General features: G+C 41.5%; 1 pseudogene; it reads right to left on the bottom strand.

The window, feature by feature from the left end:
* Positions 1-5,586: 5,586 nt before the first annotated feature.
* LOC119172651 (lachesin-like) lies at positions 5,587-34,593 on the bottom strand (annotated as a pseudogene).
* Between the last annotated feature and the right edge of the window lie 29,263 nt (positions 34,594-63,856).

Genomic DNA, 63,856 nt, shown 5'->3' with positions numbered 1-63,856 from the left:
TGCGGATCAGAATGAAAGAACTCGCATATGTCAGAGCGCATACTGCGAGGTATGGCTAGTAGCCACTGGCAGCCGTCACCGTTGTAATTGCGCCTGTGGAGGAGGTCGTCGCGAACAGCAAAATGGTGGGCTTGACGACGCAACGCGCGAGTGGATGGAGTGGATGGATCAGCCAGTAAGTCTATCAGTGAGGCGATTCATTGATTTTTGCGCTGCTTATTAGCAATGGTATGAATGCTAATGGAAGAAATGGCAAGGTGAGACGCTGAGTTGTGGGCATTGTCGTCAGGCAAGGGAAAGCGCGACAGGGCGTCGGTGTCAGCATGTTGCCTTCCATTGCGGTAGAGCACGCGGATGTCGTAGTCTTGCAGGCGAAGTGCCCACCGGGCGACACGGCCTGAGGGATCTTTCAATGACGACAACCATCATAGTGCGTGATGGTCGGTGACGACATCAAATGGGCGACCATGCAAATAAGGTCGGAACTTTGTAAGGGTCCAGACGATTGCCAAAAATTCCTTCTCGGTGACGGTGTAATTAGTCTTGGCCTTAGTAAGCGTACGGCTTGCATACGCCACGACATATTCCAGGAACCCTGGTTTGCGCTGCGCAAGGACAGCGCCAAGGCCGACACCACTGGCATCCGCGTGTACCTCTGTAGGAGCCGTAGGGTCGTAGCGGCGGAGTATGGAAGGCGACGTCAACAAACGACGGAGCGCTGTGAAAGCGTCGTCGCACTGTGATGACCACGAATGGAGAGGCCCGTTACTTCCGAGGAGCTTCGTCAGTGGCGATATGATAGTCGCGAAGTTTCGAATGAAGCGTCGAAAGTAGGAACACAGCCCTACGAAACTGCGCAGTTCCTTGACGGATATCGGCTTGGCGAACTCGGCCACGGCCCGAAGCTTAGCTGGATCAGGGAGAATTCCGCCCTTGGACACGACGTAGCCGAGTATTGTCAGCTGCAGAGCTGCAAATCGGCACTTCTTTATGTTCAGTGACAGACTCGCGTCACTCAAACGCGTTGAAACATTCCGTAGGCGTTGAAGATGCATCGAGAAGTCCGGAGCGAAAACGACGACGTCATCGAGGTAGCACAGGCACGTGTGCCATTTCAGGTCACGCAGAACAGTATCCATCATGCGCTCAAAGGTGGCGGGCGCATTGCACAGCCCAAACGGCATGACGTCGAATTCGTATAAGCCGTCGGGGGTGACAAAAGCGGTCTTCGGTCGAGCGTCCTCAGCCATAGGTATTGCCAGTACCCTGAGCGCAAATCGAGGGATGAAAAGAATTCTGTTCCTTGCAGGCTGTCGATCGCGTCATCTACCCGCGGTAGTGGGTACACGTCCTTACGAGTGATCTTGTTGAGGCGTCGGTAGTCCACACAGAACCGCACAGAACCGTCCTTCTTCGTGACGAGAACGACAGGAGACGCCCAGGGGCTGCTAGAGGGTCGAATAACATCACGGCGAAGCAAGTCGTCGGCCTGCTCGTTGATTACATGGCGTTCTGTGGGAGATACGCGATATGGACGTTGCCGCAGTGGTGGCTGTGTGCCTGTGTCGATGCGATGCGTAACGGTGGATTTGCGGCCGAGAGAAGGTTGGGCGAGATCAAAAGAAGACCGGAATTTTTCCAACAGGCCCAGAAGCTGGGAACGCTGGCCTGGCGTAAGGTTGTCAGGAATGGAGGGACCGAATACATCATCGGATGATGAAGCAGATGTCGAAACAGCACTAAGCGTACTGGAACTTGAGCAGTGCATGTCATCGGGTTGATCCATAACTTGTTCGTCATCGATGGGTTCCACGCTGCCGAGACATTCCCCTCGGACCAACGTAACGCTGTACGGGGATGCGTTCACTCCAAAAATAGTGGTGCTGCCTTGAGTGAGTTGCATGGTCGTTAAAGGAACCAGCAAGCCTTTTCTGATGAAAACACGATGAGATGGCGAGAGGAGGGCAGCGGTGTCAGAAAGGCTTGCGCAGTATACCGACACCGTCGCGGACGAGTTTGCAGGCAGTTGGGTGTCATCTCTGACGAGTAACTTGCTTTCAGCAGATGGACTGTCGGCCGGCGTCAAAGAAGAGAATTGTGTGAGTTCTATTTCTGCTGGTGCGCAATGAATGACGGCATCATAGCGGGAGAGAAAATCCCATCCTAGGATGACGTCGGGAGAGCATGAAGGAATTATGATGAATTCGACCGCATACATCACGTCCTAAATCATAAGGCGGGCGGTGCACATCGCCGTAGGGTGAATGCTTTGGGCGCTGGCTGTACGGAGGGAGAGCTCGGAGAGTGGCGTGGTCACTTTGCGCAGTAATCGGCTAAGTTTTGCGTCCATGACGGATACGGCGGCTCCAGGGGCAGATGCACGAACGCCATCCACAAGTACGTCTATCACGTTCGATGGGCCTTTCTGAGGGCTTCCGTAGTTCGAAAGCGTCGCAGCCCTTGCCTCGTGGACTGCGACGACTAGTTTTCCTGGTCTCCCTCGAGTGGACGTGGTCGCATCGGCGACAATGAGCGACGTCGTGGAGATGGTGAACGGCGAGTAGACGGAGAGGGGCGGGACGACGGTGACATAGGCAGCGGTTGGTCATAAGAGCGGCTTGATTGGCTGGGAAAGTTCGAGGCGACCTGCGGTTGCTGCACACGATTGCAATAGCGTGCAACGTGACCGACGTGACCACAGGCAAAGCAGATGGGGCGATTGTCAGCAGTGCGCCATCGGTTTGCGGGTCCCATCCATGTCGCAGAACGCGATGGGCGAGCCGGCTGCTGATATGAGTGCATGGTGGGCCGCACTCGGGATACGTGGGTGACGTCGGCGTATGTAGGCGACACTGTTTCTCCGAAGGCCTGGGGCCTCGCGGAGGTTTCGGTGTAACTTAGGGGGCAAGCCACAGAAATCGGTGGGGGTGGCCTAGCTACAACTTGGGCGTAGCTGAGTGGCGCAGATACAGGAGGCGCCTGGTGGTATTCAAGAACGACCTCCGCAATTTCCTGCTGAATGGCTCGGCGGAGCGGAGGTGGAAGTGTAGTTGATGGCTGCTGAGCATGTTGCGGGGGAGCAAAAGCCAGTAAAGAGACCTGGCGGGCAACTTCCTCACGCACGAACGACTTGATTTCGGCGAGCAAAGTTGTGTGGTCAGGAACTGCTGACAAAGCCGAGAGACCAGCATCACGTGGTGGCGGTCGACGGTTCATCAAGCGCTGCCGCCGCAGCTCGTCGTAACTTTGGCATAATGTAATGACTTCTGCCACAATGTGAGGGTTCTTGGCCAGGAGCATGGTGAAGGCATCGTCGGCGATGCCTTTTAGAACATGGGTGATTTTGTCCGCCGCTGACATGTTCAGGTCGACTTTCTTGCACAAGTCAAGGATGTCCTCGATGTAACTTGTGAAGGACTCGCCGGTCTGCTGTGCTCGTTCACGTAAACGCTGTTCTGCTTGCAGCTTACGAACGGCAGGACGGCCGAACACGTCAACGACAGCGGTTTTAAAAGCGGACCAAGTCGGGAAATTAGATGCGTGGTTGTTGTACCACATTCCGGCCACACCCGCGAGGTAGAAAAACAGGTTACCGAGTTTAGCTGCCTCGTCCCAATGATTGGGGACGCTTACGCGTTCGTACATGGCGAGCCAGTCCTCGACGTTGGTGCCATCCGCGCCGGTGAAGACAGGAGGGTCACGGATGCGGGGGACACCGGGACATGGCGTCGGCGTAGGAGCTAGCGTTTGCTGAGCGGCGTCCCGGTGCATGGTAGAAGGCACGGTACGGGATCGAAGTTCCAAGGGCATCGAATGCATACCAAAGATGTTTGAAGGGCACAGCACTCTCAGCACTCTCTACCAAATTGTTAAGACGTTTATTGGCGGACACTCGTCGATAATCCACGACAGAGACAGTCAATGCGGGTATTGACTCTCTGCACGAGCAGCTCTTCTTCTTATTAAAAGGGCAACACACTAAAAGGCACTGGAGAGGACGACCCAGTGTTCGAAGGCTTTGCCACAAGATAGATAGATAGATAGATAGATAGATAGACAGATAGATAGATAGATAGATAGATAGATAGATAGATAGATAGATAGATAGATAGATAGATAGATAGATAGATAGATAGATAGATAGATAGATAGATAGATAGATAGATAGATAGATAGATAGATAGATAGATAGATAGATACGCCGATTTCGCTAAAAACTGCTTCGAATTTAAAACGTGTTTTCGGTTTCGTTCTGTAGGTGGCGCTGACTCTTGAAAAGGTTCTATTATCGCGGTTAGGTGTGGCTGAGGTTAAGTGCGGAAACTCTTATAAAACAGCCTACAGATTGTGTCATCGTGCAGCATCGTAGCTGTTGTACGCTCGTCAGCACCACTTGATACAGCCACCTCGTGAATTAGTTTTCCTTCAGTTCGTTACCCTTCAGCTTCAACCTATAGATAGACATGACGTGTAAGACCAGTCGTTACCGCAGTGACGCAAATGATGCTTACATTTAAGCGGGCCACGTTGCTAGATCAGTGAGCAATCGAAAAAGTTCATTCCAACCGTGTTGTTTGTTTTGCAAACGTTCATATTTTTGTTCTCGCTGTTCGTCAGTAGACATAAACGGTCAAAACTTGTGGCGCATACCCACATACCTTTGGCACACACCCGTCCGTGGTAAATGGACACGCACCACATGTGTCTTACGGAAAGGTTTTGAGGACGGACGTGAAAGCATTGCCACATTATTCTTGTTGTCACCAGCTAGCCCTATTTGTGGAACCATCTTAACCTCCCGTACTAATTCTTGTTTACTCCATGTTAACGAGCTGATTCCGAGAGCACCCAGACATATCTATCTATCTGTATAATAATAATAATAATAATAATAATAATATAATTATTATTATTATTTTTATTATTATTATTATTATTATTATTATTATTATTATTATTATTATTATTATTATTATTATTATTATTATTATTATTATTATTATTATTATTATTATTATTATTATTATTATTATTATTATTTTATTTATTTTTTTCCACTGACAATTACTGGCCAGCTGTTTCGCAAGACACTGATTCCGACAAGGCATGGTATCTCCTGAATTTTTACTCCTGTCTTACAAGCGTCATGCCTAGTTCACATAAAGTGCACATGTGGTTCCAGAGTTGACTTTGCTTTTAGAGCAGCCTGATAGATGTTAAGTTTTAATCGTAGTATTGAACAAGTTATTTTCAAGCATCAGATGACCTCGGAAAACTGCGCTAATTAAAGGTGCGTTTGATATTCCAATCAACACCACATAGAGTGAACTCAATTTTGATATACAGAGGGCTCTGTTGGTAAAGTGAGCTCTGGCGTTACGTCAGAGCGTTAGTTGTCCATCAGGCACATATGTGAAGGGTAGAAAAACTATTGTTGAATATCAAGTAAAAAAATGGGTAACTGTTTTTAGTATTAAAATTATGTGTATCTCAAGAACAAATATTATATGGAGAAGATGCTTGCAGGAAACTTCCCTCTTGAAAGCGTCAATCGGCCCGGATGAAAAGAAGAATACAAGCAAAACATTGTGGGCACTAAAACTTATTCCTGTAATCCTACCACACGCATTGGTTTTTATTAAACAGTCCCTATAAAATATCTTCCGCAGTGAAGCAACGGTCAAGAGACCAATGGTGAGTGATGAGGGTGTTTTGATATTCCCACGCATGGTCAGTCGAAAAATTCTCTTGATGTCACCGCAGGGTTGGTGCCGAGGTTGCTAGTAAAAATAATACAATTCATTATTTTACAGAAAAAGGTATAAGAGACTTTTGCTGAAGTTATTATTCAACATGGGAAAAGACGGTGGTAAGCATTCAAGCATTCTATAAACATTAAAATCCTCTATTCTCATTTTGCTATATCATAAAGATGTTCGTTTTGTAAGAATATGAAATTTATTAGCATTAATATTACTTTTACTGGAACGAACTGGCGTAAGTGCTTCCAATTATTCCTCTAAAGTGCGTCACGCGCTTTATGCCATCACTAACACCTACGTCCTAAAATTACAACCATGCCTACTTTCCTCGTGTTGTGAGCTGATCAATAGCATAGAAAGTTTTAGAGGTTTGCTCTAAATTAAATTGTAGTGCGCTAACTTACGAGCACTTTATTTCATAACAAGCGAATAACGTTAAATAAAGTAGTCGTTGGCGGCATTGCTCGTTTTGTGGTGGCGCTAGTACTTCATCTATGCACAATCTTGTAAGGTAACTTTAAAACATGCTTCCAAGCCAGTTTAATATAATGGAATCTTCGTCATTTATTCTAGATTGTTTCATAAGGAGGGTTCATAATTTCATGTAGATGTTTACTGAACATTGTAACTGCACTGCAAGAAGCAATTAAAAATTATACGATGCAAGTCCATACTGGAAAACATCATGACTCAGTAATGTTTCCAAGAATCAACAAGTGTACAACCATCAATATGAAATAAGCTTACCTTCAATAGCTTTTGTTTTTTAGGCACAGGCGTGGTGTCAATGATGACAAGATAAAGTGAGCTCTTAGTACTGCAAAGTAAAGTCGTTAACATACATGTTGGTACCTGAATCGGTCATCAACTTACGCACATCACTTACGAAAAAAAAAGAATTTTTCTAACATATGAACTAATTGTGATGAATGGAAATAAACAGTATCATATCTCGCTTCTTGATGCTACCGAATATTTTCTAGAACTGAACAACTTTATGTAGAGGCTGTAAGTATTTCTCCGTGAGGAGCTCGAAGTATAAGTGTAAGACAAGTGCTATATATGCAAAAGACTAACGTGTATGCGCGGGGCAGTTTGTGTACTCTGACAAGGAAATATAGAGATGCTGGACCAACATGCACGTTCATTGAAAAATTTACATTAGGTTAATTTGTCGAGCCAAAAGGACAGAAAGGTTATGTAACTTGTCTACTCAAGCCCAAGAGAGACCTGAAGGTTTGAGTGACCTAATTAAGAAATGATTAATGTTTCTTGCAGGTGCCATTAGCTGAACGGTGTCAAAAACATAGAACAGTAAAAAAGCGGCTGCTCACTCAGACTCACTCAGGGAATATATTCACTGCTTAGGGCTCATTTCAACACAAGTTGTTTTTAAACAGGACTCGCTCATATTCAAGATGACCGAAAATATACTAAGACTCATTTCTTCATCTGGGTCTGGTGAGTTAAATTATGCGTCCGGTAGGATGTAATGAACCTTTAGGCCATAATTTCATTTCTCTACAAGAGAAATGCCTGGCATATTTGGAACTCTAGGTTCTGCCTACTAATTGCCTACTTTCAAAAACGAGTTACTTGGGCTTTCAACTGAGTAAGGGCATTTTTTTTGTAAAGAAGATTATTCACATGGAATATGTTTGTGAAGAACTTGTTGTGAAAGGCTTTGCTGAAGAAGTGCCATGGCATGGACATCTCACTAGCTTACGCGACTAAATAATAAATATTTCATGAACATATGAATGCAAGTGCGTTGAGGCATAAACGTGAGTCGGCATATGGCTGACGGTATCAGTGAAGTAGAGTAGACAGGACCATACGTTGTCAGAAATTTTGGATCTTTCTCACACTAACGGAGGAAATAAACTATGCGCGTATGGTTCTCTCAGTTGGTTCACTAAGACTCAAACTCATGGCCATATATCAGTGTGCGTGAGCTAAAGTGTGTCTACTCGTGCGTTAGTTCACCAACCTATGGTTAAGATATTTGCATTGTAATACAAAGCATACATTGCCGTTATGTGACTTTCGCTAAGGGGACTGGTTTTGAGTTAGGATAATTTCATATTTTGAAGCTTTTATCTGACAGAGACGTTTCATTGACGACCTTACGTGCGCGTCCGCAAGTGATATAAGCAAAGTCTGTAAGGATATCAAAATGTGAAAAGCATTCATACTGGTCACAACGAACTGTGCTCGTACAAGGATTGCAATTGTCATTGTCCCTTCTGATGCATTCCTACACGGGGCTCTCGTTTGTGTCACTGGAGATAATGGTGGCGACGTTGTGGTAGGCACTGCAGGAGTTCGGCAGGAACCTTTCTACCCTCACTGGACCCTCCAGCACTTCTTTTTGCAAGGTAATGTCACCTACAACAACAGAGGAAATTAACGAGGTATCTGTGTGAAGGGTCTCGGGCGGACGTACGCCTAGCGTAGATCCCACGGTGCGTCCTTCTTGCCAGGCGCCGTTGGCTGTTTTAAGCTTCACGTCATCCTGCAAACGAAGTTAGTCTATCAAAACTAGTCACTTATAAAAGGTTTGCTGAAGGCATGTGTATGTTCATTACTTTTTCATGCGTCTTATCTAGCACACTAGTCAACTATAGCGGGTCGCTATTGGCATTAGCGATGTTTTTTGGGCGGTGACAACTAAAAAGAACCGGTTTGTGGTTTCGTAAAAACTACACTATAGTAATGTGTAGGATCTATTACAAAACGCCACAGCCATAGCGCCATTCGCAGAAGATAATTGTTTCAGTTTTATTTCTTGAACCCCCAAAATGGAGAAGGAATGAAAGAGGAAGAACAGGGATCTTAGCCAGTTCTCAGACCGACATATTATGAGAGATACCACAGGGGAGGCTTCCAAAAATTTTACCACTTCGGTTTCCTCAATGCAGACCTAAATAAGAGCACACTTCATTTCGACTTCATTGGTATGTGACCTGTATGCCCAGAATTTGATCCCACCACCTTCGTATCGGCCGTCGAGCATCGTAATCATTAGACCATCAAGGCGGGTGCCATTAGTAAAAATGCTGAATTACAGTTTATCACTCCCTCCCGTATAGCTCAGTGTATTTATCTACGCTATTCCAATTAAAATGTTGAAGGCTTTCAAGAGAGAGTTCATATTGTTATATAGTCGTTTTTTATGCAATACACAATAATTGCACAATAATTTAGCAAACCAATTGAGCACAACAGGTCATGAAGGAACCATTCAATAACCTAAGTTGTGGCAGAGATTGCAAAGCAGAATTACTGTTCATGTTCGGTTCATGTAACGAAGGGCAGAAGTTTCCAAGTACTGCTCTGATAATTTGTATTGCTTTAAATCTATTTAAATGACATGAATATTATGCATCGCTGTAGAATTTGAAAATGATCTAATGAATGTTGGGGCATCTGTGTTCATGAGTCGAGAAACTTAACAAATTACTTTGACATTACATACACGAGTAGAGATAATGAATTTGATTGACTGATTGATATGTAAGGTTTAACGTCCCGAAACCACCATATGATTATGAGAGACGCCGTAGTGAAGAGCTTCGGAAATTCCGACCACCTGTAGTTCTTTAACGTGCACCCAAATCTAAGCACACGGGCCTACGGCATTTTCACTTCCATCGAAAGTGTAGCTGCCGCAGCCGGCATTTGTTCCCACAAGATAATGGGTTTAATTACGAAAGTTCACAACACTGGTACAAGTAGATTACTTTAGTAGGTTTCCTGACAGCCGCACGTTGAACTGAAATGTTTTTCTACCATTGTGTGACATTTTCGAATGGTCACTACAGACACAAATCTTTAAAAAATAAATTGAACGTTTTTTCTAACAGTAATTTCAAAACCACTGAACCTAAAGTGTCAAGGTTTCAAAACTGTTGGCACCATGAAAAAGTACATTTACTCAAAACCCACAGATTAGCTGAGGCAAAATTGAACTCTTATTTACAGGTTGTGTCACGAATGTGTTTAAAATAATTTTTAGTTTCTTTTTGTTAAAGCTGGAAGAAGTGTGCCAGTGCTTTTGTTTGATCGTGTGGCTAGAACTGATTTTAAGCCTAACAAACATGTTCTCAATCGCAAAGGACTTTTTTGTAGAAACTCACTGACCTGAATCCGTTTGACAAATACGGGCTTTGCACGATCGTCAGCTTGTAGTTCATTTATTAGCACCTTGGCTTGGTCGTTGTCGAAAAATTGGGCTGTATTAAAAAAAAAGAATACAGCTAACATTGTGGGTGAAAGACACTATACACTTGCGCACTTTTCCAGTGCCATCTCAAGACGCAATATTGCCGTTGTTCACGGAATATTTCTTTAAAGAAATTGATGAATAAGAAGTTGCACCACATACTTATGATCAATATGACGCTATGAAAAGCTGGCTTCTCAAATTGACGTTCTTTTGAAAGTGGTTATTGTATTTGGTGACAGGACAGTTTAATGTAATAATAGTGTGTAACAGATACATATAGGTCCAGAATTCTACCGTTCGCTGATGCAGCCTCTATTAGCCATTGCCGCACGCATCAATAAGAATCCAGGTGCTATCATTAGGGTTAGTGGCCAGCGCTGTTTTTTTGTCAAATAAAATCATGCAATCAAGCGATAAACAAAGAGGAAACCTTCACTGCCTTTTTTTACTATTTCACCTTGCTCAAGCTGTTTTGCTGATCACGCAAAAAAAAACTTTAAATAAATGCATCTGTACGAGCTATTCTAGCGTAGTTTTACTGCTTGTTGGTATAAGTTTTTTTTTCACCGTCGCGCTTGGACATTAGCGTTTGCGATATTTGGGCTTTGCTTTCATAAACAATAGTTGGAAATCACTCGTTGTTCTCGTCATTTCTTTGTTTATTGTATGCTTTTTGAGCTGACGCTTTCAATTTTGTTTTACCACCCTGTCTTCTTCATTTTCGCTTCCTTCTTTCTTATTCTAATAGCAGCACTCTTTTGAATATTGCTTACGGCGGGCATTCGTGTGTTGTAGAGTTAAGCTTAACGAAAGTGACAATAATGCTAAACGGCTACTTTAAATTGTCTTTTGAGAATGATTAAAAAAAAGAACTCATTTCGTGGTTAGAATTGTGAAGTTCTCCCTGAAATCTGTGTCAAGAATATATAATGATGGCTCAACAAAACACAGAATGGAACGTACTCACGTTTTTGCGTATCTTGGCAGAGCGCTAATGCAAGAAATATGTCCGGTGTGTTTTTCACTTCTTCAACCAAAGTATTTTTGCATTCTTTAAAAGAATTAGACCTGCAAGAAATTCTTGTTTATTTCAACATCATAAAATACCTGAAGCATTTGGTTCAGTGACTGCGAGCACTGAAATATTGCTGCGTGGTTTGGTAATTTCACATAGTGAAAGTCAGGTTTCTTTCAAATTTTAACGCAATAGGAAACTAAATTATTTAGTAACGGTGTAACGCCGGTGCACGTGGGCTTTAAAAGTACAGCTGCGGGCAACTTCACTAGGTATAACGTTAGGACATGATAACTTTGTAAGCTCAGCTAATTCTGATTATCTTCTCCCGAAAACTACCTCTTTGCCATCACAACAACTCAGACATGAGTATTAATCTGACGTAAAACGCCGGCAAGAAATGATTGACAGAAGTATGCGCAACACTATGTCGTACCCGGTCGATATCGTACGATTGATTTTTGTGTGCATTTCCGAGACAGTTGACCAAAAAATTCAACCAAAAACACTGCGAGCTAGCGATTTGATATCTCACGATGCACACATCACGAGAACCATCCCCGTTACAGCTCTTTCTGTTTTACGTGCGCATGCACATTCATTGTAATACTGGTCTGTAATATGTACAGGTGACTAGCAGCTACAAGTAAGCGAACTTTGATTGCTTGATTCATTAATTGTTTGATCGATCGATTGATCGATCGATTGATTGATTGATTGATTGATTGGTATGTGGGGTTTAACATCCCAAAACCACCATATGATTATGAGAGACGCCGTAGTGGAGGGCTCTGGTAATTTCGACCATCTGGGGTTCTTTAACGTGCGCCCAAATCAGAGCCCACAGGCCTACAGCATTTGCGCCTCCATCGGAAATGTGGCAGCCGCAGCCGGGATTCAATCCTGCGACCTGCGGGTCAGCAGGCGAGTACCTTATCCCCTATAGACCACCACAGAGGGGCAAGGAAGCAAATTTTTATAAATTATGTGAGTTTGTTTTAGCATGAGGACTTGTACACTTCTACTCACAGTTCATCTGGATAGTCTTTGCAGAAATCTAGCAAGAAACAGCAAGAAAGAAATCAAGAATATGCGTGATATGAAAAAAATGTGGTATTCGTCTGTCACACAGCTAATATGCGTACTGGGTCTCTGTGTTTGAGCGAATGTGGCCATATTAGTAGGGTCACAGAAACAGTGATAAAATTCATCCTCGAGACGAAGGCAGCCAATACATACTTGCGGAGCAAGGAAGCTCTATGTGCAATAACTAAGACATTATAAAATAATCTTTCCTTAGCCCCAAGGCTACCATCTGGTGCACTATTAGAAAACACAAGGAGAATATAACAGCCTTTCTATGTAGAAAAAAAACTAAATAACCAGTAATACGCAAAATTTAGGCTACATCTTAGTTACTATATCATGTTCTACTGAATTTTAAAGTATCAAAACATAGCAAATGCATATTTATTTGGAATTTATTACACGTGCACTGCATCGTGGCATTCAACTTTTCTGTTAGAAGGGTCACGAGGTTACGCGCTGTGTGAAAAGAACTCATAGGGACAATTTTTTTTTTGTGTAGTGTTATTGCATGAAGTGGTCTTCTGGGTACTTTCTGATAAATATAATGCCACAATAATATCAAAATGAACATTTAGGATAATGTACATTTGACACTGAACTTTTGTTTTATATGCTGTTTTTGACCTTACTAGTATGGTTGTTTGGAGAGATGAAAGATTCTGTAGAAGACTTATGTAACAATAAAAAAAACTTCGAGCCTTGCTTAGTTCACGCTTAGGTAGCATTTTTGATTAATAATGGCAATTTTAATTGTTTCACTACAGCATGCAAATTGTTTGCGCAGCTAATTTAAACTCTTATCAAAAAGAACTATTTTTACGTTATCTTGGCTTGTTGTGCATGCAGTTATTTGGCAGTAACTCCAAGCACAAAGCAGTGCGTTGAGTTCTTGAAATGTAACTTTGGCTTTAAACTCTCTCGTCCATATAAAACTAGTTTTTTATAATAACATGACGAACTTGTAGTTTTTTACCTAACACAGTTTGCCAAAGTTTGCCAAATAGAAAGAAAATATGCACGTAAAATATTAAACTACCAGTCCTCGTGCAAATTAGCGGCTTCACCTAATGGTGTTTAATCAAACAACGTTTCGATCTTCACTTTCTCGAACATTAACGAATGACGCATGCTATGAGAGTGTAATCTATGCTAGCCCTAACATTTCAATTCATTCAGTTTTGTGCAACAAACCTACTTACACAGACAATTATCTTGTCTTTGAAGTGAATGTTTATTTCGGATGAAGAGCAGCATGAATACTGCAGCAATAACCAGGGTTGTAATCATACCTATCAGGGCACCGATTAAGTGTTCCGTAGCTGTCACATTCAGTTCTTGAGGCGCTGCAATAAATTACGAGTTGTATTGAAACGCGTTAGCGAAATTAAAAGAATGCATTTGTGGTAAGTCTGTTATATTGTGATACTTTCACTTTTGGCTTCTATCGCGCTTTATGTAGCTAGTGTATTAGCAGCACAGTAAACCTAAAAAGGCACCGAAAATGAAGGATGTATAGGGCCAAGCGGTGTTCGGTCAAAAACTTTAGAAAACAGAAAATGGTGGAGAAATGTAAATAAGCCGATTAAAGTTATGTTGTAACAGTTTTCCCTTTATCACCTTTAAAAAGCAGCAGTGTAAAACGTAGAACGAACATGTTACGAACACAAGTGCATAGATCCCATGTTATGGTCGTATGAAAGGTTGTCCTACTTACTAGCTGAGATTTGCGCCAACTCTTTTGAGTGCTTTTGGCCCTCGTTATCGTTCACAACCTTCCATCTATTCAGGAAGTAACCGGTAAAGAAGCTCTATAACTGCCATAGACTCAGTACTGTACACTAGCATGTTGCTGATAAAATCACACAATGACGTTTACTTCCTGTGCATGCTTGCATAGAAAGTACCTAAATAAAGGCACATGTGTAGAATCAATATATCTACGGGACACGCTTTCGGCCGATCGGATGGTGTTCGCGAAAACCTCCATGGGCTCCTGTGCCCCTTTGGATTGGTGAAGTAGAGTAAAACACGAAAGTTGGTGCCCTCCTGAAGGCCACTGAAAGAGAACGCTGGTCTTGAAGTGGATGAGGCATTCGCCACTAGCCTGTTGGTGTGAGCGTCTCTAAGTTCTGCCACGTATACTACTGGCTGCATGCCACCGTCCCAGACACCATGCGAACACTCTAATGACACCGAGTTGGAAGTGCCGTTGTCTTTGCTGCAGTTTCTGACGGGTTCCGGAAGACCCGAGTTCGGGAAAATCCTCCGTTTAGACCTCAAGGCTTTTCTTGGCGTTTAAAATTTGATCATTGCACAAAAAAGAAATGTGTGTTCCTTTTTAAAGTATGAGCTATTTTACTTTTTACAAAAATAAGAGCTAAAACTGTGAACAATATCGCGAAGGTACTAGAAGTGGTTAGTAATATTAGTAACTCACACGTGAATAATTGATGTCATTACATCTTGAAAAACAAACGTCATATTGGAAGCATTTCTGTAAATAACAATTCATAACGTCATCGATTGAACTGGTGTACTATGAAACCTTGGTATGTAAGATAACTTGTTGTGGTGCGTGTTGGCGACTACATGACATCTTCATTTCAGTGCTGACTAGAAGATGCTGTTAAGAACCTAATGTTAGGTCTTAACATTCTTTAAGAGTATACTGTGCACACTTTCGTGAAAATTCGGCTCTCATACCGGATGACGCTCACCAGCTTTAAAGACAGCGAAAGCACAGGGTTTCCTTTGTCTGCCAATCTTGTTAGTGGCCCAGCAGAGAAGTAAGCCGAAGTCATCTTCGTTTAGTGTCGTATGCAAGGCCAATCTGTGCGTCAGCTTCTGGCTGAATCAGCTGAGCTCAAGGCGCTTTCCACTGACGGAGCTGCCGAAGCGCCATTCCAATGTCGCATCCATGGGATCTGCTTCAACTTCACAGTTTACTGACACCAAATCATTTTGTGACGCGCCGTACATGTGCTTCTTGCCCTGCTTGAACATTGGTGCATCTGTGGAGTAATAAATGAAGGATAAAGTTTCAGTTAAGCCACAGACAGTCACATAGACGACTTGGATATTCCAACTCCAGAAACACAAACCCGTGCTGAAACTCAACATTCCCATCTTCCATAGATCCACAGACACGTCACCGTTGGCGTGTGGTTTTTAACGCTCTGGGTCTTATCGAAGCTGCCACTGCCTTTTTCGTTCCCTAGTATTCCCTCATGTTACGTTGCGCTGAAGCACCTTGTACTGAAACGGGCCGCCATCATGTTTATCACCGGGTTGATCTAGATGGTTTAATAAAACTTTTTCCAAGTGGCTGGTTGCATCTGTATGGAAACTCTATCTGGCCTTTGCCGTCCGTCTCTTCCCTCCTTAATTTGTTTTGTTGCAACGGTGAGTAAAAGTGTTTACCCCAATTTCGTGGTGCGTTTTTTTTTTCACGACGGTGATTTCTTGCTACACGTGTGCACACAAATGAATGAGAACAACATAAAAAATCCATCGATGTTGAGCAACCCGGCTTTAGGTCTTTCATACTTTGCTTATTCACTAAATTTTTTACGGTAGGTTTAAATTTATTAGCGGCTAAAATGAAAACACGTGGGTGTTTTACACATCTCACGCTAACTTTTCCTGCACTTAGGTTCTCACAAATCTGAACAATATATATTTTCTAGAGTGTGCAAGCAGTAGAACATACTTTCAGATCTTTCAATGCGGCATAAAAGGACAAGATTGGATTGATTTTTGTTGTTCTTGAGAGAAAACGTCCAATATTGTAAGTACAAAGGCCATGGATTTTTACGACATATAATGGTGTATTTTAATAAGCAGTGCGTTCATTGACGCACAGCTGATATAGACTTGAAGAAAGCAAATCGTGCTAAGATTTATCCTGCAATCAGAATAGCAGAAAAAAAATCTGACTTTTCTATCATTGAAGTGACATTCATGAAAGAATAATCTTACAATAACTGGTAGCCAGTCTTAGCCAATTCTAGGCATTATTTAGCCAACGGTAGCCGACATTGACTTTATTTAGCAAAGATTATGTGGAGTTTGCAGTACTTTAAGATTCAAGCAAAAGAGGGGTTATAACTCACCAACATAGGTGCTCTTTTATGTTCAACTGCAGCAGGCCATGCCCCATTTCTTTTGTCAAAAACAGGACATCAGATATGGCCACACCACGTTACAGAATGTGAACTACGACATTTTTTTTTCTTTTCCAACAGAGACGCTAGTGGGCAGTTTCTAATCTTTGTTTAGGAAGTGAGTGATTAACTCACACATAATTCGCAGCAGGAAAATGTTGCTTGTGTCTCGGCCCTCCGGGTTCATGGCGACGCAGGCGTACCGTCCTCGACGTGAACGGTGCAGCTTCTGCAACACCAGTGACCGACTACTGACAATGATCCAAGCGCTAGTGTTCGTAATGATTTCGTCATCGTCAAACAGCCACGTGCCCTCGCTGGCCGATGGATTGGCGTCCACCTCGCACTCAAGATACACGTCCCCACCATCTCGGATGTTGTGTTCTTAGAGGTTGTGGCCCAGTCGTAGTAGCAATTGCCGTTTGTCTGCAAATAGAAAAGGCAAATGAGAAGAATGAACTTTGGAACGTGTCTAGCATATCACGTAACTCATCCATTTTGCCCTCATTTGTGAAATCAATGAACAAAAACTTGAAGATCATGGGCACATGAACCCACTAGCGTTCGCGACAGTTGATAAGTATAAGTACCTCTATAGTTTATTACAACACTTTTGCTTCTAAGCTCATTGGCTTACTGATTAGTAACGCAAAAGTAACGCAACTCCTACAGGAAACGTGAAGGTCTCAGAACTAAAATTTAGCCGGTCTAGTTTTGCATGTAAAAATCTTTGCAACGAGCGTTTATTTTGGCAGTAATGCTGCACTAATTCACCACTAATTATGCGCTCACTTGTGATAATTTAGTTTTTATGTAGGTGTCGGTGCATTTCTAAATTCCGTGCTGACTCAAAAGCTAATGTCGTTTTTGTGTAAACCACGGCATAGTTCAAAATAAGAGGCTAAATCCTGCACAAATGCCATTGTTGCTTGGATATTGGTGGAATTAGATATCATGTGCTTTTAAAAATGCAGCTCTACTATTCCGAAAAATCTGAGGACCTGAGTAGCACGAGTGACCCCCCTATTTACTTGGACATCACAATAAGAGCTCAAATTGGGCGAGTTGATTTATCGTAGTTATATCGTAGTTGCAGCACAATTTTTTTATCAAGATGGCCAAAAGTCGGTTCATCAGTACACCATTACTTCAACTTTCCGATAAAAAGTATTGGCTAAAAAAGTTTACACTGTTCTGCATGCATAGTCATTCATATGTTTTCGTACTTGCTCACAGACAATGCACTCAGTATATAAGTGGCTGGAACGCTTTCAATAAATTCAGCTGAAAGTCAGCACCCTTTCTAGTGGATGTTATTTTTTCTTACCATTGTCACGCTGTAACCATATAACTTAGACCTGTTGCGCATGCCACCACGTCGTCAATCTCGATCGGCAGTACGGTAGCGATCTCTTTTGGGCGGCGTGGGTCCCATCCAGTAGCAGCTTGATGTTTTAGAAACGTCTCACGCAATTTTACGTACTATAGTCCAATTAAACTTTTCATGACTGTTTCACGTTCTTTAGACTGTTTATTCTGCACTGGGTTTGAATTCTTTTAGTATTGTTTTAGTCTCGTGTAAACCACTGTACGACATGACACAGGGAATGAATGATATTTCTGGCCCTTGAAATACAACGTATTTGAAAACTACACGAGCGGCAATCGCCTTGCTGCAGTTTGGTACAAAACAGGGGCTGTCCCGCTTGTCTCATCGTTTCCTTATAACTTAGTGTGTCATTATAGTGCACACGCGTATACACACACACCATCAACACTTCATGAATGAAGGAAAAAAACTCCGTTTCTTCATTTAACACAACGTTTATGAAGGCAAACCGATAATGAAGCCAAAGGAAGTATAGTGAATGCACATTGCACTGGTTTACGCGTACTTTAATAATAATGAAACAAATGGGGAGAGAGTAGAAGAAAGGACAGCTTGCCGCCGGCAGGCACCAAACTTTACCCTTCAGATGGCAATGTTATTACCACTTGTGAAATCCTATACAGTGCGATGCGGCAAGATGAGCTGGCAAAGGAGCGATGGTCACGTCTAAACACGCCAAACATACAATGAACCACATACGCAAAAGGTGCTCTCCCGAAGCTGAAAATACTTCCTTTACTATTTTGCATCCGCGTGGGCCGCCTCACCCCTCTTAGAACAGGGAATGCACGATTCACTCCCCCTTTCGGTATTGTTGCCGAAGCCGAAACCACTAAGAGGGAGCAAGAGAGAGAGATAGAAAGGAAAGCATGGAAGTTAAAAATGCAATTGATGCGAATGAATTCATGCTTTTTGTTCACTAGTAAAGTGTAAAAACTTACCCTCAAACAAAGATTGTTTATTATTGTTATATGTCACAGAAAAGCCAACACTTTCTTGCTTTGCGAATTACGGCATGGCAATTACGTTTTTAACATATCTTCGGTACACATTCATAATAAACTACTTAGTGACGTTTAGCGTGCCTAGTGAAAAAAAAACGAAGTAAGTGATACAATGGTTAAACAAGGTGTAAGTAGCTACACTATTCTCCAATCTCTATGCAACTCCCCGTGGTAAATTTTCTTGCTTGTGGCAGGAATCGCTGAAATCCTAACAAATTAAATAACTCTATTTACGTTTTCTAATCTGCTGCTTTAGATCTACAAGTCCTTGTGCCCGAGTGATTGCTACAATTGTGATACTTATTGCATTTATTTCGTCACGATATATAACTAGAGAAGGAACAGCTGCGCACAAACCAGTATAGCAGTTTGTAATCTTCGTCTCTCCATGAGGACTACGTACGGGTGCACTCGCTTGGAAAACAGTTTGTCTTGTCATTTATGCGCGCATTGATTAGCTAGTTTTCGAAGTGCGTATGTAACCCAGTAAGCGTATATGTATGCTTCGCTTTTCTGTACGTGATTCACGTCGATCTTGCAGGTGTTCTTGCGTGATTCATAAATTCTATATTTTGGTTGTACGCACATGAATGAAGGCGCATCTATGCTGCGACGTTGTAATGGTTTTGCGGGTGCCTTGGCGTGATTCATTGATAGCATGTTGTGGGCTGTTTGCGCATGGGCGGTTGTTTGTCTAAGTGCGCGCGTGTGTGTAAGCGTCTAAAAGCGTTTGTATGTTACGACCTTCTATAGACTTAGTAGCGCCCTTGCATTAATAATGAATTTGGTGCTGTGGGTTGTGTACGCATAAATGAAACGTGTGTGGATGTGCGGGACATACCTAAAATATCTGTGCGAACTTGCAAACTAGCGGAAATAGTTTTGACCATGCAGCGCCCCTGCATCGCACGTCACCAGAAGTCCGATCTCATGTCATTTCCAGCGTATACCCTCATGCCCCGTCTCGATGAGAATGCGCAGCGTGCAGGTGGTCGGTTTGCCTTCACTTTAGTGAGGGTGCATGGACCACAAATGTGCTGAACTTCGCCATCTGCTCAATGCAGATGGCGAAGTCAGCTATAGGAGCACTGCCTTGCATGCTGGTGCATGCGTGTTAGCATGTGCTTTTTTTACTTTTTTGTGGTCTCAGCTATATTTGTGTTCTCAGCTCTATTTCAGAAAAGTTGAGTTCAGTAATGCTGCTGCTGCTGCTGATGATGATGATGATGATGATGACGATCATGGTGACGATGATTGATGATGATGATGATGATGATGATGATGATGATGATGATGATGATGATGATGATGATACGTGAGTGTGCGCATGTGTTATTACTCCCAGAAAGGGAGAATGGTATAGCGAATATCACGCCTCAAATTGCGGCCGCCATTTGAAATATAAGCAGTCATCGAGAACGTACAAAACGTAAGATTAACCATGCAACGGCGTGTCTGGTAGAAGCTGCACATTGCCAAAAGGCGAGTGGACAGCTTTCTGGGTGGTGTGTTAAAGCATGGTCTGAAAAATACCATCAGGCTTTCTTGTCCAGAAGTGCTACTCACATAAGATATCCAGCTGCATCCCCTGTTCGATGGCACTGCCTGGTATGAAAGTGTTCTCCGCCCGGCAAGAGAGTATTGCTCCATTAAAATTCTGTCGTGGTGTAAAATAAAGCACACCGGAGCTGGTGTCATCAAGGTTTCCCGTGTGTTCCTGGCTTGCAAGAGACACGTTTCTGCTTCACCGTGTTCAATTTCAAATCGCCTATTGTTGTTCGTACAAGGTACATAGGTGTGGACGTAAGTACCTTGTATGAACCACGATATTGTCACGGGGTCTTAACTTGGACGAAGAGAGCAGACTCGATGCTCAGATTAAAAATGTTCCTTAGGCCTAACTTGTGGCCACGTAAAAGGAAAGTCTCATTACAACAAGACACTGGCACTGATAGCGGTGAGCAGAGCATCGGCCGTCGATCAACTGACAAGCGATGCCGTGCGTTGGTACTTGTACATGTTACATTGGCAATTCTTGCACTATCACTAGCGGTGACGTAAGTTCCAGAAGAATCTGTAATGTTCCCGTTGCGGGCGTAATTGCATAAGAAGGTTCTACAATTACCTCGATAGTTCTTTAGTCACAAGACGTGGTTGCGCAAAGAAGCACTTACACGTGTAATGCGGCCACAAGAAAACTTGAGAAAGGAGTGTGGAAATATACACTTTGAAATCGAACACTGCTGGTACAAGACGCTTGGTGGGTGCTGTGCACTTCCGCTTTTCGGAGCAGACGACACCTATCCGGAAAGCGTAAAACGCCACGTAACATCTCTCTATGGTATTGGAAAATATAGGAGCTGACATTAACTGGGATGAGAGACTCGCTTTCTGTTTTTCACTTGAGTCACTGGATAAACACAGATAACCGTCCACTGAAAACAGAATCTGTGAAACCTTTCAATCACTCAAATTACAGTTGTTTTTTGTTTGGAGGGGGGGGGGGGAAGAAGAGACTTTGTTGCGGATAAACTGAACCGAGAAATGATTACTTTTGCGTATTATAATAATTTCCCACCATGCTAGGGCATAATAATTTAGTATTTTTTAGTTTAATAATAAATAGTATTTTCGGCAGAGTTATGAGCACTGCCTGTTTATGCAATAGTCTTAAACCGCGTACTCTCAGATGTGTTTGATTTCCAACTTCTATCGTTGGCGAGCACCTTATTTGATAATTGGGTGCTAGTATTTCAGGTGTTCAGCATGACAAGCTCTGTTGATTACTTAATAAAACGAGGAAATAATGAAATGATGTCTCTAGCCAAACAATGTATAATTCAATTGAAATCAAAATGAAACATCTGCGTAATGTGCCCGACTGCGTGAAAAGTAATGTAGGCATTTTAGCCTTAGTGTTTTATATCAGTGCATATGTTTGTTACGGTTATCTGGAATCGCTACTATACGAATCCTCAGAACTAATAAACTGCTGCGTAGATAGTGGCTGCCTTTCATCTGCATCTACAAGTTTGATATATAGCATCGTTGGGTAGCAGCAGCATTATTACATTATGAATTCAGAACATTTCATTAGGCGATGCAATACCCCACCAGAAATCAATATAGCACAGTTATATGAATGGCTACACTGGAATAACGAAGCTAGGGACTTCGTTCTTCTGCATAGCTGTGGTGAGAAAGACGTGCAAGATATATTACGCAGTACTAATAATTCGATATATATTCTGCGTTTTGAGGTTAATAAGCGTTAGTGACAACTTTCTCAAAGAGAGCAAGACATTTGTGATTCACCTAGGAAAACAAGTCATAAAAAGTGTCTTTCAACACATGTAATTCGTTATATTATTGCCCATTGAAATGGGTCAATAGACTCACGGTTCATGTCCAAGGTGACGGATCGCGACACAGCCACTGTTCTATTGTTGTTTGCTGCCTGGCAAGTGAGCACGCTGAGGTAGTCCGAGCGTTTCAGCTGAGTGGTATCGAGCCAGTTTCGACCCACACTACCACCGTCCACGAAGCTGAAGTCTGAGTCCACCAGCACTTTATTGTGCCACCAAGTTACGACTGGACGAGGCTTCCCTGTTGATTGTACAGAAGCGAACAAAATGCAGGCAACAACGATCAACAGCCACAATAATTATTTCTGCAGTGTATCAATGGCGCAAGTTGTGGCTTTCGTCAATGAAAATACAGTGAATGGCTTTTGAGTGATGTGCCCACCTAAACCTGAATTCGTGTCATTCTCACGTATTTACAGGTACTTTAGAATCCTGTTCATGCTTTTGATTGTAATCTCCTTCTTTGTAGATATGTATGCCATCTTTGTAGCTCTTTCACTAACTCAACCATCTGCCTATGCCTGTACATAACACAAGAAATACAAAAGGACATAGCGAGCACTTATGCCCCAACCTTAGCACGTTATCTCCACGAGGAGTAATTAGTAAAAATGAGCTGAAATTTCGACTCATAAGAAATACTTCATTTGCATTCATACGTGCATTTTAAACTACTCGAATAATTTTTATTTTTCTTTTACTTGTAACTTTTGAATACACAGAGACAAATTGGTTTTTTAGTGCTCATTTAGAAGATGTGTACACTGTTTTTCCTTGTTTTTCTTCTTTCGTTTGGGTATGTACAAATTACGTGTGCAATAAAACTACCCTTCTTCAAATAAGAAGTACAATAAACGAATTCGAGGAACTTCACGTAAAGCAACAGAGTTTATATGACATTAAAGAGAATAGCGAGGAATAGCGAAACTATCACTACGTTGGTTTTGAAGCTGTCTTCAGAATCCTTTATACAGGCAACATCTACAGTAAATTTGTACGTAGCCATCTCTTCACTAGGTTAGCAAATCTATGGCCTGATTTCAGGTGATGGATATATAAAAACGTGTTAGTGTGTCTGAGAGTGATATGTACATAACACGTGGAAGACCATGCGTGGTAATCCATAATTTAAACCAACATTGAGACAGGTCTGCAAAAGACAGGACATTGAGACAGGTCTGCAAAAGATATCGCAAATTGAGTCAACGTGCGAAGATGTAGGTGATTCAGTACGTGAAGTAAAATCAAGCATATCAAAAGTAAATGAAGATCTCGTTGATGTAGTAGACGATATAAATAACAGGATGAGGCGGAACAACCTCATCGTTAAAGGCCTTCCCGAGACCGACAAAGAAGACTACGAGGAAACAGAAAAAATTGTTAAAGAATTTTTTCCGCGCACCTTGAGTTACAAGTTGGTGACATTGAACGCGCCCATCGCGTCGGTAAGCGACGCCCGCATTTTTATCGACCCATTATAATCAAATTTCTAAACTTTAAGTCCAAAACCGAGGTTTTGCGCAATGCCCCGAAACTGAAAAACTTAGATTTTCCCAAGGTTTGGATTGACGAAGACTTCGCGCCGAAGGTGCAGATGGCCCGTAAACGGTTGAGGGATTTTGCAAAGCTTAAGCGCAAAGGAAGCGAGCGTTATTCGGTTCGCTTTAACTGTTTGTACATTTGGGGCCGCGTTTTTCGATACAACTTTGTCACTGATAGCGTTGTCGAAGTAACTCCCAGACAGGAATTCACGCCCCATGCAATGAAACCCCAAGGCAGTTCTCTTAACGAAGTCTCTCCGCACCAACCTCTCGCTGATTGACAAACTACCTCTTCTAATCGAAACTCCACCTACAAATCTGAAGTAACGTTGCTCCTAATAAATTTTAGGAGCATTTTAAATAAGCTATACACCCTAAATTTCTTCTTGTACACATGTTCCGCCGACATTTTGATCGGTACGGAAACGTGGCTGTCGGCCGACATTTCGAACTCTGAACTTAACTTTCCTGCACAGTTTACAGTTTTTCGCAAGGACAGATCGGTATCTAAAGGTGGAGGAGTAATTATAGCTGTTAAACAAGAATTCCAACCGTCAGTTATTGCTTACGACTCGTCCATCGAAGCAATTTGGGTTACTGCGCAGTCAGCTCACACTACCGTAATTATCGGTGCCTGCTACCGACCCCCCGATAGCGGTCCGGAGTTCGTCGACTTGCTGAATGATTCACTCGAGTATGTGCATGCCCATTATCCAAATTCTCTTCTTATTCTCGGCGGCGACTTCAACTACCCAGGCATAGATTGGGCATCTTCTTCTGTCAGCAGTAACAGCTCCCACCGTCACGAATGCTTGCGTTTTCTACATTTGACACACGTCCACCTCATGACCCAGTTAGTAACAGAACCTACACGTGGCGATAACATTTTAGATTTACTTTTCACTAATAATTCCCAGGAAGCTCTTACACACGTGCTTGAAGAAATTAGCGACCACAGAGTTGTCCATTGTTCACTATATCTACCACGCGCCGACAAATCAAAAGTAACTAAGCAGTTATTGAATTACGCATGTGCTGACATCGATAAGATGAACCGTATGTTAGATGATTTTATACCAATATTTGAGTCAAGTTTTGAACATCGCGCTGCAAACGAAAATTGGCTTCAATTCCGTGACACACTAAAAAAAATAGAAGAATGCTGCGTCCCGAAACTAACAATCAGCACCAAAACAAATGACCCGTGGTTCACACGCGATGTAAAAAGATGCCTAAATAGGAAGAAACGAGCTTTTAAAAGGGCTACACGAACTAATACTCCGGAAGATTGGCTTAATTATAAAAATCTTTCAAAACAAGCGGAGGCCTCAATAAAAGAGGCCAAGGAAAAATATTTTAACTGCACCTTACCTAACCTTTTGAAAACTGACCCCCAGAAATTCTGGCGCGTGGTGAACCCTACAGCCTACCCTTCTGAGCCAACTCTACTGAGTGATCAAGGCATAGCGTTGTCGCCAGAGGAAAGTGCTGAATGCTTCAACGAATTTTTTGCATCAGTGTTCACGGAAGAACTTCCACTAGACTCACTGGCACTGTTAAAACCTACCATTCACGACCCTTTTTCTTCAATTACAATAACTGAAAATGGTGTCGCGCAAGCTGTACAACGCCTTCCTCATAAGACTAGCCCGGGGCCCGACGGAATTAGTGCCAAACTCCTAAAATTAACCTGCCACAGATCAGCGTATTTATTGTCGCTGATCTTTCAGCAGTCGCTTGACACGGGCTGTGTACCGGAAGACTGGAAATATGCCTTTGTTAAACCCATATACAAATCCGGCCAAAAGTCAAGTCCGAACAACTACCGTCCAATCTCTCTAACCTGTATATCTTGCAAGCTATTTGAACATATCATTTACTCGAAAATTATATCTCACTTGAACAGAAACAACATCCTCATCCCAAACCAACACGGCTTTCGGGAAAAACGCTCTTGCAACACCCAACTATTCGAATTGTTGACAGACTTGCACAAATCCATGCATAGCTCTGCTCCTACAGATGCTATTTTTATAGACCTTTCAAAGGCTTTTGATCGCGTCCAACATAACCGATTAATAACTAAAGTCCGTAACCTCCAGCTTGATCAGAAAACAATCCAATGGATTCAAGAGTTTCTCTGTAACCGGTCGCAATCGGTCAAACTTAACCACATAATTTCCAGAAAGTGCATGGTAAAATCCGGTGTCCCCCAGGGCTCCGTGCTCGGACCATTATTATTTTTGGTCTACATCAATGACATTGGATCTAATATTGTTTCTTCTCTACGCCTATTCGCAGATGATTGCGTTATATATAAGGAGATTACCGAACCGAATGACAGTAGCATTCTACAGTCAGATTTGTTAAAACTCGCAGAGTGGTGCAATTTGTGGCAGATGCACATCAACGCTGAAAAAACCAAACATATTAGATTTACTTCCGTAGCCAAACCCTCATCATCCGTCAGATACATAGTCAATAGCACCGTAATTGAGACCGTTTCATCCACAAAATACCTCGGCATTTTCTTTAGTTCCAACCTAACCTGGAACAGTCACATTGAATACATCACCAGCAAATCATCAAAAAAACTCGGTCTTTTGAAACGCCGCCTCAGATGCGCAAACTTGAAAACTAAACTTCATGCATATCAAGCTCTGATCAGGCCTTCACTAGAGTATGCGTCAACCACTTGGCATCCACACACGGCAATGTTATCTGATATGCTAGAATCGGTACAAAATAAAGCAGCTCGGTTTATCACCTCCTGTCATTCTCGCCACCAAAGCGTAACATGTCTTAAGCGTTCTCTGAACCTTCCATTGCTCGCCACGCGCAGAAAGTTGTCCCGCCTATGTTTTTTCCATAGTTTATATCATAGTGACTCGTCATTTTCCCGATCATTCATTCACCCAGCTCCCTACGTTTCTGATCGCGTTTGTCATGCACATAAGGTCAATACAATATATTCACGCACTAAGAAATACCAATTTTCACCTCTGCTGTTATCCATTAACGAGTGGAACGCGCTGCCCTCAAACATCGTCGCTATTACAGAACCATCCCTTTTCCAGTCTGCAGTACAAACTTACTTAGAAGTTGACAATAATTTGTAACCACCATTGACATTTAATGTGTAACGCATGCTCAGAGAATGTTTATTGCTATTTCTTGAAATATGTTTCCTGTTATGGTGGGCTGCTTACTGTGTTTTTTGCTTATTGTGTTATTAGTAATGTTGCTTGGGCTATCGGTCTGTTTGATTACTAGTATTACTCCCTGACATGTTGTTTTACTGATGCTATAGTAACCTCTTGTATGTATCCCCCCTTATGTAATGCCCTCCGGGCTCTTAAGGTATTTAAATAAATAAATAAATAAATAAAATTGCAGCGGCCTACACGTTATATCGAAAAAGCGTCAAAGAGAGAAGTAGAAGACCAAAATATCTTGGATCAGGAAATTCAATGTGCGAAGATTGCCTGACGGGTATCAAATGTTTAGTTAAATAACGCATTTCTCTTAAACTGCTCCATGTTACCTCCAACGACCTAGTACAGTAGCCTCAGTTTTTGTCCTTCATTGAAACGTCCCACATAACCTTCCAGCTTCCGTCCTTCTGCGTCCATAATAATCGGGTTACTTGGTGGCACTGTGAAGAAACAAGGAAATCAAAATAAGATATCATTTATGTTGATCGACTTTCTGTAATGTCACTAAGAATAAGTTTGTCACTATATTCTCGCTTCCTCACTATACAAACGAAACTGGCCAGATGGTTGGCTCTAATAGGTGACGGACAACTGTACGCTTATACACAAATACCCAGAAAAAGATCATACTTCTCTAAAACAATTTAGAACTCTTTGTTATAACCATAAGTATGGGTTATTTTCATAATGGTTCTTTATTATAACCTAGTGCACGTTACTCAAAAAAAGAAGAAGAAAAGAAAAAATACTTAAAAACTCTGACGCAAATAAAGCACAGACTGCGCCTGCTGGGCATATAGCGTTATCCAAGCTTTAGATTGGTCATGAGCTTCGAGTAGAATACATTCCGCCATCAGAAACGCTAATAAAGTGAAAGCTGTAGATTTTTAATCAAATGTGACAAGTGACCACCTGCGGCAACATGAATGACGCAAAAAGTTATCACAATGATGGCGACTGCCTATGACGTAAACAGGACCTTATTGCTAGTCACCTCGTTACTTCATCATAACAAAACTGAGGTCACCTAGCGACGTCATTAAATTACATCATGGCTCGCCTAACAATGAACCAAACCCGGAAGCACTGCGAAGCCTCGTGATTCGTTATTTGCAAAAAACTGGCGATGCCTCTGATCTCGGAGGCAATACAATTCAATGACTTATAAAAGCTGAAAATTGCTTTCGCGTACAAGTCGTCTTAGACAAATGCATGAGCAGCCGTGTGCGTGAGTTTTAGGGGCGAAGCTCCTTATGGCGTGGCTTGGGCGTCCCTCGAATGTAACCACCAGTGGCACATACCCGAAATAGGTATAACACTTGACCTCCAAGGTGGTGCCAGTGAGAGATTTCTTCTGTGCGTTGTTTAACAATAAAAAATAGTGCTCATTGTACATGCCAATGGCTGCTAATGGGAAATGAGAGACATGAGCATTCGGCTTTTAGTCAACGCGCACGCTGCGATCCCCATTAGCAGCCATTGGCATGTACATTGAGCACTATCGGACAAGAAAGGGATGCTACATTATACTCGCTGGGTGTAACCTCCTTAGCTTTAGAAAGGTTTAGCGAGCGTTGCGCCGCAGTGCCATGAATACAATGAACTTGTATATACCATGAATGAACTCAAGGTGGTTAAAAATGAGAAGTAGATACGAAGCGCAAGCCGTAAGAAAGTAAAAGCCGAATTCTCCTGTCTCTCATTTCTCATTAGCAGCCATTGGCACGTAAATTGAGCCCTATCTGACAGGGAAAGGTTGCTACGTTATACTCGCTGGGAGTAACCTCCTTGGTTTTCGAAAGGTTTAGCGAGCGTTTGGTCGCAGTGCCATGAATACAGTGAACTAGAATATACCATGAACTCGAGGTGGTTAAAGGTGGGAAGCGGACCCAAAGCGCAGGCCGTAAGAAAGTGTGCGTGTGCCACCTCTCGTTTAGTCCTTGGAATGTCCGCTGGATGGCGGTGCTTCTATATGGGGAATATATGATAAAAAGATGCGAGATGGTGGGACTTGGAGTGTTGAATAGATGAACAAACGGACACACAAACAGATGCATGGATGGACGCATGAACGGACGCAGGGGCGGATGCATGAAAGAACGCAGGGACGGGCGCACAAACAGACGCATGGACGGTCACACAGACGGACGCTTGGACGGACGAATGCTTCGCCCCACTCTCCATCATTCACTCCGTGGATATGCTGCCATTTTTTTCTTCGGGGCCAACCTAATTATCCGAGGACATCGGACGCCACTCACCTATTACTTTAAGCCTAATTACGGTATTCACCGAGTGTGCTTGGCGGAAGTCCACGTGGCAGCGGTATTCCCCGGCATCAGCTTCCTGCACAGAGTCAATCTGGAGATATGCTGGCGAGTGCCCGATGTCGAAAAGAAACCGCCGTTCGAGGTCCTCGGGCAAAAAGCGGCGCACGTGATCCAGCCTTCTATGCCGCGAGTCGAGCGTGAAAATGGGCGCTATGTTGCCGTCCTTGTACCAGAGGACCAGAGTCCCCGAATCATCAGGTGTCGGAGAGCTGATGTCGCATGGCAGTGCCGCCTTCCCACCAGCCACAGCTGTGTACACAATTGAGGCTGCATCAGAGAGAACATGTTAAAACTTCAGTACGTATAAAAAGACATATTGGCGGGCAAGTCGGGCCACAGCTGTGAACACGATTGAGGCTGCATCAGAGAGAACACGTTGAGACTTCAGTACGTATAAAAAGACATATTGGCGGGCAAATCGGTAGTGCGTACTTTGGAACTGCTGCTCGAAAAGTGACCCAGACGACGACAAGGTCGGATGGGGCACAGCACTGTGTACCTCCTTGCTCTGTTATGTTCTCTGTGAAATTTTGTGCTACAGTTTCGAGCTTTACTTCGTGTTCAAAAGATCACATCGTACAGGGAACAGAACAGTAATAGCCGCAACAAAAGTTACAGTACTTCGAAGATCCAATAGGTTTTGGGAAAATGCAAATTATGTTATTATTTATTTACGTTTGCCTGTGCAAACAAAGTGTTTGAAGGGAAAGAATAGAAATGATGGTCAGAACGAAAGTTAAATATATATTTAGACAAGAAGAGCAATTGTTGGCCCCAAATGCTGGAGTATATTAAAAAAATTGCTATTTCACAAGCCTAATAAGACCACTCTAAGAATTGTCGTCTATGTTCCGCCTTATCCGCCCAAACATCAAACCGATCAGCTTAGTTCTGCAGTTGCTTGGTTGCAAGTGGGAACAATTTTGTCTGTTGAACCTTCATAGTGTGGATTCGCTTTCACAGTGCAAACAGATAATTCATCAAATGTGCGAAAATTCAAGTACAATTCAGTCTATTTATTGTTAAACGTACCTGTTTGAACTATCAATCAAGGAGTATTCAATGACTTGCATTGATGAAGGAAGGTATTGAGTGAATTGATTATTATTGCACATTATAATGCGAAGCAAAAGGTTTAAGTTCAATATTGTGACGCTTGTATTTTATCCGCATGAAATTTTTAAGGTCAGCGCAACTGTTTACGCGAAGTTAGAGGAAACGTAGCTGTGTGAAACAAATATTATTATGAACCAGTTTGAATGTGTTGAGTTAGGCTAGATGCAGTAGTTAGACTTGTAATGGTAAGTCATGAAATAAAAGTTTGATTTATGAGTATGCAAAACTTATAATCAAGCTAAACAAGTTTTACAGTGGAACCAATTCAGTTGCGACAACAGTGCTGAACACAGCATTGTCATATCTCTACGAAAAGCAAAGAGGAGCGTAAAGAAAATTGGCAAGCATGAATAATACGAAATCAAGATCGTGAGATCGACGTTATTAGAAAAAAAATGGAACAATTAGGAAGCCTGAGCTATACGTGCCTGACTAGCGATGTTGCTATGAAGTCCGCAGACTAATGAAAGGGGACTTTACAACAATGTTTACCAGCTGCCATTCCTTCATGTGCCAATAGATCTATTTACACGAGTGTAGCTGCATTTCACACCCTTTGAATACGGCTGCTATGAGTGCGGATCAAACCCGTGCCTTTGAGCTTAGCGGCACAACTCCATACCCTTCAAGGTAGCATGGTGGGCCGTATTTTGAGATGGCTATAGGAGCACAAAGAAGATGGCCTACAATACATCACATGTGGCAGCTGTTCCTGAAGTATAGATGCGCACTCAAACAAATCTTATAATATTAAGCATGAACTTATATTTTCAAAGCTGTAATTTATTCAGATGTGCTATGTAGCAAAGTTGCGGCACGTCAGAAGGAAGCGTGCTGCTTTTTCAAGCGTAACCTACTAGAACTAATCAGTTGCTCGTAAGGCCCCTCCGTGCCCCGCCGCGGTGGTCTAGCTAGTCCCACATTAAAGATATCTAGCAGCTTGACCTCCAAAAGCGGTACTTATTTAAATTGTGTGCCAATCATATCAGCATCAACTATTTGCAAGCGCTATGTGGTTGTACTCTCTTGGCGTACAAGGCTCTTATACGCTTTTCTTGAAGATGCGATTTGGTAACAGCTTGCTACATTGATCATGCTTAGATATATTGAATATAGGTAGACAATAACTTGTATAGTTTTCGCTAACTTATGCGTCAGTTGAAATCTTCCAATCTAAAATGCGCTAGGCAATTTGTGTAGTGTTTAAAAGCCCGAAACGGGAAACACAAGTCTATATCCCTACTTTTATTATATATCAGTCAACATGGGCTTCTTGTCATTTACGACAGCTGCTTGCGCTACTATTGAAAATGCGCATGTAATCATCGATATTGATCCTATAGAGCAGTGGTAACTGGTCATTATGTATCGGCTGAAAGGCAGTCCTGTTGATCGCAACGGCTCAATGCTTTGCAACAGCTGCCTCGTTATGCTGTGCTTTATCTGGCTCGTAAACGCGTTGAACTAGTGACGCAGCATAGCGTACAGGTGTATATGCTAAAATTCTCTTCTTTTATCTCGGTGCGCATAAACCAAAAACACTGAATGAGGCAAGATAAAATTTTATCTATAGGCCGCATATTTTTGAAGGTGCAAAGAAGAGGTTGCTTTAAGAAGAGGATGCTGTCCTATTTGGTAAGTGTGGCACGGTGAGGATTCATGCGTACTTAAGAGTTTCTACTTTCCCAAAAGTATTACATCGATTATACGCCGAGAATTCATCTTAATTCTATAGCCTCCTTACACTCCACGATACGATTCAAACGAGCTAATGCAACTGCATTTGCAGATAAATCCCACCAATGGTGAACTCAACACAACTGATGCCATATAAATATCGAAAGCTTGTTGTGTATGCGAGGTATTAGAAGTATTAACTTCATCGTAAGCTTCTCTATTAATACATTTTGAATTTATTACACTCGGAATGCACACCTAAATCGCTACTCTTCACAGAAGATAAGATTTTATCTATAGGCCACATATTGTCGAAGCTCAAAACGTGAATTCAGAATGCAGGTGGCACTGATAATAAACTAAAACATATTATAGCTGCCTATATTATAGTAGCAATATACGATGACCAACTCTAGTTGCAGGATTGAAACTCGTGTTCGCAAAAGTAAGAGTAACTCAATAATGTAGCACAAGTGAAATCCGCTTTTGTGTGTGTGTGTGTGTGTGTGTGTGTGTGTGTGTGTGTGTGTGTGTGTGTGTGTGTGTGTGTGTGTGTGTGCGTGTATGTGGGGGGGGGGGGATATTCTGAAAAAGACACTTAGCTTCCCCTCAGAAATTGGCGCGGAATTTCGACACTCATTTTAGCAACAAAAAAAATAGGTTGCTGAAGTTTAACAAAGCTCGAATAGTTCTAAACAGCTTTACATTTCTATCATATTTAGTTCATAAGGACCTGCTTCCTTGGGCACTATGAACTATACTATGCCATACTACATAGTCACAAATATAGCTAACGAAAGAAGTTCTAGTTCGTGGCACCTGTGAGATCAAAGAAAACGTGTGTGTTATCACATGTTAGGCAAGTACCTCTATGTGGAATTATATCATTTTATAGACACATATGAAATATTCAGCAATTCATGTGTATTTAGAAAAAGTTCATGTTCAGAGGATCTTTGTTAGGTAATTGTTTATATAGACTGTTCATATCTTTCCAAATCTGCCTTCAAAACAAAAATAAAGGCCGAAGAATAACTCTTCGTCATGATAAATATAAAGTTGCGTCACACCACGTTGTGTAATCTGAATGTAATGTGGCCAGGCGTACTCTTTATTTCGGTAATAGAAATGGGATAAGGAAAAGGGAGTCAAAAAAAAAAATACCGATTGCTGGTAGTCAGTTACTACAACAACATAAGCCCGTTTCATACCTAATGTAATTTGCAGCTAGAGTATATTTTTTCAATATGCTTGGTGAGTAATTCTTTTAGAGCCGGTACAATGAACTCCACATTTTTAATCGACGAAGATATACGTTTCTGTTACTGTCTCCTGTGAAAGATCAGAGCGTCAAACGAGCAATAGAAATATCGACACAACTGATGTGGTCGCTTGGACAGTATGGTGTTGGGCTGCGAAGTTTAAATCTGTGGGCTTGCTGGCTTCTGCAGCTAATTTTTATGGATCTAAGGGCTATAAAAATAATGCACTTTATTTCAGGTATACTTAATAACCCCACTTTGTCACAATAAGCTAGTTTCCCAATGCATACTTCGTGATCATGTCGTGGTGCTCACCCGTCAAACTCCGACCATAACCTTCATGGTCAAGGAATATGACGAATAGCATCTACGTTTAGTCTTAGGGGGCACGCGAAAACGTTGATGAATAAGGACCTGCAGAAAAGCTACAGAATATAAATTCTTTAACCGTCCGCGTCGGTTGTGTAGTGATTGCGGTACTTTGCTGCTGACCCGAAGATTGCCTCGCTGCGGTGGTCTAGTGGCTAAGGTACTCGGCTGCTGACCCGCAGGTCGCGGGATCAAATGCTGGCTGTGGCGGCTGCATTTCCGATGGAGGCGGGAATGTTTTAGGCCCGTGTGCTCAGATTTGGGTGCACGTTAAAGAACCCCAGGTGGTCAAAACTCCCGGAGCCCTCCACTACGGCGTCTCTCATAATCATATGGTGGTTTTGGGACGTTAAACCCCACATATCAATCAAATCAACCCAAAGATTGTGCGTTTGTGCTGGTGCCGGCGATTGAGTTTTGATGAATGCGACATGCTAGAAGCCAGTTTAACCTTGCAGTGTTGGGGTTGGTTAAAGAACATCAGATAATGAAACTTGTGGGGTCCTAACCAATGGTGTGTGTCATAATCATATCGTGATCTTGGCACGTAACGCGCCACGTATTAGAAACTCAGCTGCTACCTACCGTATGGTTGCTCCTTGTTGGCTGGCAGATGATGTATCCGACAGTAAACCACCAAACCATAAATCCGAATGTCAACTGCACAGAATATCAGCGTCCTCCTCAGGCACCGACCAGTTTGGAGCCTTGAGTATGAGGTTAATTGCCGCACCATTTCACTCGGTAGCTGCGGACTGAATCTCGTTGCTCGCTTGGAGACACAGGCTGACCAAGATCCCACGTGGTAGCCTTAATACTCCATCAAGAGAGATGAAGAAAAAATCATTTTTGACTTCGAAGAAAGACCGGCGGCACCGTAAAATACAAATAAAAAGAAGGAAGTGGTGTTGACAATTATAGTGTAGTATAATATCGCGAACACTATACAAACAACATTGTTCAATTAGGATGCTTCGGAGCATGAAAAATAGTCAAGGCGAGGAGCTCGTGCCGGTGTCCGCCCCTGTCGTGAAAGTGCGCCAACTCTACCGGCAATGCGGCTGCACTCGGTCGACGGCTCTCGCTGTTCTGGCCGAGATCGATTCCGAGCGCAACCGAGTATCAGACACGCAAGCGCTTTTCGCGGCGCCACCGCAAGGCGCACCCTGGGAAAAAGAAGTAACATCGTCAGCAAAAGTGAGCCTGCTTTTAAACGTTAGGAAATACCAACAAGCCACCCGTGCGAAAGCGTAAGGCCCGTATTTACAAACCAGCCTCATACTATCCTCAAGTATTTCTTATTGGTTTTAAAACTTTATTGCGCATTATAAACAAATTGGACCATTAAACATCAACCAGTCTTGTCCTTATCTTTCAGCCTGTTGTCATTTCTGTGTCTTTATTACGCATGAGGAGAGTACAGGAAATTGAGAAAAACATGAGGTAAGGCCAAGGTTAGCTTGCGAATACGGGCGTAAGTACTCCATTGCTTCTCATCTATTAAGCCCACTTTCTGCTTTTTGCGCCTTTGCAACTAAAGCAACGAAAATGCTAGCACTATTCCTAAAATAATAATAGGCAAAAATTGCAGTGTGTTTATATAATTCGCGACGACTGTAAATAGGGTTAGCTTTTACATCTCTTCGATTTGTGAACAATTGAATATGCATGGCAATATTTGCATCTTCTGTGTGACTTTTGTTCGCAAAATGACTATGTTTTTGCTATACATGTACTAACGTGCATTCATGTACAATAATTGGTTATTTTAACCCCAATAAAATTTGTTTATTAGGTGACTACTCACCGAAAGGGTGTGGAATAGAGTCTGAGCTACAGTGTCCTCGTTTACATGGAGGCAGAAGGTTTGAAACTTGTATACTAATAAATTTAGGCGCACGATTTAAATTTGAGCTAGCATGAATTTCCGGATGCTGGCATCTCTCAAAATAATGTCCCGGTTTTGAGAAGTGAAACGCCTGTAATTGTTATTCTTTGGTTCCTTTTGTTCCTACTTGTGGCGCACTGTTGGATAATGGTTTTCGCAGTTGATCTTAAGAACATGACTTTGGTTTGTGGCGATTGTGATGAGTCGTTATTAGAAATGACGCGTGCAATAACACAGACAGCAAAATACATATGCCAGAAAAGACGTTAAGTGCATAATGCTGACATGGATATTATGTACGTGCTCTCGTTCTTTTCCTCTCATTTTATTTTCATTGGCTCATTGAGGCAAGGTGTACAGGTTTTTGACAATGCTGCGTATGACAGCACTTTGATGAAATCATTTGAAATGACAGCTTGAAAAGCGAATGAAGAACGTTGGCTTATTCAAGCTTAAAAATCTCCAAGCTCTCCAAGCTTAAAAATCTGATAGTACGGTCCAGTGTAGAAGCTCGTGGCAGCCATAAAAATCTCCTTCCAAAACCAAATTTTGCTCACGAAGCAATAACATAAAAGAAACTCGTTTGGGAAACACAACGACTTTTTTCTCTGTCTCTTTCTTGAGTGTTGACTCAAGGGAGAAAGAAGCACACTGCGGTTTTTCGAGCGCTGGGAACGAGAAATAAAAGTAAGAGAAAGAAGGATCTATAGTAGGGAATATCGTAAGAGTAACAAGTAAGAAGACGGACTGAAACCACTGCCTTGAATTTTCCGCTTGCCTTGATGATAAATTGTCGGACCACACGGCAGGCTTCTGAGACAGTGTTCGTACCAGCCATCTTGCACTTTGGCTTTCTCGCTTCTCAATCTGGCGCGTCATTTAGGGTAATGCGCGCATTCAATGGAATAAGTTTTAAGACGAAACACGATGACTCTGAAGGACCCTACGAAGTGTATGCTCTCGCTGGGGAGTTATATAGTTCTGCATTTTTAAATGCAAAACATTTCTTAGTGAACTTCGGCGACTTCGAGCGTATCTATCTATCTATCTATCTATCTATCTATCTATCTATCTATCTATCTATCTATCTATCTATCTATCTATCTATCTATCTATCTATCTATCTATCTATCTATCTGTCTGTCTGTCTGTCTATCTATCTATCTATCTATCTATCTATCTATCTATCTATCTATCTATCTATCTATCTATCTATCTATCTATCTATCTATCTATCTATCTATCTATCTATCTATCTATCTTTCTATCTATCTATCTATCTATCTATCTATCTATCTATCTATCTATCTATCTATCTATCTATCTATCTATCTATCTATCTATCTATCTATCTATAGAGTTTCCCAATTTAACTTGAGGGGACTCTGGCGCTGCGATCGTTCAGCGACCATGGAAATGATGGGTAGTACACACATTTGCCTAGTCTTCGTACTTTCGGGCGGCGAATTGTACTTGCGACTTCATTTATTGCTGTGTTTCGGTTTTGTTTTGAAAGAAAGATTTAACCCTTTTGGACTTCGTGGCCCGATTTGGAAAGGTATATCTAAAAAAATAAGATGGTGAAGCGCAACCGCTGAACATTCGCTAATATTTGTTTCGTAAGAAAACAGCTCCAAGCCACACGAACACACACGGAGCCAGACGCAGGCCATAAGTACGAAGATTAGACAAATGTGTGTACTACCTATGATTCCCATGCTCGCTGAAGCGCCGTGCGTTGGAGCTCCCATAGACAGTAGCGCCAGAGTTCCCTCTAGTGTATATTAAGCAACTCTATGTATCTAGCCGCTTACGTTTGGGTGCTCTCGTGATCACACCCTTAACTTGGCATGAACCAAAATCAGCATGGAAGGGTAAGATCGTTTGACAAATATGATGCGCTGGTCAAAACATGAATATTATCACAATTCCTTCGCGTACGTCGTCAAACATTTCCCGTGAGACAGTGGCACATACACACGGGCGGGTATGTGCCGCTTGTGTGCGGGTATGTGCCAGAGGTGATTGACACTTAGTATCTAACCAGGAACGACGAGAACACACATGGGCAATTCTAACGCGTCAGCGTTAAGCAACAATACCCGACATCGGTAGCGTCTACGCAACTATGGCATAGAAAAAATGTCAGTGTTAAGAAAAGCCTGACAATGGCAACGCTGACTTTCCAACGAATGCAAATAATAAACTTCAGGGTCCCAACTGGAATCGAACCCAAGCATTCTGCGTGGCAGTCAAGCATTCAACCACAAAGGTACGCCAGTTCTCGGAACTACTTTTCAAATAGACGCTAATCTTCGTGAAACGTCAACAGTGGTTGCAGTACTGTGTGCCCAATTTTATAAACATTAAATATGTACTCCTTTTATGCAGCCGTCAAGTTGGGCTAACGTCAATTATGGTTAGGTGCCATGCGCTGAAGTTGATTCTGCAGTGTCCAGGGCCGACATCAGCGCTTCATATAAGCTTCTGGTTTTGTTGATACGCATGTTTCAGTTGACATCGTTGCACAAGTGCAAAACAATTAGTGTTATAAACATCTGCAACTCTTCAACATATGTCTGCGTGTTCAACATTTGTATATATATTCAGCGTCATTTCATGACTTGTCGCTCAACAAAAATATTGCAACACGGTCACGTTCCGTCCGCATGCTTCGCATAACATCAATTCCCAGGTACGTAGAATCGGCTGATTTTTTTAGCTTTAAGGCCTCTATAAGAAGTCGACATGCAGTTAAAAGTTGGTAAATGTCAGTAGAAAGGACATAACGATTTGTTTAACTACCGCTTTGAAGGCCAGTGGCGATATTACGGTTCGTTGAACTGAAGTGACGTGTTCTGTTGTTAGTAGACCTAAAAAAGACCTTTGTTACACAACTAACTTATCCTTTACTATAATAAAAAAATTTTCATTCACATTAAGCAAGTATATTATAGCAGCTTTTGTCATTTGACCGGAACTCAAATATTTTGGGGAAATCATTACCCGCCACAATTTGTGATCGCCATTTCAAAGTTTTCGTTTACACGCTAAATACTCATTCTCCGCAGAAATGTCCAGCAGCACTCTGTGCACTTTTTGTGCTCAATTGCTTTCTTTTTGCATACTTGTGCCTGTTTCTACCATTTAAAAAACACGCCCTTGTTGCTATCTCTGTTGTCTTTCCAACATCTGAGGACAGAATGATTAGATGAAAATCACGATAGTTCTCAGCGTTTTGCAATTAAAAGCTTATCTGTGCCGAAAAAGTAGCATTGACACATACGTGGAAGGTTAAATAACCAGCTCACCTAAGATACATAGAACTTGCATTTCAATTTGCAGAATATCTGTGAAATTCTAAAGTATAGTTTCACTTACATAGACCGCACTTGAATGCAAGCACTCTTTTTTGATCAGTATATGGCGAAATGATTGGGTACAGCAGGTGAAAGAAGCAGACTTTTTAAATATTGCATGAAGTTGTAAGATGCACGACACTCGCCAAATGCTACTGAAGTTTAGAGTTGAATTGTTAAAAATGTTGGTAGGTAAACCAGACTTGAATAGAACATAGATTATAGAACACACACACACACACACACACACACACACACATATATATATATATATATATATATATATAAATATATATATAAATATATATATATATATAGGTATATATATATATATATATATATATATATATATATATATATATATATATATATATATATATATATATATATATATATATATATATATATATATATATATATATATATATATATATATATATATATGTATATATATAACTCATATATATAACTCATATATGTATAACTCATCCCCTGATGAAGGGAGGTCCCCTCCCGAAACTGTTGGGAAATAAATATATTTATCCTTGTTGACAACGCTCCCGTTGTGCCATATCCCATACCTTCACGAAGACTAACTGGCCCATTGAATTATTACTCCCACTATATATATATATATATATATATATATATATATATATATATATATATATATATATATATATATATATATATATATATATATATATATATATTTATGGGTGTGTGGATGAATGGATTGATGCGCTGAAACCTTGAAGTCCAAATTTGATGTCCTTATAAGATACGCTAGACATTGGAAAGGCCAATATGAGGCATTTAATTTGTACTGCATTAACCCTTTGAGTTTTCTTTCGATGAACACGTATTGAACTTGAGCTGAAATAAGCGTCTCTATCCCCCTTCTTTTATGTTTGCCCGTTTACTTCGAGTCAACTGTTTATAGCCACCACCAGGCAGATGTGCTTGTAAGTAATCATGATTAACAGTGCTTTAATGATAACAAATATTGTATTAAAGATAACTATTTCTCACGTCAGTGTACATCATCCAGCTACAAAACTCGTAAAAGCCCCTGCGAATCCAGATATCACTCGAAGAGGTCGTAATAAACAAGTATTTTAATTCTTATAGATAAATAATGACCTACTTACGTTGCAAGATACGCAAGAAATAAAAGGCATTGCTGAGGAATGCTGTGGTACAAACGAAGGGGTTCATTTCGATGTCAGCTCTTTATATATGTAAAAATAACTCTATTCAGCATTCTACCTTAATGTTCTGTCGAAATCGCGTGGTCATGCGATTGCTTGAGCACACGGCCCCTCTATAGTAGAAAAGCACCGCAAGTCACGCTTGCTACTTTTATTACAACCATCACGGCACTCACGTTTCTACCCTGCCCCGGTAATTAGAAAAGGCAACATGCAGGGCGTGGGATCACTCATACATGCAATATGGGAGATCCACTCAATCACTTCCTGTTTTTTTTTTACCAACGTGATTAGTGTACCTTGCGTTTTCAATTGCACTGAGTACGACGGAACTTCTGTGCATACTCCTTTACAAAGTAGCGTGCAGGGACAACAAACTATCTATGGTTGCACATCCCAGAACCACGATATGATTATAAGTGACGCCGTAGCGAAGGGCTGCGGAAATTTCTACATTGTGGCTTTTTTGAACGAGCATTTACAATGCACAATACACGTGCCTCTGGCCTTTCGCCCCCACAGAAATTCAACCGCTGTGGCCGGGGTCTACGCCACCACTTTCAGGTCAGCAGCTTAGCATCGCAATCGCTATACCACCATGGCGAACACAGGAAAAATCTGTCACCAAATAAAAATTGTAGCTTGGTGGTACACTTGGTCATCCTTTTTAGTTTGTCGTGAAAGCAAATGAGTGCAAAGTAAAACTTTAGAACAGCTACCACTGTTCATCTCGTCGAACGGATGCGCTTTTTGGTTTGGCTTTTCAAAATTGATTACATAAATGCTCAATGCAGCCTACAGACACTACGACAGCTACTATGATTGCACAGAAACATCCAACGAACACGCGACACCGTATTTTCTATCTAAATGTTTAGAGCTGCCAAAGGGTGTGCAGATTTCAAATGGCAGTGTGAACCAATGGCACTATGCAATATCTTCGTTCAGCTCCCCCGAAAAACTTTCTTTCTTGTAGAGCTTTACTGTCCGTGCATATGAGCACGGTTATTTTCAAGGACCATTCGAGATGTCCTTTGCAATCCACCTTCGTTCCTTTTTATATCGTTGTTGGCGACTCGAACAATATGATGCCGTTACATTCACCAGGGTAGCTGAGATTGCGTTCCGTGGACAGGAAACAAGTCCCAAAGCCTAAATTTGTGGAAATTTTCACGAGATGAAAGATGCAATATGGTGTTAAAGAAAAAAAAAGCTAACGAAAGGCAGGATTCAAAGTTGTCTTGGGACTTTTATTCACGAGAGTGATGAAAACATCTTTCGGAGAAAAAAAGAAAGAGAGAAGTAAAAATGTGGCAAAGTCGCACACAAAAAGACACTGCACAAATCAAGCAAAAAACAAAAAAAGAACGAAGACTGAAACATCAGTGCTCTGTAGTGGTTGAAACGTAGGTGTCTGTCCGGAGTCTGCGTGCAAGCGACAGTGACAAATTACTTCTTCCTTCCGCCGCTTGAGCAAACTTTTGTCTCATGCCAAGCCATCTTCTTCTGCGTACCAGTTTCTTTGCGACTGCCTTGACTTCCTAGTCCCCTACCTGCCATGTCGCATTTTCATTCACGAACAGCTCCCTGACGCATCGTTGACTTGCAGTTGTCTTGTCGCTGTCTGCTCGAGAACAAATTTTCCTAGTTTGTTGACGACGTATATAAGAGAGGTTGTTTTTTTTTTTCTTTAGCATGCTCTGCATAGTGATTTGTCGATACGGTACAAGCTTTTTGCGATAAAGGTGTGCCGGAAGGTGCCCTGCAATTGGTGTTCGATGATGTCGTTAAAAATAAAGCATAATTTAGTACTTTATTGACACGCCTAACTATGCGCTTCAAGCTAATCTTGTCGTTGTTGCTCCCATTGTAAGCATTTCTCCCTTTTTGTGATGCGAAGAAAATACGTTCTTATTTACATAGTTTTGCCGTTTTCTGATGAATCCAGGCAAGCTTATACGAGTGCCAGAAACAAACAAAACAAAAGAAAAATATAAATGAATATTTACTTGTGAGGTGAGATGCGTCGTAGCACTTAATAATAATCCGAGGGGGGAGGGAGGGCTAGCGCCCTAAAACTACCGCATGATTAAGAGATACGTCATAGTGAAGGGCTCCGGAAATTTCGAGCCCCTGGTGTTCTTCAACGTGCACCTAAATTAAGCACACAGGCCTCAAGCATTTTTACCTCTATTGAAAATGCAGCCGCCGCGACCAAGATTCAATCTCGCGACCAGCGTGTCAGCGGCCGAATGCCCAAGCCACTTGACCACCATTGCGGGAGGGCGTAGCATGTTGACACATAGAAAAAAATATATTTGATTGCTGGAGCTGCTGCCAGAATCGGGATTCTAACGCTCAATTGAGACAGCAATACTTGAAGTATTTAATGAATATATTGTCTGTCTTTCCACCAGTTTCTTGAAGTCGGGGGAAAGCAACCTTCCAATGTGCGGGAATTATCTGCTTGCTCATCAATGTATCGTAACAGGAACATTTCCGTCAGTAGGGGACATATGCATCTTTTCGGCATCATGCTTCGTTAAACATCACATTCTATTGTTTAGAAAAATGATGGAGTACTTAGTGAAATTGTGTATTTAGGCCAGACATTGCTATATATAAAGTTTTATGATTAGCACCACGTTTATCGCATGTTGCTGCAGCAGCTAATGGAGCCTTCCTGTAACTGTAACTAGGATATTATTCCGCACAAACGCACCACCTTCAAATGTGCCTTCCTTGACCGCAACAGAAATGAATTAAACCCATCCTTTTCTACGTTCACTTCGGTGAAACGGGATGTTGCTGATTGGGGCAGGTGGCTGTATTTTTAGTGAAACCTGTCCTCAAGAGAACCAGCACATAGTAAGCGTCTCTGTTTGGGCCAGGTCACATTGCGATTGCGGTAACAAATTTTCGTTTCAGTAGAAGCATTGCCTGTTTTTATTCAAACATGTCGGGGCCTGATGCTGTTGCACTTTTAAAGCATGATTAGATTATCAAGTTTATTTAGCATGAGACACCGTGTGAAGAAAGCCAGTTGGCTTTTATTGTCGCCGTGCTTTTCTGCCGGCGCTTGTAAGATGACTGCCTATTCACCTTTCGCAAAGGTTGGTAATTGTGATGTGCAATCGTGAGTGGCACTGTTAAAATACACCGATTGCAAGTTCCCGTTTAGCACTACATAACCCTAGTCACTACCCTTCTCTTGATTTAGGCGCTAATGTTTACCAAAACAAAACACGAGAACGGGGATATATGAAACCAGTAGAAATTAGATAAAAAGACCACCTAAGAGGGAACCACTAATAATAATCATTGAAGTATTATTGTCTTGTATGAATCATGCTTTCCTCTACAGACACTGCGGCAGTTTGCTCTTCAATTGATTTATTATTGTACAAAGCAACGTCTTTGGCATACGCAATATACAAAAAAAATGTTAACCTTCCACGATAAGAACAAATGCGCAAAGTAAGGGTGATTCCTTTCATTAATAGCTGAAGACACTCAAAATATTTATCTTAATATGCTGTGACAAAACATCAACGCTGTGACACCTATTCAGCCTTCGTTTACAGCCGCATTCTTACACTTGTATACGTTTGAATTGCCTGATTACTCTCTGCGATATTCTAGCTGCGGCTTCGCATAGGCACCGCGGTCTTTATTTTTGCTTCTTAAGTTTAGTAAATATGGATCGCTTCAAGGATCTGTCAGCGGCCACATCCACAAACAGGCGTTCTACGCACGTTTAGTGTACGCTGTCCTATTAAGTGTACAAGATTGATAGCATTGCACTCGCTCAAGTTTGGTGACAGCGTGTTCTGGTTTCTTTTTGAAGGTGTTAGGGCCAAACTGTTTCTGCATGGGCATGTAGAGTTTTATGCATTGCATTGTAATTAATTATTATCGCCATAGGATGTAACGTCAGGTAACAGGTAATGCCAACAGCAAGTCCTCATTACGCTCTAAAGAATCTGAGATATTGTTATTACAGCATTTTTTATTGTTATTTCAGCATTGTTATTACAGCATTACAGCATTGTTTTTTGGCATGCTTACTTTTGTAACCAAAGTTCTAAGTTATACCGAAATAAATCGCTAACGTGTGAAAGCAGCAACAATTTATTATTGCACAAGAACTGACTAATGATTCATCAACTAGTAGTAAGCCATCTACACACTTTCAAACCAGTTCCTGAATTTATAACACAGTGACTTCTCGTTAGAGTACACACTTTCCGCACAACTGAAGAGCGTCTATAAGGAAGTATTATTCATCTATAAACCTTGATCTGGCTTCAACATTATTAGGAATAACGAAATCGTTAACGCGAGTCTTGGCTGTGCCACGGCATGGGGGAGATACCACTCCATCCGGTGGAGGATACTTCACAGAAGCGTTGCTGCAGTATTCATAAAGCTGGAGAGGTGGCGCCACTTTCCCAATTAGCCTTTACCCGGCGCTTTCGATTTTCCTTCCGAAAATTGGGCCATGGTAGCTGTCATAAACACGTGTGTATTAAGTAGCAATTGGAAGAAATGCACGTCCTTTAGAGGACATATGCTAACTAGGTTGATAGTTTCATCGACTGATTAACTCTTACAGCCCTGATTACAATATATATACGTTTAAACTATGATATATATATATATATATATAATTATAATATATAATAGATAATATATATTATATATAATATAATATAATATATATAATATAATATATAATATATATATATATAATATATGATATAACATGTAATTATATATTATATATATATATATATATATATATATATATATATATATATATATTATATATATATATATATATATATATATAATATATATATATAATATATATATATATATATATATATATATATATATATATATATATATATATATATATATATATATATATATATATATATATATATATATATATATATATATATATATAATATATATATATAATATATATATATATATATATATATATATATATATATATATATATATATATATATATATATATATATATAATATATATATATATATGTATATATATATATATGGTAGCTGTCATAAACACGTGTGTATTAAGTAGCAATTGGAAGAAATGCACGTCCTTTACAGGACATACGCAAACTAGGTTGATAGTTTCATCGACTGATTAACTCTCACAGCACTGCTTACAATATATATACGTTTAAACTATAATATATATGTATATATATATATATATATATATATATATATATATATATATATATATATATATATATATATATATATATATATATATATATGAGTCACTGTATGGAGAATTTGAAGCACCGGGTTTACTGACTTGAAACCGCGGCGAGAGAGTGCAAGAAGTTACGACCAAACCCACCCCCTTAACAAGTGAGACAACTCCAGAAGGCAAGAGCCGGAGAAAACGAACGGAATTCACGCAGCAGTACTAGTGCAAACATTGAGGAGCCCACTCATAGTCATTCATAAAGTATATTTTCACCGAGTGTTCACTCGGACTCCGACTCGCCAATTTTTCTTCTTTATTTTTTGAGCTGCACTCACTTGGACTAAAGATCACCCCAACATTGCTCACGTGGACTGGGGACTCACTCAGCAACAGATTCGCAGCTCGATATGCGACTGAGAGAGTCCTCTCCTTCTCTATGACGTTTCTTCCCGCTCTCCCCTTCCCCAGTGCAGTGTAGCCTACCGGGGCTCAGCCCTGGTTAACCTCCCCGCCTTTCTCCTTCCGAGCTGGTGTACACTTCCGAGCTGGGTACACTTTCAGGGGATATTAAAAGGTCATTTCATCAGCATCATCATTACGATCACTTTAAAAGTCTCGCACTGTGCGTGGAACATGATATGTACTTTGCTAAGGTTTTCTGACACCACGATTTTCAATACCTTGGATGATAAGCTAGTACTAGGAGACAAGACAATAATAAAGGAGTATTATTTTTATTTGTTTTTTCCTTTGTGAAGCTCACTGCAACGACATTTCTTGTATTTTCGATACCTTGCTAGGCTTTCCTTTGTAGTTTTAGTTCAATACTTCTGTTTTGTTATGATTTGCATATTCTTCCTTTATTTATACCTTGTTCTCTACACTTTTGTATGAAATGTATATCAGGCGGATGATGGGCACCATTCAGTGCAGCTACCTTTCTGCTTTTTTTTTTTAATTTAGGCGGTAGTGAAGCACTGAAAATTATTTTTGATTTTGTCATGAGTATTATTGTGTTTAAAACAGACTTTATTGCTAATTAAAAATTCTAGAATAACATTTGATTCCTTACTTGAAATAAAACAAACAAATTTAGAACAGAGATAGATTGAAGAAAAGATTCAGGATGCAAGTTTGTTTCCTATTTTGCGAAAACGCTGACATTCACAAACTAAAAGAAATTCTTGAGTAAACAAGGGCTTCCCCCTAGGCCTTCTTGATATCATTCTATTGTTCTAGACAAATATTTTTCAATAACAAGTGCTTCAACAAACATAAACTTTGTTAGTTACAAAGCAAGAAAGCAAAAACTAAGAAACATAACCTAGACCACACTAAATCAAGCATTCAGCTCTTTCAGCAGGGCTCTAATTTCAGGAAGTTGTTTCAATCTTAGTCTTTTTTGCTTTGGAAGATGTGGTAGGATGAAATGAATCAGCTCAAGTGCGGTTCGTAAAAACAAGGAAGCATATAAATATTGAACTACAAAAAATTAGCAGACATTTTATTTGTTTTTCCCATCCCCTGCACCCCTATACATGTAAGCGCAACAGTGCAATGTATATTCAATATTTTAGTTGTCGATCTTTCCTTCACTTAAAAGCAAGTTCATTCTTCCCGAGTCCTCTGACTCAGCCTTTGAAGACTAAATACAACACTGAATGCCTGAAGTCATTTATTAATTCAAGAACATGGATTGGAGGTGCACTCAACATTCCCTGTCTGGAGCAGCATTCTTCAGGCTTTGCTCTGCTCGAGAGAGAAATCCTTTCATCGCTACTTGCGGTTTCCTTGGTCTTCGCTGCAGTTATGGATACACCTTATGTCTATCTGTTTTTCAGCCACACTGGAGAGCTTGAAAGATATTTTCTTTTTTTTGCTTTCATGGAAGGTTAAAACAACTAAGGCGGAGATACGGCATTGTATGCAGGTACTTATCTTCACAGTAGCGCATTGAGTTAAATTTCTGCTGGGCTGGCCGCATTTAGTGAAGGTGATGCTACAAGTTTTAGTGAAAAAACACTGAATAATCTAAATTATTGTAACTATCTACTACATCTTCAATCATAATCATATCTTGCTTTCGGGACCTTATACACCATATATTTTTATCTCTATGTGATAACTCTGGGCATTCGGAACATATCCCCCAACAAGCCTACAACAGCTATTTAATCTCTTGTGACAGTTCTTGTGACAGCAGCCTTACCAAATCATTATTATCAATAAAACTACGTTCTTATTTGAGGTAATAAACAATGCCTCCTCAGCAGAATGACTTGGCAATCAAGTGGAAAGTTACCTGTGTGAAATAAAAAGCACTGAGGCGTTTGTAAGCAAGTAATACTGAAAGATGATATAGTTGGTACGTATACATCGTATATAATAACGTTTTCCTAGCGCAGACTGACACACGGAGCGAGAGAGGGAACGACGTTGGTGTGGTTCTAACTCTTGCTTTCGTTTTCTTCGCCCACAGATATGAGTTTTTCCACCTTTTGTTTGCAAAATGTCACAGAGACATTTTGTAGGTGACGACGCTCATCGCTGTCAATGGCAGCTGTCTTTGTAGTGGCCAACGTGTGTTGTATGCAATGTTAGCGAAAAAAATATAGCTATTCTTTTCTAGCGTTAGGTTCTCTCAGTAAGAAACAGTGGAGGAGCGAAGCATGGAGTGCTTTGAGTGAATTGTTTTTGATAAGGCACCAATGGTTTCAAGGCTGAAGACGAGCATATTGGGAAGGCTCGTTTCACTACACTGACGTCGTCGGGAAGCTGCTGCAGACTGCAGTTTACCCTAAGCTAGTGCTTTCTCTTTTTCCCTGCATTTCTGGTTTCAGTTCCCTACGGCTGTATGAAAGGGTGTTTCGGTTTTAATAATGTCATCGGCTATTTGTTACGCAGTAGTTGCCTTCTTTGTCCTTAGTGGCTTAGTGGACCGGTGGAGAGTAAAGAGATTTAGCCATCGTGGCGTATACCCGTTCTTATGATAAACCAAGGCAACATGAGAAACAGGAGAAGACGGAAAGCCTAGCTCCTGAAGTCCTATAGTGATGCGCCTCTAGTAAACTGACACCATGTCGGAGCTGTCCTGAGCAAACATTGTAGGTAACATTCAGACATAGAATATTATAAATATAAAGACCGGATTTGAGATCGTGTTTCTTGTTTACGATACAGAAGGATTTAACGGTCTTGTTTATATATAGTATATGTCTATAGGTGTTTCTGACACCAAAAGCCTGTTGTATGCTTCGCTTGTTGCCATGCATTTGTCGCCTGTAACCAAGCGATTCCGAAGGATAGCCCAAATACTCCACTGATCCTGAGCATCACATTCTTGTTTACACGTCCTTGATATGCCTCTATTTCTGTGTTTTATTCGCTAGTTCTGAAGCGCTCTTGCATTGCACTGTTTGGCAACACCGCATACAAGGAATTCTTGTCAGCCTTTCCATAAGCGCTTTCCTACAGGAGAGCCAGGAACATGAATTGTGAAGTGGAGCATTCGTAGACATAACTAGAGGTTGGTCGTAGCAACTTCAAGTGCAACGTTCATTCTGGAGTGCACACGTTGAGACTAAGATTTAACTCCCCTAAGGTATCCCAATTTGTTGCACCTGCAGACATGAAACGGGCCTTCATTCCCCTCATGGGCGAGCAATATGGGAACATGACAAACGGCCCCCTTTCTAAATTAACAACACGGAACGGATCGGATGTGATGGCGCGCACCAGAGGTTTGACGGCGTCTCTCTTACGGACAACGCGTCCAATATTTGCGTCGAGCAATTTTTCTGACTGGTATGTTCACGTAAATAACCAGCAAGCTCTTTCTCAAAGCACACTTCCTTCCATCGTAATAAGGTGTCCTTTGTCTTCATTTTGAAATTTAGCTCATTTTAAGCCTGTTTTTACATATTGATTTAAGCCTGTATCTACGCATATTGAGAGTCATTTTCAGGAGGCAATGTATCACTATTGATCACTGTTGACAGCCACTCTCTTTCCCGCAAAGCAATGCTCTAGTTGCTCGTGAGACCATGAGTTCAACCCTGTTATCGTTACATAGCAAACGTCACGTCCTGGTTAACTCAGCAGGCACGGCATCATAACTATCATAGTATGCTTCATTCACCTACTGGTTAATTATTAGCATCAAGATAAAGTTTGTTCTTGTTTTTAGGTTAGCTAGCGATGGAAAACTACAATAGTCACCATGTAGCCGCAAAGGCCAAGGCAGGGTGTTTTTTTACCTATTTTTATGTATGCTTAGCTCTCTTTATGTTCTATCTTATGGAGTCACGTACCAAAATGCACAAAAAACTCGCTACCTAATCAACAGGTTTGATTTACCTGCCGTCAGCCTCATTGGCATTGACCATTTGGTGTTGCATTCTCGTGAAACATATAGTCGTAATCTTTCACTAAAATCTGCCGCCTCATGACATTTCTTGAGCTTACTCTGTACACAGAACCACGCGATCGTGCCCTATGAAACATCGGGTAAAAGTGACGTTTAGTGATATATTACGAGAGATGCGTCTCTTACTTAAACTTCACTGGAGCTTTCCTATACAACAACGCTAATGTTTTTCCAATTTTGTGTCTGTCAGTAAATAATATTTTGCACGAGTATTTAGAACTATAAAGAATAAATAACGAACACATAATAATAAACAGAAACGTCACGCTAAGGGCGCATCTGAAACTTGCAGGAATAAAGAAAAGTAACTCTGTCAGGTTATAACTTGGGGAATAACCAAGTTCGTTTTCGAAGAATCGGGCCATGAACTTTTTCAATCTTCAAGAAAAGCATGACTTTTTTAGTAGGACACCTCTGCATAAGTATCTGATAAGCTCTTATTTTTGTAGCATGAATGAAAGCTCATCGTGATATTACTAAGCCTGTGCGGTCCCTCTTACGTGTGCACACCAAAATGGCTTAGTGCGCTTTCAGCTTACTTATAAACACGCTTTTCTTTGCCGATTTCAAAGACTTATCTCGCTCTCCTGAAGAAAGCTGCCCGCACCTGCGCAGAAGAACAGATTAGACATGCGCTCCATCCCGGGAACGTGCTCAATTACGTAATATTAGAAAATATGGTTTCCTAGCACGGTACGGCAGAGCTATGTGAAGCACAATGTAACTCTGAGAAAAGTAGGCCCCGGAAGACGTTCCTTTGCTCAGACGCGGATCCCTTTATTTGTCACACGCACGTTATTAGGAGAATATCGTCAGATACAGCTTCTTTTGACAGAGCATTATGGTAGCATGTTTCGTTAGGAGGAGTTCAAGGAGGAACTATTTGTTATGTTTTACCCATTATGTCACTAATAATTTTTGGGACTGTTGTAGCAAAACGTGGATATTTTCTCATGTTTTTAAGTGGACGAGAGAAAATATGTCAAGGGGTATTCTTCCTTCATGGCAACCAGTCACAGTTTTAACATTAATGCACTGCCGAAGCACATCGGTAGCCTCAAGAGGACATTAACCCTTGTCTATTGATCATAGGAGGCTGAATGCAATCAGGGAATGAGTTATAGCGTAGGGCAGGCTGGGCTGGAGACTATTCGGAAAGGCCCTTGTCTGGCACTGGACATAAGATGATGGCGGTAATGATAAATGTGGATATTGAAGGGTGCAGCTGCTATTCATTCTATACTTTACCTTTATTTATTGGTAGTAGACTGCCTTATATCGACGATCCATAGAATAAAGCACACACTGTAATTGAGTGACAATGTACCAGCTACGTACAATATCCCAGAAACAAAATTATTCCATTGAATGGAATCGCTGACAGTTTTCTGCGAATTTTTCAGACTAAACATTTATAACGAAAGTGCTTAAAAGGAATGAAAGTTTACGTTTCGCGAAGTAATGTGGGCTTCTTTTATACAAAGATATATGTAACACAAAATACCTATCACAGGTGAAATACCTATCAAGAGTATGTGTGGTAGGATTGAAAAGCTCAAAATTACACGCTAAAAACACAGACACAAGAGACTGCCATAGTTCGATGACTTGAGCGGCAAAAATAAGAACTTTTTCCTGGAAAGAACACCTGGATAAATAAATGCTATGCTTCACCAAACATTATGGCTGCAATTATGACTCACGGGCTTAGTAGTGGCGTAATATTCAAACTTAGAAGTGTTTTCATCTCTGTTGTGTTCTAACCCAACAGATATGGGAAAAAAAAAGGAAGAACTTCTCCGGCCCAAAATTAAATTTCCGACATTTAGACCCACGATGGTAAGTGCCGGGTGCGGTGGCAACTGACCTATCGAGACAGATGCGAGGTGTGGTAGAAACAAGCCTTATATATGTCACACGTTCACTGCAGTGTACGTATACGTGAACATGTCACACGTCTGGTGACAAAGTTGTGTGGCAGAAAAAAGTTTGGTGTAATGGCACCAACTACTAAATAAGTTTTGTTTTCCTATTAAATTAATGTATTATGCAAGGGCAGCAAGGCTTAGTTTCCTGTAACGCGCATTATGCATATACTGAGAAGTATATATATATATATATATATATATATATATATATAGTAAAAATTACACTCAAAAGGGTGTAAAAAGGGTGCTTTTACGAGAAAGCAGCCTTTAACACCCATAAATGGTCGATTGAAAAAAAGCACCCCTTTATTTGGGTGCTTGCCTCGATGGCACCCTAAAATAGGCTCTAAGAGTGCTTTTGTGCCGGAGAAGGGTGAAGTTGACGATTCATCAGATGGAACATGCAGCAAAAGAAGAACACATAATTATAATATTTGGGACTTTACGTCTCAAAAACCTCGATATGGTTATGAGGGTCGTCTTAGTGGAAAGATCCAGAGATTTTGACCATTTGGTGTTCTTTAATGAGCACTGATATCGCACAGTGCACAGGCTTCTACCTTTTCGCCTCCGTCTTAATTCGACTGCCACGGCCGGCATCGAACCCGTGACCTTCGCATTAGCGGCTGAGCAGCGTAGCTACTGCACGAATATGTAGACCTTGTGTTAAATCATGGCCTAATTGACTTAGAATGTGTGAAGGTGCTCTCCGAATACAGTAGAATGCCAGCAGAAGCAAATCGCGTTTCATCTATAATGACAATTGAATGCAATCCATGTTACAAAAGCTTTCCTTAGCGTTGGTTATAAGCTACATGTTTGCTATGGATTATATACAGGAACATAATGTTCGCCCGAGTATGGGTGTGTGTGCGTGAGCCTGCGCATATGTTCGTGTGTAAGCGCGATTGTGTGTACACCCGTGCATGTGTGCGCGTGCGTGTATGTGCGAGTCCGTGCTTGAGTTAAGCGTGCCTGTGCACATGTGTACGCCCATGCATGCGTGCGTTTACGGTCGCGTGTGTGTGTGGCCGTATGTGTGTATACGTGTATGTGTGTGCGCCTGTGAATAAGTATGTGTGTGTATCAGTCCGTGCGCCCTCAAATTGCGCGTGTGTGTGGGGGGGGGGGGGCACTGCTTCTTAGTGTTTAAGGTCCCACACCTGTTCAGACTGGGAGTTTTTATGGGAGGTGGCTTAAGGAATGGCGGTGGTCAACGCACTGTACACGGACTATTCAGTACATGGAAAACAGCTGCACATTTTCGTACCTCATCGTTGCTTACGAGCTTGCTGTGTTAGCTGATTAGGTCCGCTGAGACGCTTCTACGCTCGAAAACGTGGGTTATGACCAATTCACACGGAAACCTGTCACTGCACTTATGCACAATCATCGTTTATATTAAGAACGTTTAACGAGAACGTGCCCTGCCTTTGCTACAGGTGCTTAGCTAGCTCATTGGGCAACCATATGGAATTACGTGCTGATCATGTGGTCAGCAAAAAGTTTGATATAACAATCTCGGCACGTTTAGTGGTGCGTGACAAGTTTTCTAAACATCCGCGACTGTGGATTAATTTGTTCCAGCTTCGACTACGCATTCAGTGTTTGCGGCACCATACGCGGAATTGCCAGACACGGACAATGCGAAAAAAAATTCCCCTGAAAAAAGGTGTAGCGATACTTTCCCGCTAATGCCACCGAGGACGAAATAATTATTGTTTCTGGCCATTCCAGGGTGCACTTTGTTTTCCGCAAGTTATGCTTCACTATTTTTCGCCCACTGCAGTCGCATTCCGTCAAAATACTCGAAAAACCCAAGGCTGGTAAATAACCTGCGCCGCTGTGCGGCTAGGTGAAAGGAGAGTTGCCAATTAAGAGTCATTCTTGAGGCGCAATTCGATTGCCTTCCGCGTCGAACCGCCGCCCGCCGTATGCGCCATAGCGTTTGCCTTTTGGCGCCGTCTTGGCGGGTTTCCCGCTCATCCCGCTCACCCGGGCCAGCGTTGCCTCTCGTTTCCCTCGTTTCCCTCGTTTCCCTCGTTTCTGTTTGCTGTTTTCGTGCTTTGCTTTCGTCTGCGATAACGTTCGGCGTTATAACAGAATCGAGTGAGTATACGTGACTGTGGGAGCTATGTGCGGTAGCTCTAGAATAAGCCATGGCTGATGCAACGTAGTCAGCGTCCGCGCGCGTTGGTGTCGTTCGAGCGCTCCTACTTGCTTGATTGTGTTTAACTGAGTATTTAGGCTCGGGTTACGTTTATAAATCCCGTGGTCAATAATCGCTAATAGCGTGCCCCTGATTGACATCAAATGATGGGCTTGGTTGTTGAAGTATGCCAGACGCTTTATCTGAAAGCGAGCTTTGAAGAATTTTTTTTAAACAAATACTTTCATGCGTGGTAGGCAGTGCATATTGCAGGCCCGCAACTCTTTAAAAACTGGACGAGCTACCACATCTTTTATCAAACTACAATGAATTAAGATGATTAAGATGATTGAATTATAGATGACAAATTTCTGTGCTAGATTAGGTGCACAAAATACATGTTCGCAGCCCTACGTCTAGAAAGCAGGCAAATAGGAAGCACAGCGTCAAATTTGGATTAGATGCCATGGACGGAGCTTCTTGTGAGGGTAGAAAGAACGAGAAAATTGTTCATTTTTGATGCCCTTATAGAGGCAGTTAGAATTGCACTGATTGCTTAATTGTCACAATTCCTCAGATTGTTAGAGGCGTGGTTAAAATCAGTAAATCTTTTACTTTTTTTGCAGAGTTCTTCACTAGTGCCACGCCCAAGATCATTTGTTCTCAAGTAAAAGAGAAAGCAGAGATGCCTTCACTGTTTGTACATGAAGAGGTAAGTTTCTTGTGTATTTTGATTAATGCTACATGTTCTGAACGTTGTACTTTAGGAACTGTTTTTCACACTGTCTCACTACCCTATAAGTAATTCGATTCTTAGGTGAGTTCAAACTTTCGTAAGTACCATTTTTGAGCTGTAGTCTTACACTTCCCCTCCATTAGGGAATTTGCTGTATGCTGGAAAACTATCTTATCTTTATCATACGAAATTATTGGAATATATGGGTTGTATGGATCGACTTCAGTGCAATGCCAATTACACGCCATTTCATTGGATACACACTACATATTCTTCATATATGGTGCTGCCAGAACAGCACGAACATCATTTTATGAGAAGTAATATTTGCTCTTATTATAAGACGAGAGGGTGCCGCTGACGTCCTGCGTAGTATACCCCGGCCCCCGCCTAGAGCAAGCCTAGTTACTGAACCTCCACGTGGATGACCGAAAAACCTTCCGTGTCAGTAATGGCGAAGAAAGAGTGACAGCACTGATTAGTTAATTTTTTTTTTATTTTCAACATTGTCTACGGCCGCAAGGCCTTTAACCACCGCCGTGATAGAGCGGCTTTTTCTCGGCGTGATTTTGGAGTTTATCAAAGAAGTTGTTCAGGCAGTACGACGCTGAAAATTTTAGTGTCACAATGCCTGAACAACTTTTTCTAGTGTGGTCATGGTAGATGAACAAATATTGTTATTTGTGTAAGTTATTTTGCTTGAATATAGCTGGACCATTCCATGCCAAACGTCCCAGCCACTTTGGCGACCATCTGAAATGTATATGAAAAAAAAATGTGCTGACTTACAGCATTGAAAACAGTGAACTGCTAGAATATATCAGCGAGAAAAAAAACGTTTTGTTCATGTGGCTGGCTTATAACTTCCTGGCATAATGCCGTCTGTGTGCTGTTTGCGGAAAATTTTGTTTTAAAACTACCGGTTATTTTTTCTAAAGCAAATTTGGTCTACCTGTTAAGTAAACGTGCTTCTGTAAGGTATTTCAAGCTCAATAATATTAGTGCAATTTTTTAGGGGCGAAGCTCCCTATGGCGTGGCTTGTGCGTCCCTCGTAGTACGTAACCACCAGTGGCACTTAACCGAAATAGGTATAACATTTGACCTCCAAGGTGGTGCCGGTGAGAGATTTCTTCTGTGCGTTGTTTAACAATAAAAATAGTGCTAAATGTACATGCCAATGGCTGCTAATGGGGATTGAGAGACAGGAACATTCGGCGTTTAGTCAACGCGCACGCTGCGATCCCCATTAGCAGCCATTGGCATGTCCATTGAGCACTAACGGACAAGAAAGGGTTGCTACATTATACTCGCTGGGTGTAACCTCCTTAGTTTTAGAAAGGTTTAGCGAGCGTTGAGCCGCAGGGCCATGAAAACAATGAACTAGTATATAGCATGAATGAATTCGAGGTTATTAAAGGGGGGAAGCAGATACCAAGCGCAAGCCGTAAGAAATTAACAGCTGAATCCTCCTGTCTCTCATTTCCCATTAACAGCCACTGTCATGTACATTTAGCACTATCTGACAGGAAAAGGTTGCTACGTTATACTCGCTGGGCGTAACCTCCTTGGTTTTAGAAAGGTTTAGCCAGCATTGGTCCGCAGTGCCATGAATACAGTGAACTAGTATATACCATGAACTCAAGGTGGTTGAAGGTGGGAAGAAGACCCGAAGCGCAAGCCGTAAGAAAGTGTGCGTGTTCCACCTCTCGTTTATTCCTTGGAATATCCACTGAATGGCGGAGCTTCTATATGGGGAATATATGATAAAAAGATGCGAGATGGTGGGACTTGGAGTGTTGAATAGATGGACGAACGGATACACAGACAGATGCATGGATGGACGCATGAATGGACGCAGGGGTGGATGCATGAACGAACGCAGGGACGGGCGCGCGAACAGACACATGGACGATCACACAGATGGACGCATGGACGGACGAATGCTTCGCCCCACTCCCCATCATTCACTCCGTAGATATGCTGCGAACTCTTTTTGCCACATTTGCTTCAAAGAATAAAGCCAAAATGTGTTATGTTTGCATATTTTATTGCAATATTGCACTTTGTATGAATATCTGAGCAGTGAATACTTACTCAACAGAACGTATATTTTGAGGAAAAAATATCTTGAGACCTCTCAAGTTGCTAAAATATACGAGAAAATGTTACGAATTTCACAAAATCGTGATTTTTGTCCATATTGAGATGCAATAAGCTCCATGTTGTGATACAATGAAAACTCATCATTATAGCTAAAGTGTAAGAAAATGAAATTCTTTATATAATAAAAATATTATCGCAATAAGGACAGGAAAGAGCGCTGTCAACTGAATTTTATTGAAGGTGCTACGAGCGTTTTTATACTGAGCACAAGAACAGGGCTCATCTGCAACAACACATGTGTGACCATGACAAAATAATTTTAAGCGAGAAAAGAATACTCTTTTTCGGAAAAGATAAGTGAAGGTGTACTGATGCATTGATCCTTGGCGTTCCTGATAAAAAGTTCTAAAATTTCTCATTTTTTCTGCTTGCTTTTTTTCAAAAAACCGTGTTTTATGAAACCTAGGACTGCACTTACATTCTTTACGGTGTCCGGCCATGAGACTACTATAGCCCTTCTTAACATTTAAAGCATGCTGTTTTGCTCGATCATTGAATCATTGCCCAGTTTGTCTTATGTTTACTTTTGCACATGTTAGCGGTATCTCATACACATTAGATTGGCATTCAGTAAACCTATTCTAGTGACGAATGGTGCAAGATTGACTATTCCTGTTGCTGTAAGTACATGCACTTTTTAAAGCTTGCAAGGGGTTGAAAACAACAATGTCATATCTGCTGGCTCTTTTCCTAAAATTGTGAGACACCTTATGTATGTAGTACCGTGTAACATGCAAAGGTCATTGCTCATTGCGTTTTTCTTTTGGCCCTGTTTCCTTTAACTTTACTTTCTGCAGGAGGGTTTCGCAAACGAGTGTGATGATGCTGTTGGGGTATTGGCTGTTTATATCAGCCCAGGAGTGCTAAGAATGTTCTGCCTTTTGATAGTGGGCATTCAAAATTAGTAAAAAGAGGAATTGATACCACATGTATTCAGGCCACCCTTCAGAAATCATGTTAGCACAAGGATGAGGTCAGGCTTAAAAACCAGATTGAAAGACTAAAAGATGCTGGATATCCCAACAGAATCGTCACACCCGTTTGCGAAACTCTCCTGCAGAAAGTAAAGTTAAAGAAGACAGGATTAACAAAAAAACAATGACCAAAATCTTTGCATGCTATGCCACATCACGTGTCTCACAATTAAAAAAATAGCCAGCAGATATGATATTAATGTGTTGTTTCCACCCCTTGCAAGCTTTCAAAAGTGTGTGTACTAAACAGCAACAGAAATAGCCAATCTTGCACCATTCGTCACGAGAATAGGTTTACTCAAGGCCAATTTAACGTTTGTAGAAGTTTTTTTTATCAGGTAAACCTATGATCAGTGCATCACTACACGTTCACTTATCCTTTCCGAGAGGTAGTATTTTTTTCTCAGTTAAAATTATTTTGTAGTGGTCACACGTGCCGTCGCGCATGAGCACGGTTCTTACACTTCGTATAAAAGCACTCGTAGCACATTCATTATATTCAGTTGTCAGTCGGTGCTCTTTCCGGTCCTTTCTGTATCTTCCTGAAGTTGTCGCGTTGTGACTAGCACACAACCACGATGAACTAATTCGCCCAAATTAAACTCTTGTTAAGTAACACGTAGACCGAGTTTCGCATAGAAAGAAGGAGCGGTGCTTTTAAAATACCATTTTTCACATACAACACCTAGACGGCATTCCAGGAAGTTCAGAAGGCAGCCACGTGACCAAATATTTTTCCTCTCCTAAATATTCCAGAAGTTCACTATTTTCAATGCAGCACGAGTTTTTTTATTACATTTGAGATGGTTGCCAAAATGGCTGGGACATTTGGCATAAAATGACCCAGTTGTGTCATTAACCGTAATTATGCATTACCTCTTTTGTTTTTTTGTGTGTCCTGACTCAGTTTTTTGTTCGTTTTTAGCTTATTCTGTTTCTGATCACTGTATTGGTTTTTCAAGTATTCACTAAAGTTATATGTGCAAAAACCCATATATGTTTGCATGTACATCATTTCTCATAACCAATTGTTATACATCCAGGAATACAAAGCTTAAACCACTGTGATTGTATACATTTGAAGACACTATCTGTACATATTTTTGTGTGCATCACTTCTTGGGAACGATTGTGTACCTGAAGGCGTATATAGTGAAATCAGGGTGATTGTATATATCTGAATGAATTATCAGTATATATTTGCCTGTATTTCATTCCCATTAACCGATTGTGTACATGAAGGAGTATTAAACTGGAAACCACTTGGATTGTAGATTCTTGAAAGAACTATAGCGATATATTAGCGTGTATTTTATTTGTAGTCTCTATGTACTTGAAGCAGTATACTAAACTGAAACCAGTGTAATTGTATGTTTCGAAGAAGTGTAAATAAAGGGAAACTGAAAAATTATAATAAACTTTTGAGTTGTTGCGTGTGTAGTGTACGTATACGTCAACATGTTACACATCGGGTGAAAAAGTTGTGTGGCAGAAGAAAAGTTTATAAGTTTTATTTGTCTATTAAATAAATGCAATATGCAGGGGCAGCAAAGCTTAGTTTTCTGTAGCGCGCATTATGCATATACTGTGAAGTATATATAGATCCAGCACAAGTTCATACACGATTGTACGTGTTTATATTTTTGTCCACACGCAATGAATGGAGCTCGACAGGTGGCGCACCATTCATAATCAGGACCAGTTTCTTCAAGTAGTGTGTAATCAGTGCATGCTGATATCCATTAGTGCAGCCTAAAAGAATACTGGCACCCCTGCCATGGGCACTCAACAACCTTGTGCACCCTTCTCAGAGGGTGCTAAAAAAGTGAAGGACATCGAAGGCACCCTTCCTTAAGGGTGTTTTTGTAACACCCTACAGTTTTTTCACATGTACACCCTATTCTAAGGGTGAATGGAAAAGCACCCTTTTTGGAAGGTGCTGAATTACCACCCTCAGGGTGTCGCCTATGGGAAAAGCCCATTTACACCTGTTTGGGTGTAAAAATATTTACTGTGTGCTTCACGGTGCTCTGTGTTAGCGAATGGGTACACTCTAAAAAAGAGCGAGTAAAAAGGGTGTCTCTTTGTTTCACAACAATAATTGTCATCTATATAGCGTTCCATCCTTGCGCTATCGCCCCGCGCCTGGTACATTCCGGTCACAATCGACATGCCCATTATCAGGGTTACATTGCATTCTCAATAGGAGAGTGGCCAGTGCCAAGCTTTCAAGAAAGGAAGCGCACGCAAGCCTGATGACGATTATTGTTGTGGGACAAAAAGACACCCTTTTACTCGATATTTTTTAAGAGTGTAGTGCCACAGTCTGTGAGTGATTACGGGAAGTAAGGTTGTATGCCACTTGATAGCACCGATAAAGAACGATTCGTCGATGGAGCAGTTAGAACATGGCACCCAAGATTACGCACTGGTTCGCAATCTTAGAAATCATGATTAAAGCGTCTCGATAGCCTCAAAAACACAGGCCATGCTCACATCGGGAACTCGTCCTAGATCTTTTCCCTTTCGCTTACTTGTGGCACTCGTTGTCGGAATATTGCAACTTCCACATGCACTCAGTGTTTCGCCGCCGATAATGAAGGTACTGCTGTATGCGTTGAAGAAAGGCGATGATGTGGACGGCCGAAAGCTGTGTCTTCAAGGAGGGGGTCAGAGGCCAAAGGGACGTGGTTTAAGCTACGCTCATCTGCCTCCCGTGTTGCTGAAGCCAGGGGTTTACTCATCAGCGCATGCGTAGTTTAATCATATTACTCAGGAGCGCACATCGCGCCGTTTGTCTCTTTATTCACGACTCTTTGAACAAATGTATATATATACCGGTGTTTGTTTTGTGCTGGTCGATGCTACCATTGCGCGGGAATCACCATACGCTGTATCCAGGTATGGTTTTGCCCCCCGCCGTGGTGGTCTAGTGGCTCAGGTACGCGGCAGCTGACCCACAGATCACGGGATCGAATCCCGGCATCGGCGGCTGCATTTTCGATGTATAGGCTAAAATGCTGTTGGCCCGTGTGATCAAGTTTGGGTGCACGTTAAAGAACCTCAGGAGGTCGAAATTTTCGAAGCCTCCCATATAATGGTTTTGGAACATTAAACACCACATATTAGTCAGGTATACTTTAGCAACTTCAGCTGCCACAAACATCAAGGGTGTTAGTCGTCATGATGGAGCTGTTTTAATAAACGTCAACGTGAGTTCCTTCACGTCATCATCATCATCTTCTTCAGCCTGACTACGTCCACTGCAAGACAAAGGCCCATGTTCCCCCAGTTAACTCGGCCCTGTGCTTGCTGCTGCCAATTTATATCCGCAAACTTCTTAATCTCAACTGGCCACCTAACCTTCTATCTCCCCCTAACCCACTTACTTGCCTTCTCTGGGGATCCAGTTTGTTACCCTTAATGACCAGCGTTATCCTGTCTACGTGCTACATGCCCGGCCCATGTCCATTTCCTCTTCTTGATTTCAACTACAATACGCTTAACCACCGTTTGTTCCTTAATCCGCTCTGCTCTCTTCTTGTCTCTTAAGGTTACACCTACCATTTTTCTTTCCGATCCTCCCTGCGTCGTCCTCAATTTAAGCTGAACCCTCTTTGCAAGTCTCCAGGTTTCTGCTCCGTAGATAAGTACCGGCTAGATACAGCTGTTATATACGTTACTCTTGAGGAATAGTGGCAATCTACCTGTCATAATTCAAGAATGCTTGCCAAATGTGCTACACGCCATTCTTATTCTTCTAGTTAATTCAATCTTGTGGTTTGGCTCCGTGGTTATTACCTGCCCTAAGTACACATAGTCTTTTAGAACTTGAAGTGCACTATTACCTATCTCGAACGCTGCTCTCTTCCGAGGTTGTTGTAGATTACTTTCGTTTTCTGCAGATTAATTTTAAGACCCACCTTTTTGCTCTCCTTGTCTAACTCCGTAAACATGAGTTGCAATTCGTCCCCTGAGTTACTAAAAATTGCTATGTCATCGGCGAATCGCAGGTTATTAAGGTTCTTTTCATTAACTCTTATCCCTTACTGTTCCCATTCTAGGCCTCTGAAAACCTCCTGTATAGAAGAAATTGTATCCCCCTGTCTTACACCCTTCTTGATTGGTATTCGGTTGCTTTCTTTACGAAGCACTATGGTAGCCATTGATCCCCTGTAGATTTCTTCCAGGATGTTCATATATGCTTCATGGACGCCCTGATTCCACAGTGTCTGCATGACTGCTGATATTTCTACTGAATCAAACGCCTTCTCGTAATCCATGCGGCTATGTGTAGTGGTTGGCTATATTCTGTGCATTTCTCTATTATTGGATTGATAGTATGAATGTGTTCGATTGTTGAGTAGCCTGCTCGAAATTCTGCTAGTTCTATTGGTTGACTGAATTCTAATGCTTTCTTAAATTGGTTAGCAATTATTTTTGTATATAGCTTGCATACTATGGAGAGCAAGCTGATCGGCCTCTAATTTTTCAAGTCCTTGTCATCTCCTTTCTTATGTATTATGATGATGCTGGCATTCTTCCAAGACTTTGGTACTCTTCCCGTCTGGAAACTGCTCGTAAACAGTGTGGCTAGTTTTTCTAACACAATCTGTCCTGCATCTTTCAGCAGATCTCATGTCGCATGATCCTCACCATCAGCTTTGCCTTTTGCATGCTCTCCAAGGCTTTTCTGACTTCTATCATTACTGGTGGGGTGTCATCATTCACGTCAAACAATGCCAAACAGCACAACACGTCTTACAAGCCCTTCTCACTACACAATGAGCATAACTACGGTTAAGGCAATTTTTACTTTCAAGTTTTATAGATTCATGTGAAGGATTGATGAGTCATGCTTGTTTTATGGGAGGCGAACTACCTTAGGGTCTAGATTTGTCCACTGTGCACTGTCCGTTGTATTCAATATGTGCCATGATGATGATGATGCCGCTAAAGAAGAAGAACAAGCGTGTTAGCAGCAGCAAGGTACCTGATGATAATGACAATGAAACTTTCTCTTTCTGACATTGAAAACTAACGTAAGACTGTGAAAACGGCGGCTCAATGGTAATTCTGCCTGGTTTCGCAGTATATTACGACTCGATGCGCTCAACCATGCATTTATAATTACTAGAGACAGCCAACAAACACCAGTAGAACGTGCATAGACCTTGTCTTTGCCAACTACAGATTGGATTCGATAGTGCCACCACTGCGTTTACAATTCATGGGCCACAGAGCAGTAATAAAGAAGGTGAAATGAAATCCACAACTCAACACGGCATACAATCCACAACCAATAAATATTGTATATAACTGTTGAGCTCGTCCAACGCCTGGGCCATTTCTTCGGGTCTCACTCGCAGTCGGTCTAGTGTCTCCACTAGCCTGACTCAAACATTGTATACAACTGCATTCCGTTTTGTCATTCTTATACATACGTGAGTGTGCAATGTCACGGGTGATTTACGGTAACACCAAATGATACCACTGCTTCGCCCACTCATATTCATTCAGCTCAAGGAGATGCAGTGATATTTTATATTCAGGATTGTGAAAAGGCTTCACGTATGACATGTAACATTGATATACAAAGACGTAATTTTACATGGGAAAGTAACACTTTTAGAGCACATCGCCTTGCACAACGGTCATTGCAATGCACTGTCCTTCGAAAGCTTGAACTTGCTGCAACTTGGTCACTAACAGCAATAAAAATTTCATTAGCGTTTTGTGGTTTTCAAACGGCTCATCATTCGTCTCAACGAAAACTGGAGCCACTTGGTGAGGTCATGCGCCAGCGAATGTATCTCCTCTGCATTGCGTCATGGGGTTCACTGACACGGTAGCGCACTCTCAGTGAGAGTGCGGCGTGGCTGGCCATCCTAGCCATTTATATTCATTAACAATCGTTAAGGGGGAAGACAAGTACGCTAACACTGAATTTGTCCGCTCCTAAGATGAGTGAATGCACAGTCCTTTGGACGGGTTTTTCTGGATACGTGGAGGTGGATGGTGACAGCAAGGTTTATCAAGTATTCCGAGCTCCTATAGGTGTGCTGGCGTGTCTGACTGCAGCTCTTGCCTCTCAGGGTCGCGCGAATATTTTTAGCCCTCGTGGCTTCAGTGCCATCCCCGTAGAGGCCTAACTTGAGCGGAAATTCACAGGAGGATGTTACGCACTAGTGTTGCTAATAAATACGCTTTACCACAGTTTCACAACGCTGTTACAAGC

Source organism: Rhipicephalus microplus, chromosome 4, assembly GCF_043290135.1.
Source record: "Rhipicephalus microplus isolate Deutch F79 chromosome 4, USDA_Rmic, whole genome shotgun sequence".
NCBI classification, from domain to species: Eukaryota; Metazoa; Arthropoda; class Arachnida; order Ixodida; family Ixodidae; genus Rhipicephalus; species Rhipicephalus microplus.
This window is presented reverse-complemented; position numbering and strand designations above follow the sequence as displayed.